Raw genomic sequence first — 70,286 nt, 5'->3', positions numbered from 1 at the left:
TCGTTTAATTTGGCGGCGAAGCTACTGAAATTGTGACGGTTAACGTTGGTGGTTTATGAAATGAAGCAAGATTATTGGGAAGGAGGAAAAAAGAGATGAAAATGGAGGGGGATGAAAATGGAGCATAATGTCTGTTGAAGAAGATGACCCAAACTAGAAAAATAGTACATTAAAATTATAAAATATTCATAAAATTCCTTCTATTTACATATTTGCCATTTTGAGATACAAGGATACTGGGGCCTCCCCCAGAAGGCCAGAAGCACCTAGAGAAAGATATAAAATACTTCTTACTACACAAAAGAGTATGTACTAATACAAGACTGAAAGTGTAATAATATTGTTAAATTTTCTATTAATTTAAAGATCCGTCAGAATAAGACAAGTACGGACGACATATGCAACCAAGATCAGCAGCTGCAAACAAAGATTAAAGGCAGCTTCTCAACTCACTTAAAGAAAGATTAAAATTGCCTAAAATACAATGACTTACCTTTAATTTTACAAGCCCCGCCAAAGAAATATATATAATAAATAAAAATAAAATAAAAAAGTGATGTATGTAAAAATATACAACAGATGTGTAGGTAGCCTGCGCTGAGATTTGGGGGGAATCAGAACAATATCTACAGAGCTTAGAATTAGAAGTAACTAGAGTTTCCTAGCAGTAATTCAAACATGTCATCAGGGGTAAGAAGTGTTGTGCCACCAACTATAAGCTCGATATTTGGCATATCGCTTTCAGACAGTGCCTCAAAAGCTTCATGTACCTGGTGATGTGTAAAGGAAGATGATCAGGTCTCCTGGAAATACTCTACCAACTAAAATAGTCTGTCAACACAAGATTGTCAAATAATTTCACTTCAAAATAGCACACTTCTCAGTTCTCAAGCAAAAGACTCGAAACAAAAGTGAAAAGATTTCAAAGTGGTTCCTAATTTGGTAAAATCTCGAAACAACATTAAGAGGAATATCTGTAGAGCTTCAAAAGCACCAAAGCAGACCTACGTAATTCACAAGCACATTGAAAGCAAGAAAATATACTTGCAGAGGTTGACTGCAGGCAACATGAATAAAATATTTTAAATCACTGACCTCTTGGCCGTTGGTACCACCTATAACAAAAACAAGGATAATGTTTTGGTCTGCAAGACTAGGTTTTGCCTGCACAGATAACAGCATAAAATGAGTGAGTAACATTCAGAATTCACGTTTGTATTCTTTAAGAAACCATTTCTCCCTCACCTGGCCAAGGCCAAATCTTCCAAAAAGTCTTCCCACAGCTGAAGAATGATGCTCTAATCCAGGTACATCATATTTTCCCAGCGCTCTCAATAATAGCTTATATAGAAGACCTTTATTTTCAAAGGAATCACCACCAAAACCAACTTCTGAGGTAAAAGAACCTTCTCTTAGGGGTGCATTACTACTCTTTAAACCAGATAACTTGTAAAAGAACCTGAAAAGGCTATCAACTCTATCGCGCAACTCCAGTTTGAGCTGCATGTCATCATATCCTTGTTCTTTATTATTAGCACTATCAGCATCTTCATCACCCCATTCACCCCATCCATCACCATCAAAATCATCAAGGGACAATTCCTCCGTAGCCTTCAATTCCTTTGAACTGATTTTACTCCGATAAGCTTCAAGATCTTCAGCAAGACCCTGTATAAATTTGAGTTCCGATAATTCTGGGTTGTCAATTATTGCATCAACAATGGCTTCCTTCATTAAATGCTCTTCCTGCCATGAGAAAGGGCTAGTAGATCCTGATGAGGGGAAATTTTCACCCGCCAAAATATAGCCAGTTAATGTAAGGAGCAATGCATCCTTGAAAGAAATTAATCCTTGTGAGGACTTTGATTTTCCACCTTGAGATCTAGTTAAAAAGCTTTTATTGATCAAGTCCCCTATTTGAGAAGCAAGGCTTTGACTTGTGTCTCCTGCAGAAACGTGCAGCATTTTCTCTGCACTGATGAAAGCATTCCATTTGTCAGAATGTAAGTCTTCCAGAGCAGCCACTGTAGCAGCAGCCAACTGGATAACCCCTTTATTTTTAAGAAAGGATGAGTCAGTTGTAGCCAGCGCTTTTATCATGGGTTCCAACTCTGACTTTGTGGCAGAACCAGGTCGAGTTTTCACATTCACAGATATATTCTCCTTGCGCAAAGTTTCTTGGAGCCACTTCTTAACAAGTACAGACCCATCCTTCATTCGTCTCCCTAATACAGCTTCCAAATAGGGTGTTCCATGGAAACTTTCTGCAGCCATAAAGGATCCATCAAACAAATGCTCTATGGAGTCAGAGGACTTCTCATCTTGAATTTTGTTGCTTAGGTCAATCAGGTCCTGGATCTTTGAATCAGTGCTGCTGGAATTCCACCCATGAAGAAAAGCTTCAAAATTTTGCAGTAGCTGAAAATTATCAGTTCCATAGTCTTTTTTGAAAACATTGTCAAGAGGTATGCGAACATCAAGAGGTGCACGATGTACGCGAGTATTTGGCTTTGCCTGGGCTTGTGAGTTTCTTGCATGCATAGAAGGTGATTTTTCTCTACGAGGTAAAGCAGAATATACTCTATCAAAAAATGAATCAGCGTGGCTACATGGGGTCAGGAGATCAAGGGTGCGATCAATCAGCAACAAGCCTGCCGATCTTTTACGACGACCTACATCATAAAGGCTCGACATATCTGTCAATAATCTTCCAACAATTTTCGATTGATCCCCGAAGGAAAATATTTCCAATTTTAGATCCATCTACAAATCAAGAGAGAAGAAGAACATTAAGTAGAGAATAATAATTTTAATGATGTCCAAAACCAAGATTACAACCACCTATACCACCCAACAATCCAACATAGAAAAAGAAATCACTGTTGGTAAAGTCAATTCAATTTTAAGTTCCATGCAGGTAATATAGACTAGGCCCTTGGGCGCCCGATACCACAGAAGCACAGAGAACTCTGAAATTGTTGGTAACTTGCTTATTGTCTGATACTCATGAGGAAAGCACTTCAAAGATCCACACAAATTTCCTCAATTAAGTTTCACAAACATGCTTGATGTACTTCTGTGGTTTTGACTTTCAACAGCAACCAGCCAGCCTAGTATCAAAACAATATTCCCTTCTCTTCTATCACTATATATTTAAAAAAATAAGCAACTATGCTGGACTCTCCACGTACACAAATGAGGGGCGGTGAAGACAGACATGTAGGAAGGAAGAGATTGATGTAGAAAAGTAGGAAGGAAGATATTAACGTTGCAGAAAGTTAGTTTAATATGGGAGCAAGACGTGGGAGGATGAAGAAAGAGAAGAAAATGACATAATGAAAGGGTGGCTACATTAGGAACCATACAGCATTATTAGGAGTGCCAAATGAATTGTGTTAGACTTCTGCCTAATCACAAAGGTGTAGTGTACTTCCTCTTGTTTCACTAAAATTGATAAAATAGGATGTTTTAAGAGAATTATAACACTTCCCTTTTTGGTAACTTTTACAATAGCCCATTTACTTTAGTCATACTTGGCCACTCTTTCACTCTACTATTCTACCCTCCTTTTTATCAACTTAAGAATATACTTTTAGTAACCCACTCGCTTTCTCTCTCCTATAGCCAAAAATATTGCATTTTTGTTTAAATCGCAAGTATTGCAAAATAGAGAAATGAAGGAAATATTGAAAAGTGCTTGATTTACCTCTAGTCACTGCATGGACATCCCAATTGACCTTATAAGTGCAAAGACACTTTGTAATAACATATGGAGAAGTTTGAATATTAATTTAGTTCCTAAAATATTTAAGTGTACGTTCTCCTCGTAGAGGATTAGATCATAGAAAGAAGACAAAGCAGTGTAAAAAATATTAAGCTTATGTAGGACATAACTTTGTTACCAACAGCAGCAACAGTCAGTGAGTCAGCAGTTAACATATAAATATATTCCTGAATAATTCTTGCTTAATTCCCTTTTTATTGGTAAATCTGCATTCTAAACATGCACTCCCTCTGTTTCGAAATAATTTCTATTTTAAAACATGTAGCCCACTAATTTATTACTTCTTTAAAAAATATTGCCACTTTCATTAATTTATTATTATTTATCATACAACACTTCACTACTATACACTATTTTATCATTATTCTCTTACAATATTCCACATTTTTCACTTATCTCTGTTACTTTTCCATTTATCATATAACCATCAGATCAAAACAGAAGAAATATGTCACAGCTACTATAGGAAAAACCAAATATTTAACAAATTTACTGTTTTGTGCATGCGTGTTTATGTAATAAAATATGTGTGGCTTGAGGAGCTAGAGTAGAGGGTGAATATGTCACAGCTACTATAGGAACCAAATATTTAACAAATTTACTGTTTTGTGCATGCGTGTTTATGTAATAAAATATGTGTGGCTTGAGGAGCTAGAGTAGAGGGTTGAGGGTGGGGGAAAAAGAATAACTCCACTAGAAACTCATGGCAGAAATATTGAGACATAACATAAATGCAGCAGGACACTAATAGCTTTATTATGACTGTTAATATTATCTACTGTGTCACATATATCAACTCATAGATGTTTAGATATACTTGCAAGGCATATAACAAAACCTAAACCAATTTAACAAATTAAAGTATGGCAATGACAGCTTAACTGGCAGCTAAGTAAAAAAAAAAAAGTGTCTTACCTTAGAAGCTAAATAGTAGAGAAAATGGGCTGTAAGAGTAGCCCCAGGAACATCCTCACCATCAGAAGTAACACCGGTACTTAGTGGGGGCAACCCAGGGCTGAGTGAATGCTCATGCTCAGCTGACAAGCTAGCTTGAGCAACTGAACCTCCAGAAGGTAAGACAAAGAAATTTGGGGACAACGGGGAATATATCATAGGGAAATGCTGCACAGACACGGCCAACACTTGTTCTCTCTGCTTAAGATTATCTTCATTGATGCTTGACACACTAGGGCTAGTGACAACATGAGAAATATCTTTGTCATCAAGTTGGGCCCAACCTTCCTCGGAAGCCAAATTTTCCAATAAGTTTTTTTCATCCAACGGTTCTGGCTTTGTCTTGTGTTTATTCGAAAGCTCTTCATAATCTTGTATTAACAAAGATTCATATTCTCTAAATGCATCTGGGCCAAGGGGTGAATCTGGATATGCTGAGTGAGCTATCTGGGAATGGGAAAAATAAACTTATTTAATCACACAATGTCAGAATCACTGTGTAGAAAAAAAAGAATAGTATTATAAATCAAAGGTAAAGTTCTCTCACTTTCAGTTTTAGCAACAAGCAGTTACTCCAGAATGGCATTTTAGAAGTTAATTAGCTGATTGAACACTAACCTTTTTTCTTTTTTAGAAAATTGAAGCTAACTTAAAATATATGTGAATTAATAAAATGAGTGAAATACTCCCAAAAAGAATTGCGGAACTATAAATTTCCTGTAACAAATCAATGTAAAGTAACAAATTTCAATTACACACAAATTTCAATTTAATTATGGATGAAAGTTGTTATAAAATTACTAAAACAAAGATCCACAAAGCCAAAAGCATGGATGGGGTACAGGATACCATATCTAGAAGCACAAAATTCTGTATGTATATATAATATACTTCCTCGTTTCTTTTCTAGCTGACACATATTTCATTTTGGGAAATTTCTTTTTAGTTGACACGTTTCTATTTTGGGTAAGAATTATATTGTTATAAGTCAATTTTACCCTCACTCTCTCTTCTCTCACTTACCCCATGATAAACCCAATCTCTCTCCTCTCTCCTCCATAACCAACTGTCACTCCTCTCTCACAATCCCCCAGCACCCAAAATCATCTAAACTCATATCCGAATCAATGATTCATACATCAGTTCGTCACTCATGATTTTCTCTCTCTCCAAAATTTTCCAGCAATAGCAACAATTGATGAATTTATCTAACTTTATCTCCCTCAATCAATTGCAAATTTATGGATAAAAAATCAAACTTTCTTCCATATCTCCATCTCGATCTCCACCTTAGCTACACATCAAATGAAGACACCAATTTTGAAGATTAATGAAGCCATAAAACAGTGACCAAAAAAAAAAGTTCCAATGGAGAAAGGAAGGGAAGGAAGCAATGGAAAGAGAGAGAGAGAGAGAGAGAGAGAGAGAGAGAGAACAAAGTATCCACAAGCACAGCAAACAAACCTCTGAGATGGAAGTGAATATGCAACAATGCTGAATACTTGGGTGTGCTCCCAGACAGCGTAAGACATAGCGGTGCACATCACTCAAAAGGCATGATGTAATAACAACCACTTTCTTAGCAGAGTCTGTTGTTCCATTCCAATCAGCAACCTAATGCACCAAAAATAAAATCATCAGGTTCTTTTTTTGAGTTTGGTTAAATTGGAGCTACATGGTAAACATCATAATATGTGTTCATTATGAAAGCAATAAGAGAATTCATCATCTTACAGGGTAGGAAAGAAATTGAGACCAATACGCATGCAGAAAAAAATAACACATACTGAAGCACCGAAATTTCAAGATTGAATAATGTCAAAAAGATATTATCCCTCAGTAATTCATAAAAGTTATTCATCATCTTCATAAATAGGAAAGAAGCTACTCAAGAACACAAATTCCAAGATTAAATAATGTCAACAAGGTATTATCCCTCGGTAATTATAAACTGATTTCTTCCCCATGTCTTTCCTCCTTCACATATCAGGCCATGGATGTTGCCATCTAACAGCAGGGCAGAAGAATTGAAGAAGCAGAATGCCATTATTAGGCAGTTCAACATCCCATCAACATTTGCAAAAAACTTCCTGGTCCCAAAAACATCATTACAACATATAAACAAGACAAGTGGAGATCAGATATCCTTACCATGTCAAGCGGGGACATGTTCTCCAAGCAGCAAACAGCACGTGCTCCATATTCCAATAACAAAGAGAATGCACCAATAAATTGGAAACTCTCTGTGCATCCCGCATCTAGGTAAACAACAGCCTCATGAAGGTGTTCTGATATCTACATATATTTCAAGCAAAAACCATCAGAGAACTACTTCGCTAGCTAGCAGTAGAAGAGAATAGTAATATATAATTAAATTAATAAAAACACTGACACTCCATTTGTCCCTGAGAAAAACAGGCCATAATGGCCCTCAATCTGTTTGGATTGCGCCAAAAATAACAATTCATCTCAATCTGTTCAAAATTTGAACATTCCTGTAAGACAAAACCCTTTCAAGGAAGAACACTGAGTTGCATAGCAGAGAAAAACAAAGTTTTTACTGTTATGGTATTTTGTTTTTTAACAAAAATTTTAAGCAAAATTGTGGTACAGTGGTACTAATAATTTTAAGCAGTGTTATGCCACATGATTGGAGGAAAAGCACGTTAAAACTTATTTATAAGAACAAAGGTAATGGTCAAGATGGCTCAAACTATCAAGGAAGCTCATGAGTCACACCATGAAACTAAGGGAGAGAGTGACAGACTTTAAATTGAGCAAAATTGTGGTAAGATTCCTTAGTGTATGATGTTTGCAGATGATATTCTCTTGGTGGAGTATACTGAAGTTGGGGTTTATGCCAAATTAGAGCAATGAAGTCAAAATATAGAACCTTGGGTTCAAACTAAGTCACGGCAAGAATGAGACATGGAATGTATTTTAGACACTAGGAGGAAGTCTAGCAGAGATATAGTAATATAGATGGCAAGGAGGAGCCCATGAGTGAGTGTTTAGGGTAGATTTTGTAAGAGAATAGAAAATTTGACCAAGATATAACCAATGAGATCAAGTCTAATTGGCTCGAATGGAGAGGAGGTATCATGTGTGACCATAGCATACCTTTGAAGTTAAAGGGAAAATATTATCGGGCAGCTGTATGGGTCATGTTGGGCATTCAAGTAAAATCATATTAGTAAGATGGGAGTAGCAAATATGGGTGAAATAGAGATGACTATGATGAGATGAATGTGTGGAAACACCTTATTAGGTGAAAAGTTGGAGCTGCAGACATTAAGGATTAAAAAAAAAAAAAAAAAAAAAAAAAAAAGGAGAATCGATATTCGTTGCTTAGGGTATGTTAGGTAAAAATTGGAAGATGTGCCAGAAGAAAAAAAAAAGTAGAGGGTTGGGATAAGGGGGTTTTGTGTCTTAGAAGAAGCGGGGGGAAGACCTTGACTTGGATGGAAGAATTTAAGAAAGACATGAAGAAGTTAGGATTGCAAGAGCATATAAAATTGTACAGAAGTAATGGAAGGAGAGCATCCTCGTTGACGAGTACAAGAAGTAAAATCCTACTCCTTAATTCGTTTAGGCAAACCACCTTTGGTATCAATGCTTCAAAGATGGTATGCCTACACGAACTACGGAGTAGGATTTTACTTCCTATACTCGTCAACTCTTAGGGGGCGTTTGGTTAGTGTATTTTTTGGATTGGAAACGGATTCGATTATACCGTTACCGTGTGTTTCGTTTGACGGCATGGTAACAATTACCATTACCTAAGGGTAATGGTTACCCCTCATTTGTTACCACTCAAAAACTTGGGTAACAAATATCCTTATCCTCTTCTTAACAAATACCCTTTCCATGGTAAAACCAAACAAATGAAAAGGTAATAGCTAAATGATTCCTTTCCCCCTCTTATTTGTTTCGTTTCCACTTCATTTTCCATTTTCCGAACCAAACACCACCTTAATCATATCACAATAAGAGCAAGCTAAGATTGAGGGCAATATATTAAGGGGTAATAAAAGTCAGGCCAAGAAAAATGAATGTAAATAAATAATCATCATCATTTATTTCCAACTTATTTAGCAACATAGAGTACAACTATAATCTCCCTCACATCGACACTCCACTTCTGCTCAGATAATTTCTTAAGTCATGGGCTAGAATTCATCAGTAATGGTGAATATCAACAATCTAATTCCAAAGTCCACAATGAATTTCTGTCCGAATCAATAAACTCAAACATAAGGCATACAAATCAAGAGCACACTTGAGTTCAATCCGAATGAAAACGAACAATACGCTGTGCATTCACCTCCAAACAAATAATTTTGTTCATCATCAACAGCTGAAGCTAAGTTCAAATTTGCAGTAAAAATAAAATCTTCCTATGTTCAAATACCAACTCAAGCCCAGAAACTTAAGTAACCCCAAACAAAGGCATTCTATACACCATTGCATGACTAAGAACCTAACATTTGATCAATAAATTCTAGGGCATTGCAAATTTAATACAATCAATTCAATGAAAAAGCACAATTAAAAAATCAGGAAGAAGAAGATTTACCTGTTGTATGGAATCAAGGGATGACTTGATTACATTAACAGTAGACATGATTGATCATCCCAGATTGTGAAATCGAGGAAAAAGTTTGAAATTGAACCTAAAATTGGGGAAAGATAATTTGATATTGAATTAAGAGTGATTTTGATTAAAAATTGAAATAGTTAAATCTAGGGAAAGGATTGTAAGTTGAAATAATAAAGGTTAGAGGTAAGAAATGCAAGTGATGACTGTAATTATTAGGGAAGCGTGAACCGGCAGCGGTGCAATTCCGGCAGAATATAGCGGGTATTCCGGGAGGTCGTAGGAAATGTTCGTTTACTACTCTATGTACGTAGTACTTTTTTTAATTAACCTTTTGCATGCACCCGGTTTACAATAATTTTATTATACATCGAATATTTTATGAAAAGTGACCTTTTTTTCTTATAAAAGTAAACCTTTTATTTTTACTAAAGTGACCCATATTTTCACAAAAGTGACCTTTTTCACAAAAGTGACCCTTTTTTTTACAAAAGTGATAGGCCTATATTTTCACAAAAGTTACCCTTTTTACACAAAAGTGACCTTTTTTTCCACAAAAACAGAGTATCAAAATCAAAAAGTTACCTTTTTCTTCTACAATTAGCAAGTATTTTCCTCCATTTTCTCTCTCCTTTAATGGCGAAATCAATCCCAACACCGAAGATCCGCCAAACTCCTCTGACCCGAATTCCTCCCTTGCGTCCTTTGTCGTTCTTTCAAAAAAAAAATGCAATTGTCGTAAACTTCTTTCAAAGCTCAACTAGTCAACTTTCACTATTTAATTTTAACCAAAACTTTCACTATTGTTTCAAAAAGGAAAAAAAAAACAACAGTTTTTTTAAAAACAAAACTTCAAATAGAAAGATGCATGAGCATCAGAGCACACCTCGAAATTAGTTAGAAAAAATTAAAATAGCAAGATCAATACGTAGTACTATAAATCAATGAAGAATACAGAGGAAGAAGAAACACAAATAAAAGTGTGCTACTATGCTTTGTTCCTGTAAGGAAAAGGGGAAGGAAGGAGAGAGAAAAAGAATAGCAGAGGAGAGAGAAAAAAAATACTACCTCCGTCCCTTTTGATAGTCCCTTATGTGCATTTTTCACGGGAATTAATAAACACAAATAAGAATAGTTAAAGTACATTGAAAATGTAAATTGACATTGGGTATGCAAAAAAGTAGGGAGAGAAAGTAATAAAAGTACATGGGAAAACAAAATTTACATGGGAAATAGTATAAATTTGCACAGGTATTGTTGCAAATTGGAGGGAGGTTTGGTAAAAAATTAATATTTATGGTTGTTGGAAAAAGCAAATGGGGTGAACATTTTGGGACTAAAATTTGCCCATAAGGGACTATCAACAGGGGACGAAGGGAGTATGCTTTAAAGAAGAGAGAGAAGGAAGATTGTAAAATGTAAATGAAAAACTGAAAAAAGAGTTGCTCACATGTGTAAGCAGCAAGTCCCACTTGCTTTAGTTGGGCTGATTTACAATAAAATTACTATACATCCGGTTTTTTAAACTTTTGTGCTTTTTTTCGCTCTTCACATCCAGATACTTGGCAATGAGTTGGCACTATTTGATAAGTTGAAATAGCCCGAATTCGAATAACCCGAATTGCAACCTGAAAATGACAAAAACACATACTGACTCGACCCGACTCGAAAAATACCCAAAAATGGAGTTGACCCTAAATGTGATCCGATGTTCAAAATGACCCGACCCGAAGTTGACCCAAAACTCGAGGTTAACCTAACCCGAAGTGGCCCGAATTGATTGACTAGAATCGTCACGACTCCAAGTGACCCGACTCGAAATAACCCGACCCAAAGTGACCTAAAGTACTCACATTTCTTTTTTTAAGTGAATTTATTTTTGGCAACTCGAACCGACTCGAGCTGACCCGACCCAAACTTGACCTGAAAACTAGTCCTGAAATTGATTCGACCAAAACAACCTGTTTGCCAAGTCTAGGTTGGAACGATATTCAAAGTTAGTCACAATTAGAGGTGTCAAAATTTGAGGAAGACCTCCAATGGCTTAAGGGACAAGGGTTGTCTCTCATCCTCAAGGTGCTAGGTTCCAGCCTCTTCGTAAACAAATACTACCTCCGTTAACATTAAGTTGCAATATTGGGGTATTATTTGAGAGAAATATTTAATATTTCAAAATTGCAACTAAATGTTAACGGAGGTATGAAATATCCTCCCTTCACTCCTCCAGGCATTAGCAAGTGCACAATTAACCTTACCGTATAAAATAAATAAATTAATCTTTTCTCCATTCTTTTATCATTGCACCATATATATTGATTGGGCACAATTTTTTTTTTTTTTGGTAGTGGTTAAATAATGGAAGAAAGATAACGGTAAAAGTACAAAATTAGCCATACAATGTAAGCATAAACTAAAGAATCAAGTGTTAAAAATAAGGGTATATTAAGTATTTGTAGTGTGAACTGAACATTTTATTTCCTTAATTAAATGAATATGGTGCAATATTTGTGGAACTTCCTTAAAAGGTAAGTGGTGCAATAATTAAAAAAAAAAAAAATGGGAGGAGTTATCAAATTAGAGGTGTACAAAACTAACCCGACCAATTCGATCCAATCTGACTTGAAAAATACCCAATTTTAATTTTAATTCATATGGACACAATAATTACCGTGACTTAACTTTTAAAATAGATTCGATTGGAAACATTAATTTACCATAACTCAACTTTAAAATAAATTCGACCCAAATGTCCGAATTGACACCTCTAGTCACATTATATAAATACACTAACTTTTATATGTTAATGTTACACGGTGTAGCCAGCTATTATGAGAGTTACTCCGTTAGCGTTGTAAAGGTTACTGATGAATTTGAATCACATTTATATAGGTTTTACAGGCACGTTTATGCTAGTTTTATAGTTGCTTTTTAGGTCTTTTGGTCTCTTTATAGGTTGCAAATGCATAAGTTGTCCGTTATGTTCTCTATTACGCTCTTCAATAATTATTTGGACGCTTTTCGGAGTGGTTTTAGATGAATTGGACAATGAAAGGATAAAAAGTCGATGAATCGAGATCATTCAATGAAAGATATGTGTTTGTAGAAGCTTAGGTTGAGATTTATATGCATGAGGAATGATAATAGTATCCATAAAGGTCGCTATGCACCTTTCGGAATCAAATTTGAATTAGAAACGAAGTTAAACGATGTTTTACAAAGTGGCAAAACTCATTGTATTCACTCTTTTGATCATAACTTGAGTTCTACGATTAGATTGAAGCGATTCAAATTGTGTTGCAAATTAGACTTGAAGAGCTTTCCAACGATAGGTCACACGCCCCTATACGCTTCCTAGAACTCAATATATAGCCCTTGAAAGACGACCCTGCGTACCACCGGACGAGCTGCGGACGCAGCTGAGCACTCCCTGCCACGAGGAGCTACTGCTTTGTCGCTGGATAACCAGCGGGCGCAGGTTTGTGTGCCTACAGTAGGTCTCGTGATGGGCCTCGTCTTCCCACCTTCGCAAGCTTCATCAACTATGAGTCTATGATTCCACATGTCGCCTCAGTTGACCAATCATAACATGACTTATGTAATTGCTATTTTTGTGATTTAATTTTATTTATTTATCTTTAGATTAGAATTTAGGATAATTTAAATACTCAAGGGATATTATTTTTCCCTTAGGCTGTTTTTACGTTTGTTTTCTTAGCCTAGTTTTCTCATGGGCTGATGGGCAACTCCATGGATTCTTCATGGAATGTTCTTGAGTTTATTAATTATTCATTAAGGTACTTTACTTCTCTCTTTTAATTACGCTTTTTTTTATTTTTTATTTTATTAAATTTAGTTTTGATTATTTATTTCATGCTAGAGTACGTAGTTTATTTCTAGGGCATGTTTATATAATAAATCTTGATTGATGTTTTTGATATTTTGATTATTGATTTCTCTAATTAACTGATAGTGTTTTAAATGTTAATCTTGCAACCTTATTAATTGTTTGATGATTAATTATTGTTAACAAGAGTTTAAATCGAAAGATCTTACTTTTAGAGGCTTACCTACAATTAGCAATTTTGATTATGTTAGCAACCGAACTACATATATATGTTGAATTGAGAGCGTTAAGACCCGACCATAGGCTTAGCAATTGCTCTAGATAATTGATAAATTGAATTGTTATTAATATTGGATAGATTTAAAACTATAAACATGGTGAACCATAACCCTAGGTCTTTTTATTAATTGTTTTATTTCTTATTTCAATTTAGACTATCTTTTTATCCCAATTTCGTGACATATTTTAGTTTCACCAAATTTTTAGAGGTTAGATTATATAGCTATCTCTCTATGGATTCGACCCTACTTACCCTATTACGTTATTAGTTGGTTTTGTTAGGAATTTATTTTTAACTGGTATATGACAACTTATCAGTTACTTTGTTGAAATAATAATATAATAGAGAGATGAGAGAAGGGAAAGAATAATAAAAGTTGTATTCAATTTATTGAAATATGTACTACATAACAACATATATATAGTGCAAAATAACTAAGATATAAGTAAGGAACATGATCCCATGATCACATGATTGTTGATCATGCTAACATTACCCCACTAAACTAACTACTATTATGACTCTACTAACACAAATATTAGGAGTTAACTAACCACTAACACTTTGAAGCAAATATTTCAACATACTTTGCTCTACTTTTGTAAGGGGTATAAAACGTCTTTGTTTCGGATAACTTAAGTTTTCAGGTTTGAGTTATTACATCTTTGTTAGACTGTTGTAAGTACTTTGTTCTCATTTTGAATTTTTAAAAACGAGTAGGGACAAAGGATTAATAATACATAATAATTGTCCAACATTCCGACAAATAAAAATGCACCAACTTTTCAACAATTCCACACACTTCACTTACTCCTTTGGTTCCTTACCCAATCCAAAACAAATCCAACCTTTTTCTAAAAAAGAAACCTCCATCACCCAAAACTCATCATATTCATATTCATATTCATATTCATAACCATACTTCATTCTCATCTGATCCATTACAATGGAATCCGAATCCGAGTTACCAGAGCTAGGACTCTCACAAGGAGGTCCAACATGGAACCATCTCACAGGGTCCAACAACTGGGAAGGTCTACTAGACCCACTCAACGACGATCTCCGTCGTCTGATCCTTCGTTGTGGTGACTTCTGTCAAGTCACCTACGACACCTTCATCAACGACCCTAACTCCGCCTACTGCGGTGCTAGTCGCTACGCTAAGTCAGACCTCTTACAGAAAACCTGTTTTCCTGGTGGTGCTGATAAATTTAAGGTCGTTGGGTTTTTGTATGCCACTGCACGTGTTGGTGTGCCTGAGGCGTTTCTGTTGAAGTCGAGATCACGTGAGAAGTGGGATAGGGAGTCGAATTGGATTGGATACGTGGTCGTATCGAATGATGAGGTGAGTAAGGAGAGTGGAAGGAGGGAGATTTATGTGGCGTGGAGAGGGACTATTAGAGATTATGAGTGGGTTGATGTTCTTGGTGCTAAACTACAGTCTGCTAAACCTTTGCTAAGTGATCAAGATGATGATAATGCTCCTGCTGGTATGAGTTTTTGTGCTACTTTAATTTCTTGTTTTTAAAAGTTTGTTTTAATTTACTTGTATTTGTGTAAGTTATTTCATACAATATTTTGGAATAGTTAAAAACGACAATGATTAAACAAAAAAAAAAAATAAATCTATAAGGTCATAAGAGTTACATATAAAGATTTAAAAATGGAATTATGGAACTGATAAATGAAATTAACATTAATTACAATGATGGACATGTAATTTTGTATTATATTTCTAAATAATAAAAAAATAAAAAATAAAAAATAAATTAATTTAGAAAAGTTATTAATTGTGTTATTTGCAACCTTGAGCTAAACGACTTAGGTTCTGTTCTTTTCAGCTTAATTTCACTCAGTTCAGCTCCAATCACTTTAGTATCATTCTCTAATTTCCTTCTTTCATAAACAATTTATTTTAGCTCTATTTAGTTTATTTCAGTTCAGCTCCAATTAGTTCAATTCATTTCAGTTTAGCTCAGTTCAAGCTAAACAGGCCCTTAATTAATTGGGGTTGTGGCTTTAGCTAAATTTAGTGGCAATTTTTTTAATTGAATACCAAATGAAAAGGTAAAGAAAGAAAACATAATTATTACTCCCTTCGTTTTTAAATACTTGCTTCATTTCTCCATGCGCGGAGTTTTGGAGAAATTGGATAAAGTAATAAAATATGGAGGTAGTGTGGTTGGTGGAAAAATAAAAAATTATAGAAGGCAAAAGTAGTGGAGAGCATGGGAGGAGAGAGAATATATGTTGGGACCACTAGGTGAAAGAAATTAATTATATATTGAAAAATTAAATTTTTCTAAATAAGGAAATTGAGCAAATATTTAAAAACGGCAGTAAATGGAAAGTGGAGCAAGTATTTAAAAACGGAGTGAGTATGACATAACGTCTTCTTCAAATTATAACCATTTTTTTTTAGTTCGTCCATCCGGTTCATATGAGCTTAGCTCCTACTACATTCTGATTCAACCCGGGTTGCACACCTAACTTATGGTGGTGAGTCTCCTAACAAGAGTTTTTTATATTCGGGAAAACTCGAATCGAAACCCTCCTTAAGCGACATGCTTACCACTTAATTGAACCAACTCTTGTTGCTCAAATTATGACTTTTATTCTTTTGATAAACTTCAAATTATAACTTTAATTGTAGGTGATTTAAGGATAATCTTTTAACTATTTGTGGGACTTCGATAAATAACTTTAACTATACACGTTTTTACAAGGGGGTCAACATAGTTGTACACTTGTACATGCTTTAATTATTACATTTGTAACATCATTGTTTTAATGGAATGCAGATGACTTACCATCCAAATTAGTGGATTCAACGGAACCAACAAAAAACGAGGCGACAGGTATATATATATATTATCTCTAGTAGATCATTCTTTGATAAAAACAGAGTTTATTTGTCTAGCTTCCTTCTCTTCCATTTCAAACTTAATACTTTGAGTATCGCAATAGTATCATTCGTTCATGACATGCATACTCTATGTCACTATGCGTGGTTTTAAATAACTTCAACTACAAAATGTTAACACCTTTACCATCGTATATATTGGCAGGAACAGTTTTTCCTTCATGGATCTTGTCATGTTGTCAACCAACTTTTAAGAAAAATCCAGGTATAATATTAACTTAATAGCCTTATAATTTCACATAATTTTAAATTATAGTATAGTCCGTATTAAAAATAAGAGAGAGGATGATTAATAAATAGTGTAGGTGAAATACTCACTGACAGAGAGCTATGCTAGAGCTTAATTACAGGCCAAGACGTACCCCTATCAAGCTCAAGCATCCTTAAATTATGGAGTTCTTGTATATTTGTTAGAGATATGAGATATCGAAAATATATATATCTCATATCTCTAACAATATTTCAGTTGAGTTCTATTGATTAAGTTTATTTATCAGAAAGTATGAATATTCTTCCATTTTTTTTTCTTCTAGTCCAACTCTAACCACAATAATTATAATTCAGTATTATTATATGTACTTTCCCCGTCTCTAAATAAAGTACCTTTTTTAAAATTAACATAGTTTTCAAGATGTGTCTTTGATTATCAATATCTTAATTAAATATTAACAACAATTATAAAATAGTTGATAATCCAAGTTACTAAGAGAAATCTTACAATAACTCATATATATGACAATGTTTTTTTTATTGTGTCCATTTTTATTCATTCCTTTATGCTTGTCCCATTTGAAATTACAATTTTGTGGAAGAGAAACTTTAATTATGAAGAATCTCTAATAAATAACAGAATATGATATACAACATTTATTACAATTTCCTTAATTTATGAATGTTTATCAAACGTACCATTTTAACGCACATAAAAATGTTTGTGACATAATGGTAAAGAATGTTTGTTCATGATTAATGAAAGACCTTAGCTTGTTTCGGGGTGAATTATACTCTACTATTGACATTGGCAAATTTACTCACAAGCTTAGATACGAATCAATCAACAAATATTATCACAATAATTTACTCCACACTTTGTAATCGAACCATATTTACATATGTTAGATTATTTGGTTTGATTATTTTGTTTCAATCTTATATTTTTCTAGACAATGCTGAAAATAAAGACGATGATGATGAAGACGATCAACCAAAAATCATGGAAGGTTGGCTCACAATATACACATCCGACGATCCAAAATCTCCCTTTACAAAACTAAGTGCAAGGACACAACTTTTGACTAAGCTCAAACAACTTATTGATCAATACAAAGACGAAGACATTAGCATTACATTCGCCGGCCATAGTTTAGGTGCAACACTATCAGTCGTAAGTGCTTTCGATGTCGTTGAGAATCTCACCAAGGAGATCCCGGTTTCAGCCATTGTTTTCGGATGTCCTAAAGTTGGTAATAAAGCCTTCAAGAAAAGATTTGATTCTTACCCTAATCTTAAGGTCCTTCATGTCAGAAATATGATCGATTTGATCCCTCTTTATCCTTTCAAACTTTTGGGGTACGTAAATATAGGTATCGACCTAGAGATTGATACGAGGAAATCGAGTTTTCTTAAAGACTCGAAAAATCCTAGTGATTGGCATAACTTGCAAGCTATGTTACATGCTGTGAATGGTTGGCAAGGGGTTAAGGAAGAGTTTAAGCTCGTAATTAAGCGAAGTATTGCATTAGTGAATAAATCATGTGATTTTCTTAAGGAGGAATGTTTAGTGCCTCCTTCTTGGTGGGTTGAAAAGAACAAAGGCATGGTATTGAATGAGGATGGAGATTGGGTTTTGGCTAGTCCAGAGGAAGTTCCTACTCCAGAATTTGATTAAGTACATTATTTTTGCTTGATGATTAATTAATTTTTAGAATTGAGTAGTGTACATTTTTATTTTTTTTTGGGTATTTGGATGGTTGTATAACATGTATTTCAATTATGGTTTTTTTTTTCTTTTTTTTTTCTTTTGTTGTAACTAGATTTGCATGCAATTTGTGTTTTAAATTTCTACCTGTCTGTACCAACTACGAACCTTAAAGATTAGTTAAAATTAAGGGCAATTTAGCTTATCTTAAATGGATACTATGATCTCACCTCTTGACTTTATATCAATTGTAAATAGATCGTACATCTAAGTGTTATGTACTAATCTCCTCTAAGTCAAGAGGTGAGATCATGGTATCCATATAAGGGCAATTGCCTCTTGACTTATTTGAACTTATTGCGACGTATTGTTAATACCTTACTTAATTTTTGTTTCGATCTATTTGAAAACGATATTAGCCCTCAATTACAAACCTTTAGTTCTTGCATTTGTGGATGTGTTTTTGGTTTGAGTTATTGTGGTGCTTTGATGTTTATTATTTTATCTAATCTTGCAAAACAAAAAACTAATAGGTTTTTTTTTTTTTTTTTTTTTTTTTTTTTGGGACAAGAAAAATTAATACTACCTCTGTTTCTTATTATGTGCAACAAAGAGGTATTTTTTGTGAGACATAAAATATTTCTTTGTTGCACATAATAAGAAACGGAGGTAGTAGTTTTAGTTAGCCATTTTTTAAATCAATTCATCCACAATACATATCTTTAGTTTGGGTGATGGTTTTGCTTATTGTTTAAATGAACCCTTTTTTTTTTACCAGTTTTTAACATGAACCTAGATGTGATATGTTCATATGTTATGTCAACATCCAGAGCCTTGAATTTATAACTGAGATTAATATTTATATATATACTTCATTCTTTCATTCTTTTAGTATACACCATAGAGGTTGGACACACTTTTTTTTTTAGTGGAATAAGGAAGATAGAGAAGGGTAAAAATACTAAATTTCCTTGTGATGTAAACAAAACTCTATAGAATCAAAGTTTTAAAAATAATGATATATTGGGTATTTGTTGTGTGAACAGAGATATTTTATTTCTTAAATTGAATATGGTGCAATATTTGTGAACTTTATCAAAAAAAAAAAAATAAATAAATAAAAAAGTGGTGCAATACTTAAAAAACGGAGAAAGGATAATTAATCTATACCTTTAAAATAAGAAATTGTAAGTAGAATAAAAACTGTCCTATCGGCCTCTGTAATGTTCTGTACAAATGTATTGCAAAATGCCTTACAGCTAGGCTCTGTAAGGTTTTGCCCTCTTTAATTTCGGGTACTCAGAATAATGCCTTTGTACCTGGTACACTATGTCAGACAACAGCCTGGTGGCCCATGTAGTCCTTTCCTATATTCATACTTCTAACACAAGATTTTGTTCAGCGGCCTTGAAACTGGACATGAATAAAGCGTATGACATAGTGAGTTGGGATTTCTTATGGCAAATTCTAGGCCTATTTGGGTACCCTCCCTACTGGATTGGTACAATCAAGCAATGTGTTTCTACAGTTTTGTACCAGATCTTGGTTAACGGGAGTCCTTTTTAGGGTTTTCATTCTTCATGTGGCCTCCGTTAGGGTGACCCTTTATCTCTTTGTCCTATGTATGGAGGTCTTTTCTCTTCTGATCACACAAGCGGAAAAAGCTGGGCATATTCAGGGGCTTCGCATTTCTAGGAGAGCTCCTTCTATTTCTCACATATTCTTCGCAGATGATGTGTTACTTTTCTTTCATGGATTCCCGGAAGCTTGTGATCGGTTACTTGAGGTAATTAACAAATTCTGCTCAGTTTCGGGTCAAATGGTTAATGTTCAGAAGTCCTTTGTTTGCTTTAGCTCGAATACTCCGGAGGATTATCGTCAATACTTGAGCTCTGTGTTACAAATGCAATCTCGTGCTCCACTTGGGGACTACTTAAGGGTTCCTGTCGACTTGGGGAGAAGTAAATGCCAGGCTTTCCAGTCGTTAGTAGACAAGGTTGTTTCTCGTCTCTCGGCTTTTACTTCTTTACGCCTTTCGGGAGCAACTAAATTGGTTTTGATCAACTCCATCTTGGTAGCTTCTTTTACCCACGTACTTTCAGTCTTCAAGCTACCTTCCACCATATGTGATCGGATAATCTGCTAACTAGATTCTGGTGGAGATCTGGTTCTTTCTCTAAGGGTATTGTCCTTGTTCCATCTAAAACCCTCCATCTTCCGAAGGGTCTTGGGGGTTTAGGCATTCGTCACATAGAAAGTTTCAATTCTGCTTTGTTAGCTAAGCAAGTGTGGCGTCTCATTCATCATCCTTAACTCTTGGTATCAAGGGTGTACCGAGCTAGGTATCCTAATTTGTTGTATCACAATGCTTTAATTATAGTCTCCCGACTCCCGCCCCTCATGGGGTGGTAGGAGTTTACTTGAAGGAGCTAAAGTTATCTCCCAAGGAGTCGCCTAGATGATTGGATCTGGGAAGAATTTGAGTATTTTAGATGATGATAACTGGGTTCCTAGGGTGAAGGTTAAGTTTAAGGATATAATTTCCTTGGCGACCCTCCCTTCCACAATCTCTGAACTTATTGATTCTCATTCCCGGTTGTGGAACTCGACGGAGGTTCATAGTGTAGATGCCCAAATGTGTCTCCCCAAAACCAAACCTAGGGATGAATACCTTTCGCATCGCTTGATTATTGAATAAAGTGAAAGTGTGGAAAGTCCAGTGATCCGGTTGTTTTTATTAAAAATCTTTTTTACAATTTTCGAAAATGTACTCTATTTATGAAAATAGTCATTCCAATTCAGCTTGGTTGATGATAAGGGTCCAATAATAGTGTAGTAGGATTGGACTCGAAAAATGCTTTCCAACGATATATTATAAGCCCAATCTGATGAATAATGAGGAAGTTATGGCCAAAATACTAAATTGGGCTCGATATGGTTTTATATGCGGCCCAATGATCTAGAGGAGGGCCTAGTATTAATTATCATTCCTAAAGCAATTAGGATTGATTATAGTCTTCTAGAATAATCTAGAAGGTTCTCTTAAATCCTAATGGAATTAGGATTGATAATTATATTTTAAAAGAGTTTTATTTGGAATAAAATAAGTGTTTTATTTTGATAAATTTGATCTTAAAACTGATAAACGCGAAGTCTAATTACTTAATTATATTAGGGAAAGGATTCCGTACAAAGCGTGTTTTATCTTTTAATTAGCGCCAAACGACAAAGTTTAGCGCCAAACGACAGAGTCTGTCGCCTGGCGCTAATGTTTGTCGCCTGGGGCTAAATTCCAGTTTTATTCCGTATAGAACTTGAAGTATTTTCTATCGTTTTCGGACTATTTTTTCTATAAATAGGGTCCTAGACCTCCGTTTTCAATCATCCACAACCATCACAATTCTCTCTCTTCTCTCTCTAAGCATTAGCTTGTTCTTTTTCTCTCTTTCTAACAAACCTTTTTACAAACACCATACCGCATTCACGAGATCTAGACACACCTAGCCAAGTTCGAAGTTGCCTTCGCCCTAGACGTGAAAGGTTGATACTTTCTGAGGGTTTGGACCCCAAATCCAATTTCTAAACTCTTTTCAATTCTTTAATTGTTTGATTTTAATGTTTTATTGAAGTTTACTAACATGTGTATTTTGTTATTAGAAAGAGGTACGATGCATCAAAGTATGTAAACTTATTGCTCTATTCTTGTATAAAGCATGTTTATTTTATTAATTCCTAGTATCATGTTAGGATGTTTTTAATGCTTTCTAGTATCATGTTTAGGTTGCTTCCTATTTCTAATATCATATTAGTACCATGTTAGAGCTAAAGCTTTGATCTTTATTGTTTAGTGACATGCTAGAATTTGTTATTAATCTTGTTAGTATCATGCCTAGGATCTTGCTATTATTATTAAGCTTTATTATTATGATTATGATTGTTATGATGATTGTTATGATTGCTATAATTATTATTATTATGTTGCTTGAGCTATATTATTGTTATTGCTTGATCACGCCTTTTATGCAGGTTTAAAGGAAATTTGTACTTGAAATCACGCTTAATAAGATAATTAATTATTTTGTTTAGGCTAATATGATTTTAATTTAAGTGATCACCAATAATAGTTTTGTTTGTGCATTAATATTCAACCAACCTAGATTAAATAGGTTTAGGGTTAACCTAATGATTGAATGCTAGTCAAAAAGCGCACATGAATACGAGCAGAATAAAGTAGAGGCCTATTTTTAGGGCGGGGTTCAATCTCTTTTAGGTTAGATTCGTACCTTCATCCCTGAATATACAGTCATGGTTCCAAACCACTATGGAGTTAGCGGTCCCGTGAACGGTTTACAAGTTCCTAAAACTTGTTGGCGACTCTTTTGCTCTACCTTTCTTCCCTTTGGACGCCACCATGATTAAATGCTTTATCACAGTGGGGTTCAAGTTTGGGATGCTTGAAATTATTCCCTACACATAGGCTTTTTCCTCCCAAGACAGCAGCTTCTATTTTAGGTTTAGAGAGACCTAGGAAGCTGATTGATGACTATGTCTACTGGAAATTCACATGGGATGGTTCATTTTCAACAAATCGACTTATGCCTTCCTAATAAGTTAATTGCCTTTGAATTCATCTTCTTTGACTAGCATATCTACTGCTTGGTAGAAGAGTTTATGGAGCTTTCCAATTCTTCCCAAATGGAAGCTGTTTACGTGGAAACTGCTTCATAATGCGCTTCCTACGACTTCCTTGCTCCATGTAAAAGGGATCCCGGTGGTTAGGATGTGTGGCTTTTGTCGTTAATATGAAAAAACATGTTCTCACTATTCAGAGATTGTCCATTTATTCAACAGGTTTGGGATTGTCATCCTTGGCCTAATCCGTTACCTTTAGCTTTGGCTCAACCGTTTAAGGTCTGGCTTTCCAAGTTAATTTCTCAGTTTGGGACTCTTAAGAATTAGGGTAGTCTGGATTGTATCTTTGGTCTATTATGGGCCATTTGGTTGACTAAGAATAATCTCCGGTTTCGTTCGGAGGTCTATTCTCCAGCCTCTATTTACTCCCTTGCTTTGGATTGGAAAGAGCGGAGTTTAGAAGCTCGTGTTCTTTCTTCTTTCTGGTATCCTTCTCCCCCTTCGGATTTTTCTATCGCTTCTCTTTCTATGATTGGCAGAAATTCCCTTGCAACTTCTTATAATACTTATCTTATTGTGGATGGGGCTTGGGATCCTTCTGATCGCCGCTCAAGGGCAGGTTGGTTCTTTTATAATGACTCTTCTCCTCAGTTTCTTGGAGGTGGGGCTCAGGCGGGATTTTGTAATTCTGCTACTTAATTTGACCTTTGGGCTTGCTTATTGGGTCTTCGGCATGCTATGGATTGGGGCTTGTGTAACATTTGCATTATTACAGAATGTGGTTCAGTTCCTCAATTGATTTTGGATAACCATGTGGGTGACATATCGGTGGCCTGGCTTCTACAAGATATTCGCCATACTCTATCTTGTTCTCAGCCTGTGGCATCCGGAAGGCTTCAAGATCCTCAGTGGCTTATGCCCATTTCCTAGCTTGTTTAGCACGAACTTGTCAGCTGCTTAGTTTTCGTTTTTAGTTTGCTTGTTGTCTCTTTCGTTGATCTCTTTGTTAAAAAAAAAAGCCTAGCTTAGTCTTCTCACTAGCTTTACACCAAGCATAGCCACACATAGCACCAGAGCCACGTTAGTGCACACTGGTGACTGGTGCACGTGCATTACCAGCCAAAAAAAAAAATTTGAAGTTCAATAAAACTCATCCCTACTAAGGGTGCTTATGAGAGGAGACAACTCGCTAGCTACTCATATTGGTCTTGGTCAACACTCAATCGAAATTCGACGACTCGAGCTCGAAATTGACTCGAAATGTTAATGAGTCGAGTCGAGTAACTCATTAATTACTTGACTTGAAAGCTCGTAAGAAGCTCGAATTCCTTTATGTAATACTATATATTTAATACAAATTAAAACATTTTGATAAAGATAATTTTTTTACATTAATAATTAATAAATTAACATTATTTATGTACTCGTATCATCATATGTGTATTTCTCCAATGACAAAATTAAAGAGAATGAAGAGATGTTACACTAAATAGAGAATTTTACTAACACGGATCAAGTTGCAAGTTATTCGAGATCGACTCGGTTAGACCCGGATCATAAGCACCACACAACTGTACTTACTCAAAATTGAATTACATAGCTCACAAAGTCACAAATCCATGTAAAGGTAACATTGTTACAGCTTCATTGAGTACCTTCAGTCTTACAAAGTTACAAGCTAAATCAAAGCCGCCAACCACCTTGCAATAAATACTAACGTCCAATAAACGATGTTAAGGCACAAAAAAATAAAAGAACTATTTCAACAGAGATAAAATAAGCTACGAACCGTGGCCAGACCACACCAACACAGTGATAATAACAGGTGTACGTCTTTACTCTGAGTCATGAGTCATCTTGTAGGACAATAAAAAAGACGAGATGGCAAAATTGATAAACAAAGTTAGTGAATCATAAAGATGGGCAAAGACGTGCCCTTTTATCTATTGGACGGAACTGACGTATTTATAACAGGGGGAGTCATGGCTTTTAATGGGCCTCCAAGTCCTCCAACCCATTTAACTGCTCTTTTGCCAACAACATAAACAAAATCCTCCTCTCTCTCTCTCTCTCTCTCTCTCTCACACACACACACACACTCTTCTCCATTGAAGCAGCTTCTGAGGTAAGTTAGTTTCTTTATGTAATCATCATATATATATCATGGGTTTTTATTTAGTGCAGTAAGTTTAGGCTTTATTGGTTCCAATTGATAGAGTATAAAACATATTCCTGGACCTCAACCATTAATTTAAGTTTTTGGTTGAGTTGGTCGTTTAACATGGTATCAAGAGTCAGCGTGACACAAAGGTCACGAGTTCGAATCAATAAGACTTAGTACTAAGATTATGAAATATTATAACTAAACTATGTTGTTAGAAAACAAAAGTATGATTGTCAAAATTTAAATAAGAATTATGAGCTTTTTCTTTCTGATTATGTGCCTTTTTTTTTCTAATACGAAAAGTATAACTGATAATTGAATCAAATATGCATTTTCTTTCTAAACTTATGTGAGATTTTGAGCTTTGTTTAATTATTGAATCAATTTGGTTATTGCTAATGTATTGCGGATTTCTTTAATGTTACTGCTATTAATTAGACCTCATTTATTGTTCCTATCAAAACAAATCGTATCTATTCAAAAAAAATAAACAAAAAAAAACCGTATTGTACTGTTTTGAATTGAATGAATTTGTTAGGTGGTGTATTAAACTTAGTTTTCATGAAAATTTCCGTAATTTTAGGTGTAGTAGGCTGAATCCCTTGGTATTAACGTGCTACGTTACTTTCATCATAAATTCATAATGGATACTCCATATTTAATCATCAACTGTAAAAAAAAAAAATAAAAAATAAAAAAATGCATGTAATTAATTATCAGGCTTTTCTTTCAAAAAAAAATAAAATTATCAGGATTGTGGAAAGCTAGAACCTTGAGGATGAAGCCAATTGTAATTCTGATTTTGTTCAATAAATGATTTGTATTTGCACTCCCATTTTTAATAATTTTTTTATCTTTTAACGCAGAAAACTCAAAATGCAAATTAATGGCTTCTGCCTAGCACTATGGCTTGTTGGAGTTCTACTAATGACATTCCACTCCTCAAGTGGTTTACTTAATCGATCTATACTTGTTTCTGGTAACTACTTGCTACTCCCTCTCTCCCATTATTATATGTCTGTTTTCCTATTTCCATTTTTGTTTCATGTCAAAAAAAAAAAATACCTACATACCTCCACTTTATACCTTTAAACATACTCGCACTATATTGGTGCTCAAATCAGTCAAATGTAATTCACACATGTTTTTCATTATTGTCTCCATTAGAAAACAAAATATTATATGCTACGGAGTATATTTTTATCTTCAATGTACTTCACACTTGCTTTATATACTTCCTTCATTTGCATGAACCCGTGAAATATGAGAAACGGGCACTTAATAATGAAATGGGGGAAGTAGTCTATGTTTGTTGTGCGATTTGGTATTGTTTTTTTTTTTTCAATTAAAAATTCATTTGATTATCACTGAATTCCTGCTCTAGTTTGTGTCATAGACGACATTGATAAGAATGGTCCTATATATGCCTTAATCAATTTGCATGTTGTAAATGGCTATCTAGTGGATATAATTAGTCGGTTCTCAAGGCATCATAAATTACAGTTCCTTTGAATAGGTTTATGTTTTGATACTTAAATGGGGTGAACTATGGTATGGAACTTGTTTGTAGAATTGAAAGGAACATAAATGATGGGTAGAAAATAGTGCAAGAGAAACTTCACTAGGAAAATATCCTAAGCATGATAGCTAATGGAAAAACCTCGACCAGGAGATTTTGGATACCAACAACTCCCTTACACCTTTAATTCTCTCCTACGAACTCAAGCTCCCCTTCATGACAAGAATTTCTCTCAAGTTTTCATTCCAATACAAGGGTCACTCAATGCCCTTAGACAATTGCCCTAAGTATGTGCTAGGGCTTTTTGGTTCACCTAGTCACCAGAATATAAAGTGCACCAGTCTTTCTGATGATGCACTGATCTGATATACTGGTGCATTTGGTTTGCTAGCCTTATTTTTAAAAAATCACAGCACAAAAGCGGAATTTGCAAGTCATGACACCAAAGCTTAGTTACCTTGACTTTGATTTCAAGCCATAGAACGGCGTGTTGACTGCAGAATTTTAACAACAAGCCATAGCTGTACTTCCACCACAGAAATGGAAATACCATGCTATTAGTCATTTCCACCCCAAAAATACATAATATTACTACACCAATTGTTAATTCTGATAACTTCAACCAATTATACCCTGTTTCTGTATTATATTCATCATTATATCAGCTTTACAGGCGTAATGGTAGATGAAAGCAACACAATGACAGCAACAAAAAGAAGTAGATATGTAGATGAAAGCAACACAATGACAGCAACGAAAAGAAGTAGATATCTGAAGGTAACAATCTCTTTGGTATTCCAGCATTGTTACCTGTGTTTTCTTACAGGTTGATAAGCCATTTCTTGCTCTTTTCAGTTTAACATAAGCCTGTGCTTCCTTGTTTTGCAGGAAAACAGACTCAGTTTCAACTTTGCTCGCGGAAATTCAAATGGTGATGTGAGGCTAGAAGACTATGGCCCTGTTGATCCGAGCCCAAGTCAGGCTACAATAGATCATGGACCTATTGAGCATGGCTCTCCTTCACATCCTTACATTCCAAAACCAAAGCCTTCGCCACCTGCTCCTATTCCCTCTGGACCATGATGGATCGCCATAACCTTTGAAAGTCGTCAGCTTAGCTGCATTCTTTTGTTTCCACGGATGCTCCCAATGTATATCTCCTTCAAGTGTAACATCTACTAGTATTTCAGAAACAATGTGAAAATATTTTCTATAATAACACTATGGATGGTAGCTCAGGTTATATAATATTCTAATTTGCTTATGATCAAAACTATTATTACTTGACTCATTAATCATTCTTAGGCATCTTCCATATTAAGTCCTTACAATGTACAAGTACGGGCGGAGTCCATAGTAGATCAGGCGTAATGATAGACGATAGTCATACAATTTGTATCAATAATGTTTTTAAAAAATAGACAAAAATTTAATATAAATTACAAATCATGGATCGCAGTATCGCACGAATACTAACAATGTACAAGTACGGACTACAGAGTTAATATTTATTCTCGAAAAAAATTCTTATACAGTAAGTTATAATTTGAAAAGCATCTTAAATTATTTTTGATTTTAGTAAAAACAAAAAGTTGTTACTTAAAAATTGAAATACGAGCATTTTGATTAAAAAATAATACTTACATGTACATGGAAGAAACAAGGAAAAGAATCCAAAGAAGAACTGAATAGGGCATTGCATGGTGTCTAGAAAACATAGAAACACGACAACATCTGTAATTTGCACTAGTCCCAAACCACGAATCCACGATACAGAAGAAAAAGAAAGGTGTGCAAGCCTAGACGTGTGTCACTTTCACACAGCAATAAATAGCATGGGCTACTCCAAATAATTGTGCTTCTATTCAATGCCAATTTTTACCATTCTATTAGATTGCTTCCATAAGAGATTTCCCAAGCATAAAACCAAATTGGTTATAATACATACTATATTCCCTCTCTTATTATCCACCCACTATGCCCATCAGCTAACTACTTCCAACTTCTACCGGATTAGCGCGCATCAGCTCGCACTGGCCAGATTTTTGCTGTATTTTTGTCGGTTAGAGGTAAGTTTACCATTTGTATAGAGTACAATACTACTTCTCCGGTTCCTACTACTATACGAATCTAATAATACCCCACTTAATTATACGAGTATTAATGATGGTCAAAGTTTTAGCCATTTAATAAACAGACACTTTAATCATAAATTATACAAGTAATTGGAATCAGGGAACTGAATGTTTTTTTTTTCTTTGAATATGGCTTAGGTTTGTTTGCTTTTAATACTTATGATTAATGATTTTTTTTTTTTTTTTTTTTTTTTTCTGAAGGGAACTTATGGTTAATTATTGAATTGCGGTAATTTGGTGTAATAATTGTTTTGTGATGGAGTTTTAATATACGGAGTAGTGTAATTTCATAACCATTGATGTTGTATTCAACTGGTTTTGATTGGGTTTTAGATGCATTCCGGTGAAAATCATATGTACTTCCTCCATTTTCCAAACGTTGCCACATGGGATGATTTACTAATTTTTACATCCTAATACACATTTAAAACTTGAATAACATCTTTACTTATACAAAAGTATAAGATTATAAGTATACATTATAAAAAATTGATATTCCGTTCTGTGTATTCACAAAATGTTACTCCCTCCGTCCCTAAATTACATTCCTCTTTCTAGCATTTATTCCTCACATAATAAAGAGAAAGAGGAATGTAATTTAGGGACGGAGGGAGTACTATGTTAGTTTTCTATCTAAATAGGACTGTATTGTATTGAATTAGTTAGGTGGTGTATTAACTTAGGTTTCATACTTTCATGAATATTTCCGCATTTTTAGGTGTAGTAGGCTAAAGTGCTAAACGGCTAAACCCCTTGGTATTAACTTTCATCATAATGATTTTTAATCATCAAATGAAAAACAGAGAATATGCTAAGCTTGTAATTATAAGGGTTGTTGAAAGCTAGAAACTAAAGGAGGACGCCAATTGTTGTACTTTAAATTGTATTAGTTGCTTCGCGCTATCAAGATTTTTCTTTTTTAATTTATATATATATGATTTTGTAGTTGCATTCCCATTGTATAATTATTTTGATCTTCTAATGCAGAAAACTCAAAATGCAAGTTTATGGCTTCTGCCTAGCACTATGGCTTGTTGGAGTTCTACTAATGGCATTCAACTTCTCTAATGGTATAGTTAATCGATTTATATTAGTTTATGGTAACTACTTTTACTTCATATTTTGCATGATAACGAGATTTGGAGATGAAACATCATAATATGCCCTCTGTTTGTCCATTTGAAGCACTAGATTTTGCTCTATCATCATCACAATGAAAACTTTGTGTAAATTGTTTAAATTGTTGTAAATAATCATTCTTTGATGTAGGTATGGGAACTTCATTCCTTGTTAGTAGTCTACGTTCTTTGATTAACTTGGTATTGATTTTCGGATCTTTTACCAAAATGGCTAATTTGACAAAAGTATTTACCAAAACGACTAATTATAAAATTTAATCCCAAACTAGCTAAATTTATTGATTTGAAAGGATATTATTATTATTTTTTTTTCCTTTGAACCGGTTGGGTTCACTCCAATTCGGTTCACTTTATGATTTTTTTTTTTTTTGGGTTTATTCGAAAAGAATTACTTCGTAGTTGTTTCTTATAGTTATAGCCTCTTTTCTCCAAAGTACTACTGTTCCAGGATTTGCTCGATCTTACAACCTCATTCATCCATTGAGGGAGAATCTTGTATGATTCATCCCAATCACCAAACAAGTTCTTTATAGCCTTTTGTTTTCCTAACCAAGCTTTCTTGTAACTTATCTGAAAGTTAAACCTCAAGTTGATATGTGTTACTATTGCTGCCACAGTTATAGAAAATTGAGCATTCGCTAATTGTTCAATCTCACGTGCCACAAAGTTGGAGCCTAAGTTAAAAAAAATATTCATATTAGCTGACATTAATTAAGAGTACACAATTAACAGACATGAAAAAGATGAACAATACCTTTTTTTTTAACTTGAGATGAACAATACCTTAAATTCTCTTATCGTCGTATAAATTTGCGGTAGTCCTGATAGAACAATACTACTTGAAATTCCAAATTTTTGTGATTGATATGATCAAGATGGAAAAATTAGGGTTTCTAATTTTTTTTTTAATCGAAATTAGGGTTCTGCGAGTCTGTTTACGTTATTCGTAGTTTTGTGTAAGATTTTCCAACTTAAAAAAATCTTTAAGGAATTAAAAATAAATCCAAAAAAAAAATTTAAAAAAAAAAAAAAGAAAGAAAGAAAGAAAGAGAACCAAAAAAATATCCTTTCAAATTAATAAATTTAGCTAGTTTGGGAATTAAATTTTATAATTAGCCGTTTTGGTAAATACTTTTGTCAAACTAGCTGTTTTGGTAAAAGATCCTTGATTTTCCTTTTAGTTGAAAATTCAGTTGTTTGTGTCGTAGACATTGATAAAAGTGGTCCTCTACCTTTTTAAATCACTTTGCATCCAAATAAATGACTAACTCATGGATGTAATTTGTAGTCGGAACCTGAGGCAAATTGTAGTTCCTTTGAATAAACTTGTGGTTTGATACCTACATTCATGTGTTGGGCAACAACTCTTAAAAGGATATGTAATTCATTATTGCGTATGCAATAGTATAAGAAAGGGGGTGAACTTTAGTATGGAACTTGATGGCCAAATTAGCGGAATTGAAAGGAACTTAAAAGCTAGGAAGAAAAATAATGCATGAGAAAATTTACATCCTGCGCTCAATAACTAATGAAAAACCTCGATCCTAAGAGATTTTGACTCAAACTTCCCACTATAATGGACCAACTCCATTACATCTTGAGTCTCTCCTACGAACTCATACTCCCATATACAACAAGAGTGCTCACTTTAGAGGGTTCACTAAAAGCCCTTGAACAATGGCTAATGCTTGTTTGGATAGCAAAGAAGGAATGAAGGAAAGGAAGGGTAGGGTAGGGAAAGAGGAGAAAAGGGAGTGAAAATAAAGGGAGAGGAAAGATGAGCTCCATTTCTCTCCATTTTTGGAGGAATTATGCTTATTAAAGAGAGTAAAAATAGACCCTTCCCTCTTCTTTCCCTTCCTTCCCCCAATCTTTTACCCAAACAAGAGAAAGTTTCCTCCTCCCTCTCTTCTCTTCTGTTCCTTCCATTTAACAGTTTAACACTAATTCGTTTTAACACTAATATGTTGGGCACTCGAAAGCAGTTTAACACTAATTCGTGTATGTTACTTGTATGTGTTTGAGTTCCTCCTAGAGTCCTATATAGTTTATATGCTGTAACTTTCATCTCTGATAATTTAGCTACTAATTGCATGTATTCCTTGTGTTGGTCTCAGAACCTGCATTTGTGTGATAACTAGAGTACTGGACAATAATCTGGTAAAATATTTCTTCACTAAAATAAAGTGCACCAATCTTTTGATGATGCACTTGGTTTGCTAGCCTTGAATTTGCAAACACCAGAGTAGAATTTCCAAATCATGACACCAAAACTAAGTTACCTCGACTCTAATTTCAAGCCAAAGGAGTCTTTGGCTGCAAAATTACAACAACAATTGGCATTTTAAATAGCACCAGAATTGGAAACATCTTGCAAGCTAGTACCCCCCCCCCCCCCTCCCTCTCTCTCTCTCTCGCATGAGCCTTTTTATATTCATCATTATGGTAACATATCAACTTTTCAGGAGTGGTTTTCGATAGCAATACAATGACAATGACAGCAAGTAGAAATCTGAAGGTAACAACTTCTTTGGTATAACGCTTTGTTACCTGTCTTATTACTGGTTGAGCAGCTGTTTCTTGTTCTTTCAGTTGTTAATCTTGTAATCACAAATAACATATGTACTTCTCTGTTTTGCAGGAAATCAGATACCGTTTCAATTTTGCTCAGGGAATTTCAGATGGTGACGTGAGCTTGGAAGACTATCGCCCTGTTGATCCAAGCCCAAGTCGTTCCAAGGCTTCTGTAAAACATGGACCTATTCAGCATGGCGCTCCTTCACATCCTTACATTCCAAAACCAAAGCCTCCGCCTCCAGCTCCTAGTCCCTTTGACCATGATGGATCGCCTTAACCTGGTAAAGTCGTCAGCTTAGCATCTGTTCTTAAGAAAGGTAAAAAAAAACAACATAGTGTTGTCTGATAGTTTGATGCTTGTATTCTTTTCACGTATGCCCAATGTATATCTCCTTCCAGTGTAACATCTACTTCAGAAACAATATGAATACATGTTCTGTACTAACCCTATGTCCCTATGGCTGGTAAATAAGGTGATCTAATTTGCTTTTGAGTTATGATCAAAATTATATTCATTGTTACTTGACTCATTATTCATTCTTAGGCATCTTCCATAATCAATCCTATAAATCTGCACCTGGTAGTATGTTCTCGTCTCAATTAAATGAATTGGCTAATAGCTTGTGAACAATACTACAGGCCCAGTTTTACTAGCGCGCATTAGTAATTTTTTTGCCAATTTTTCTAATTTACTGAACCAAAGTCAAGTATGTAACTCTATAAACCTTTCAAGCTCGAGAACAATTTGTCGTTTCTAGAACGGGGCAAGAAGAGAAATGAGTTGAGCCATGTAAAGCATAGCTTGTTACAGAATAAGCGTAAGTATGCTTCCTAATTTAGACTTAATCAATTTTTATTTGACAGCAGTCATAAGAAAGCTTAAATATCAGTGAGATGGTACAACTATATATAAGGTTACAACGGTGTAAGCTGTAAACCTAATTCAGTCTCTATGATTTACTAAATAAATGCTTGTTTACAAGTATGTGCATGAATCAAAAGATACATTAATAATTACAGAAGATGATATTGAAGACTCTTGCATAAGTATGATATGATAACACCAAGATATACCTCTTAATATCTCTTAACACTATTGACCCAAAATAAGTTGAAATGTTGTTTAACGTATGGTATGATCCTGCATCCTAGGTAATTATTATGTACCTTTTAGTTTGTACATTGCAAATTATTGGAATTTTAAAAGCCGAAGATAGTACAATATAAGGAACGAAGCATTCATATTACTTAATTAATTAAGTAATTTGAATTAAATTATAAGTAAAACAATCTGGCATGGAATGAACAGGCAAATTTTCAACACAACAAATGCCTATTTCCAGTCAACGTTTTTTTTTTTTTAGCATTTACAACATAACCTTAGATAATTTCCACATTTTCATTATTATAAACTACAGTTAAGAGGCTTAAAGCCAGAGCACTATATTGTAAAAATTGCAGGATTTCACTAATTTAAAAAACTATATAATACGAGTAATGTTTATTTTTGAAAACAAAGTGAAAGAATATTCTCAAGCTAAGTCAACCAAAATCATATTTTATCTCTCAAAAAATACTAGTCCAACTATCAATCATCAATAACACCAACACCACCACTACTACCACATCCTCTCAAACCAATGGGTTCACAAGACCAACAAGAGCTAGGACTCTCGGACGAGGGTCCCACGTGGCACAACCTATTAGGGTCCCATAACTGGGACGGTCTTCTAGACCCACTCAACGATGAACTCCGTCGTCTGATCATCCAATGCGGCGACTTTTGTCAAGTCACCTACGATACCTTCATCAACGACCCTAACTCCGCCTACTGTGGTAGCAGTCGCTATGCCAAGTCAGACCTCCTTACAAAAACCGCCTTCCCTGGTGGCTCAAACAAGTACGATGTCGTAGGGTTTTTGTATGCCACGGCTCGTGTTAGTGTTCCTGAGGCGTTCCTATTCAAGTCTATGTCGCGGGAGAGGTGGGATAGGGAGTCTAACTGGATTGGCTATATCGCGGTATCGAATGATGAGGTGAGTAGAGAGATGGGAAGAAGAGAAATATGTGTAGCATGGAGAGGGACTACAAGAAATTATGAGTGGATTAATGTTCTTGGTGCTAAACTACAGTCTGCTAAGTCTTTGCTCGCTGAAGGATGTCATGGTAAGAGAATTGTGATCATAATTATGTTTTTCTTTATTTTTTTTAAGGAATTTCATTTTAGCATTTACATTGGGTATACAAATTGAACAAAAATACAAAAGTCAATAAAAAAAAAAGTGTCTTTAATTAGTAGGTGTAATTTACTCATATTGAATTATTATGACGACCATAAAAAATTTATTATTTTTGAATCAGTAAATTATTGTTGTCACCTTAATAACCTGGCAACGGCTTCTTTTGACTATAATTTTTCCTATTATGGGTTTTAATTACAGTCTTGAATTCTATATTTGTCCTTAAAGAATGATGGCTAATTTGCTAGAGTGCTAGCTAGAGTGTGTCTATATTATCTGGCATAGACAAAGACAAATAGAAAACAAGGTATTTCATGATATTTTTGATTGGTGAATTATAAAAATGTTTTTGTTTTATACTTATCTATGTTTAAATTTTCAAAGATAGCTTTAATTAATTTTAGTGATAGAGAAAAGGCAAAGAGATGACAATTTCAATTACAATAAGTGGTAATTAAAGAAAATTATACGGAAAGTGAAAAGTTCTAATGATACTGTGTTCTTTCACCTAATATTATTTGAACATAATCGATCAGACCTTAAAAAGGAAGTATTGAAGTGAAGGAAGTATTAGAATAACTATAAATTAATAGCATGATACAAATCTAATGAGAGTTCTTTTTGAAATGAGAAAAAAAAAAAAAAAAACAATAGCATCATGAAATATCATTGGCGTTGGCCTACCTCATTGGTACTTTTTTACCTGTTAGTTTGGGTCATTATCATGCCATGGCTGCTAGTTGCTACTACTCACGTTTTTGAAGAATCATACAAATATAAAATATCTTTTCAATCATTTATAATATCCACAAGACAAGATATTTTCCTTCTAAATGCGAAATGAAATTTATCAAGTGGTTAAATTGTGCTGAAATGTTGGTAAAATTTGTCTGTTTTGGTTGAAAAAGCACTCGTACAAACGAGATGGTTAAATGAAATGCTTTATAGGACCAGCTATTTAAATAGTCTGAATTTCTTAAGATTAGATTGGTAAAATTAAAATAATTTTTTTAGCAGCTATTTTGAAATGATATTCAGAATAACATTACATCTATAAGGTGCTTGTGAAATAGTGTCTTGTTAAAAAAAAAAAAAAAAAAGTGAAAAAAAAAGAAGAAGAAATAGTGTCTTATATACAAGTATATCCAACTTCTTATCATTTTAAACGCTACCATATATAAGAAGAAAAACAACTACGTTGGATAATTAATTTCCTACCGAGTTGGAATTCCTCATAGGTCGAGATTAGCTTAGACACTTTAAGAATCGGGGAGGAGAAAGACAAAGGAAAATCCCTTGAGATTATGATGTACATTTGTAAGTGGATAGCATGTAACACCACACTAAAAGTGCCACTAAATATATTTCTTTTGTTTAGTTAAGGAGCATATAGCCATCTAGCACTCAATGAGGAACATACTATATTTAAAGTTTCATAAAGGTTTTTTGCATTATAATAAAAAAGGTACTTAGCAATATAGTCACCAACCAAGTGTATTGTTAGCTAGCCGCCTAGCCTATTGATATAATTAAGGTCACTTAAAGCGAGGGTAGGGATCACCTTATCTTTTCTCCCCACTCTCAAATTGTCTATCCCATTTATCCGAGTTGGTAAATAGCAATATATATACTCACCCTAGGAAGACTAATATACATTTTTTGTCATTTATTTACCTATATGTCAAGTTATATATGATACATTATTTCTAATTCTTTTAGTTTTTCAACAGACCACCATGAGAATGGAGATGATGAGAACGGAGATGATGAGAATGACGATGATGAAGGTCTACATAGGAAGCCCAAAGTTATGCAGGGTTGGCTTACAATGTATACATCCAACGATCCAAAATCCCCCTTCACAAAACTTAGTGCAAGAGCACAACTCCTAAACAAGATCAAACAACTAGTAGAGCAGTACAAAGATGAAGACCTTAGCATCATATTCACAGGTCATAGCCTAGGAGCAACCTTATCAGTTCTAAGTGCTTTCGACATTGCTGAGAATATAACAAGGGAAATTCCGGTCTCAGCCATCATTTTTGGCTGCCCTAAAGTAGGCAACAAGCGGTTCAAGGAGAGAGTTGACGTGCACCCTAACCTCAAGATCCTTCATGTTAGAAATGTGATCGATACAATCCCACTTTATCCTGCAAGGCTAATGGGATACGTACACATAGGAATCGAGCTAGAGATTGATTCAAGGAAATCACCATTCCTTAAAGCCTCAAGACATGTTGGTGATTGGCATAACTTGCAAGCTATGTTACATATTGTGAATGGTTGGCAAGGGTTTAAGGAAGACTTCCGGCTCGTGGTTCAACGGAGTATCGCTTTGGTTAATAAATCATGTGATTACCTTAAGGAGGAGTGTCTTGTGCCTCCATCTTGGTGGGTTGAGAAGAATAAAGGAATGGTGTTGAATGAGCAAGGAGAATGGGTTTTGGCTGGTCCTGAGGAAATCCCTGTTCCTGAATATGATTAACCAAATCTAATTGGGGGTTTTTCGTGAATAAAATGTTTTCAAAGTGAGATTTGGTGGTGCAATGTAGTGTTTAACTTGTGCTGTTTGGCTACTTCATTTTTCTTGCTTTGATTGGAGATTAATTAAAATATTGATGACTTGTTTTTGTGAACGGTTATTGTATCCAAATCTCAGCGTGTATCATAGTTTTTGATCATTTTTTTTTTTTTTAATTATGCTAAGCATATTCAGTAATTTAGAGTCTACTAAACTCTGATTTAATCTGAATTTGGGTTGTGTCGGGCTCCAATTGGAGAAAGTTCTTCTAACACGTACAGTTGTGTTTTCAACTCTGATTCAAACACTTATTGGTCATAATATATGATGTTGATTAATCAATTGATAAAGTAAAAGATAATGTGGATAAGCAAAGTTTTTGATGAAAATGACATTAATGCTTTAGGCGAGCAAGTCAAAGAGACGGCAACCTTGTTGAATGTGGAGTTGTGGACGACCCACAAAACCATGAAGTTGTATACATCTATGAAGAATATACGGAGTATATATGAAATGAAATGTTAGTCCATTGTTGCCCTTGTCAACGCAATCCTTGTACATGCAGGTGTATTAAATAAACCAAAATTTTGAACAATTAAAATGTTGAGCAAAGATAAATTCTATATTTTGTTACATGTGATTAATTTGCAGTCAAGCCTCTGGTGAAGACGTGAGGAACTAATCAAATCACATATCCCCATCCTCGTGTTTAAAGATGGTTTTGAAAGGCGTCAATGGTATTTTGCCACTTTAGTTACTGAGAGACATGGAGAATGGTGATCAACTCACATTTTGAGAGGTTGGATACAATGTCAGCATTGTTGCCCAGGTGGTGTGCTAAAGGGGATACGAAGAAGAAACAGGAACTTTTATAGTCATCACTTAGCCATATCCTTGTTTATTTGGTGGTATTACTTTGGTTGGGAAAAGGTGGGGGAGGTAGAAGGGGAAGAAACTAACTTTGTATGTTCTTAATGAAAAAAGATATATATATATATATATATATATATATATATATATATATATATATATATATATATATATATATATATATATATATATATATATGTGGCACTGTTTGGGAGAAAGCTGAAAGCTGAAAGCTGAAACTGATTGTGTTAGCTGATTTTGACTAACTGATTTTATTAACTGATTTGACTAACTTATTGTATTAACTGATTTTATAAAAGTGTTTGGTAAATAGTTGATAGCTTAAAGGTGATTGAGTATGTGAAATGACCAATAAGCTAATTGTGGGGTAGGTAGTTTAGATAGGATTTTAAATTAAATGAGGTTATAAGTGTCATTTCACAATAATTAATGAATAAGCTAATTGAAAAAGCTCCTAAAATGAGCTTTTTCAAAAAGAGCTTATTTAGTGGAATAAGCTATTTTAATAAGCTTACTACCAAACACTTGTATTAGCTTGTTTGACTAGTCAATCAGCTAAAGTTAGTCAAATAAGCTAATATACCCCCAATAAGCTTTCTCCCAAACATGACCACAGTATATTAATCTCCCAATTTTTCTGGATTGTAGGAAAGGTTTCTGCTAAAATGCTTCCTGTCTTGAAGTTGGGAGATTATCCTCCAGCAGTTCAGAGAGGACTCAACTGTTAATACCCTCTTGGTTTCGGAGTGGACCCTTTCACTCTTCATATTCATATACGTAGTACTATACATCTCACGGCACATAATACCTGCAGGTAACACTGCGAGACCTAGGAGTTCACTACATCTTGTTCATATACTTTACATCTCAAGGCACATAACGACCTACAGGCAACCTGATTGAAAATTAGAGGATCCATGGTACCTGCAGCCTTCCAAACCTCATATTCATCATGTTAGAAACTGGGAGGGAAGAGATCTTTTTCTAGCAACAGAAAAAGAGCAGTATTTGACACGGTTTGGGTTTAGTAAAGGACTAAAGGGATTGATTTCAACAAACTCGTCGTGAGATGTAAAACTAATTGGTTATTGAGCTGGGCACTTCTTTTGGTCACTTGTGCGAGTTATGCACCAGACACATTTTGAGTTGCAAATCAAACTTACAACTGATGGTCTGATACTCATACTGTGATAGTACTCTTACCTTTTTTTAAAAAAAAAAAAAATTCATAAGACCGTACTATTAACTCCATAAGCCAAAGTATCTAAACTTTTCTACTTATACAGTTATACCACATCTGGACACTCAAAGAATGGCCAAATCAACTTAAACTAATAAAGCAAAATAAACCAAAATCAAAAATGATTTTACCATTGCAAAAACAATCTCAGTCTTTTGGTGGTAGCTGGATTATCTATGTTCATCATCTTCTTGTTTATTGCTACTTGTAATTAATTTTATACAAGCACACACTAAAGTTTTACAGTAGAAACTAGAAAGTATTATAAACAAATACTTTTTTTATATATATCGTACTCCATATATTGCATGCAGTGGCAATACAACGTCAAAAAGAAATGTTCAGATTATAGATTATATTATCACTGACATATAGTTTATAGCATAATTTTACTCATGACTTTCTTTTTAGAAAACAGGGTACCATAGCTAATATATTCACTAGTCAACAGGGAACAGGTCAACAATATTTATCATCATAAACAACTCCATACTCATCATTAACATATAACACCCCCACCACCTTCTCTCCCCAAAGTCTCCCCATCCACCAGCAGAGCCACCCCTTCCCCTCTCAGCCATTTCCTATGGCCGAACAAGAACTAGGACTTTCAGAATGTGGCCCAACATGGCACAACCAGGGGCGGATACAGGTTGGGTTCAAGTGGGTTCATTGAACCCACTGAATTTTTGAAAAAAAATTAAAAGTTTTTTTTTTTAAAAAAAAAAAAACGAAAAAAGGTTAAATACAATATCTTTACACTAAATATTAACAAAACAATGTGCAGCCTAGTGGTGTTTTGCCTTGCGCGCCTTTACTTCCCCTCTTATTAAGAAGGCACGGGTTCGAACCCTGCCATAACCCTTTTTTTTTTTTATTCTGTAATTTTTTTTTATTCAGCAGTTCAGTCATTCACTGATTCACTCCCAAATTATTTCCCCCAAATTCGAAAACCCTAACTCACCTCTCTGCCTCTCCAGCTCTCCTCGTCTCCTCACCTCCACGGCTCCACCACTCCTCTCCAGCACGCCGACACCACTTACGGCTCCTCCTCCTCCACCCACGGCTCCACCACCTTCCCAACAGGCGGCAAGTCGGCAACAGCCCAGCGAGGCAGCGACTCCAGCGACGGCAGCGAGGCAACTGAGTAAGGTATTCTACATTTCTACAATTCTACTTTTTTTTAGGTATTCTACAAGTACAATTCTATATAGTTCAATACTTAAATGTTAATTCATTTAATTAGATTGTAAATTTGTGGTGTTTATAAATTATAATTGATTTATTGATTGAAATATTGAATACTTAGATTGTTGGGGTTTATAATTGATAAATTGATGATTGTTTGATAAATATAATTTGTGGGGTTTATAATTGATAAATTGATGATTGTTTGATAAATATAATTTGTGGGGTTTATAATTGATAAATTGATGATTGTTTGATAAATATAATTTGTGGGGTTTATAATTGATAAATTGATGATTGTTTGATGTAGTTAATTTATTGTATGATTGTTGTTTGATTTCAGTTTGCAAATGAGTTTCAAATGTTACCTCATTGTATTCTACTATTGTTAAAGTTCTTGAGAAGGTTGGATCAAATAAGATTTATAAGGATGATCGTGTGAAGGCTATCACTATTATGTCTACATTTGAATCATTTGAATTTGTTTTCATGATACATTTGATGTCTGAAATATTTGGCCAAACTGATAAACTGTGCCAAGCTTTGCAAAGAGGGGACCAAGATATTGTTAATGCCATGGCATTTGTAACATTAACTAAGGAGCGATTGCAAAATATGAGGGACCATGGGTGGGAAGACTTTTTACATCTTGTAATTTCTTTTTGTGATAAGTATAATGTGGAAGTACCTGCTATGGATGATATGTATGTTCCTCGTGGAAGATCGAAACGCTTCTTTGCCAAAGTTTCTAATCTCCACCGATTTCGGGTAGAAATGTTTATAAGTGTCATTGATTTACAACTCCAAGAGCTCAATAATAGATTTGATGAGGAAAATATGGAGTTGCTTATTTGTATATCATGCTTAAATCCGGTCAATTCATTTGCGGCATTTGATAAGCAAAAGTTGATGAGACTTGCTGAGCTATATCCCAATGAATTTCCAACTAATGATATGACAATGACTGCACTTCGTCATGAACTTGGATTTTTTATTGATGATATGCGCAAAGATGCAAGGTTTGGAGACTTGAAGGATATTAATGAGCTTTCTATGGTGCTTGTTGAAACAAATAAGCATAATTCTTACAAATTGGTTTGCTTGCTTATACGACTAGCATTGATCCTTCCGGTGGCGACTGCAAGTGTGGAACGAGTGTTTTCATCAATGACTTATGTAAAAAATAAGTTGCGGAATAGTATGGGCGATCAATTATTGAATGATAGTTTAGTCACTTTTCTTGAGAGAGACTTATTTGCTAGAGTTAGTGATGATGATGTATTGATACGCTTCCAAAGTATGAAAACTCGAAGAATGCTTTTGTAGGTTTTTTTTTTTAATTTATTATTTTTTTTTTCATTTTTCTAAGTGTAATCCATTTGTAATCCGAAATTTGAACTAATGTACTGAATATTTAATTAATGTATTCGCGTTCCTTTTTTTTTCTGATTCCGAACCCACTATTTGGAAATCCTGGATACGCCACTGGGCACAACCTTCTAGGGTCCAAAAACTGGGAAGACCTTCTAGACCCACTCAATGATGATCTCCGTCGTCTGATCATCCGGTGTGGTGATTTCTGCCAAGTCACCTACGACACCTTCATCAACGATCCTAACTCTGCCTATTGTGGCTGCAGCCGTTACGCAAAGTCAAATCTCCTCCGCAAGACTGCCTTTCCGGGTGGTGGGCATAAATATGATGTCGTTGGCTTCCTTTATGCCACAGCTCGGATTAGTGTTCCCGAGGCCTTTCTTCTAAAGTCATTGTCACGTGAGAGGTGGGATAGGGAGTCAAACTGGATGGGATATATTGCAGTTTCTAATGATGAGGTGAGTAGGGAAATGGGGAGGAGAGAGATTTATGTGGCGTGGAGAGGAACTACCAGAAGTTACGAGTGGATTGACGTTCTTGGAGCTAAGCTGCAGTCTGCCAAGCCCCTCCTACGGGAAGGATCTCTCGGTAAGAAACACATTTCTCTAGTGTCACACTCTTCTTTTCAAGTCTTTGCACATTCCCTTTCACTCCTTCAAAATTTCTACAATCAGAGAGATTAACCAAAATAATACTAAATGCAGATTCAGCTATTGATGACAGATTACAACTGTCTGTCTGACTGTTTACAGAGATTCATGAAATTGTTTGTATTTATAATGACCTATCAGCGGTATTCGTGATGGCTAACCTTGCTAATACCAAGAACACAATAATACCGTACATAAGTTACTTTTCTATGTTTTCAAATGCTCATTCTAAGTAACCATATACGGTCTCCAGCCTCCTTTAATCAATTTACATAAACATTTTAGAATAGGTAAGCCAAAGCATTAAAACTATGTCTTAAGCAACAACAACAAAAAAAAAAAGGTAATTTATTTATTCAAAAGTGGTTTTGGTGCACAAAAACATGTAGACTGGTGTAGGAGCATATAAGATTTTGTGCATTTGTGATAAATACAACTGAAGATCATGAAGCATTCAGCGTTAAATGTAACGAAGTACATATATGTGACCCAGTTAAGAAAGGAAAATACAGGCATTATGGCATCATATAAGTCATTGCTTTGTTTGATAACTTTGACATAGGATTAATTATCTTGTTCAACTTCTTATTCCACCAGACCATCGTGAGAATGGAGATGATGGTAGCGACAACGAAGATGATCACAGGTTGCCCAAAGTCATGAGAGGGTGGCTCACAATATACACATCTGACGATCCAAAATCCCCCTTCACAAAACTAAGTGCAAGATCACAGCTCTTGAATAAGATTAAGCAACTAATTGACAAATACAAAGATGAGGACTTGAGCATCTTATTCACAGGCCACAGCTTAGGAGCAACCTTGTCAATCCTAAGTGCTTTTGATATTGTGGAGAACATTACGACAGAGATCCCAGTATCAGCCATTGTATTCGGTTGCCCCAAAGTGGGAAATAAGCACTTCAAGGAGAGGTTTGATTTGTACCCCAATCTTAAGGTACTCCATGTGAAAAACACACTTGATCTAATCCCTCATTATCCAGCAAGGCTTATGGGTTATGTATATTTAGGCACTGAGCTAAATATTGATACAAGGAAATCTCATTACCTAAAGCACTCAAAAGATCCTGGCGATTGGCATAATTTGCAAGCTATGCTACATGTGGTGAATGGTTGGCATGGGGTTAAGAGGCAGTTTAAGCTTATAATCCAGCGGAGTATCGCATTGGTCAATAAATCATGCGATTACCTTAAGGAAGAGTGTCTTGTACCTCCATCTTGGTGGGTCGAGAAGAATAAAGGAATGGAGATGAATGAAGAAGGTGAATGGATTCTATCTTGTCCTGAGGAATGTCCAATTCCTGAATTTGATTAAAAACATTCCCTCCTCCCCCAAGTGAAAAACCCATTTGAACCAAAAACCTTAGCCCTACATAATTTTTTTAATTTCTCCACAAACATTTGTTTTTTTTAATTTCACCTTCAATCAACCAAACCCCACTACTTTCTTATTTTAATTCACTTTTAATCAATCAAACCTTATTGTTTTGTTTTGTATATTTACCTTCAATCAACCAAATCCCACTTTCTTCTTTTTATTCACCTTTAATCAATCAAATCTCACTATTTTCTATGTTTGTTCACCTTCCTAACATCGTGTGCAAAAGACATCATTTGGGGATTGAGTATAAGTTGTTTGCTGCTTACTGAAATTTGTTTGGTCAGAGACTAGATTGTAGATTCATACCCACTATGCATTTTAAGACCTAGAATTTTACCCCCTACATACATTATTTATGATCACATTCTCAAAACCAATCACAATTACGGCTACCACATAATTTCAACAGGAGAAAAACATAAACCTAACAATGAATGAACAATTACAAAAGCGTGACATATAATGAGGCGTTCGATTAGCAAACATTAAAGGTCAAAAAAGAACAACCAAAGCTAGTAAAATTATCTAACCTGTCTTAAAGCTTGATGTATAATATCATCATTTATAAACGGCCTTAAACATCCACATCTTGCAGTAGCTATCCAATTCACCGGTGGATGATTTTAGATTCAATGAAGAAACAATCTTTTCCTGCATTGTATAGTCTTGTTTCACCATGCTGTATATTACTGCCATAGAGGAGGCACATCCAGCAGCATCAAGCTTTCGGGAAGCAATTACTTCTTGTTCTGAATCCTGGGAATCCTTATCTAATTGGTCATCTGCATTCATGATCAAAGCATTGCCTGCCTTATCCATAAGAATTTGAAGTTCATCAATTATGCCTTTGGCTTTAAGTGAATAATCCTGAAGGTTGCCCAAACTTGTGTTCAGCTGACTAACACTCACTGCGCTATCATAAGCATTAATGCAACCAGCTTCTACATATGCACTAACCCTCTTGGTCTCATTTGCTTTAATAATGCTCTTGACCAGCTCTGAGGATTCAAATATTGAAGGGTGTCGAAGAAACTCAAGTGCCTGCTGAAATCTAACAAGAAACGTCCGGCCAGCTTCCACTAACTCTTCAAATTTTATAACTCCCACCATAAATTCTCCCAGGATCCCCCTTAATTCATCATCAAGATTGAATTTTCCTTCTTCCATCCTGAAAGCCATAAGAACATAAGTTGCCATACCAAAGTGAAAAGCAATATACAACGACGAAGTTTGTAGTCCTAAATCAAACATCACAAATCGTTATCAATTGACTAGCAATTTCTCTCTATTATCATCAATGTCATCCCCACAAGCTACAAATTTACTTTCAATATCGTTAATTATATAGTAGCTGACCTCACAATCTTACATTTAACATTTTTTAACTTCAATCAAAACAGCTTCATATCCAATCACAAACTATCAAATGTTTAATCACTCGATAATCACAAACTTCCACACCATACTCCCTTCATCTCTTAAAATTCTTCCTATATCGACGATGAATATCTCAGAAAACAAGTCAAAACACGGAAAACTTTTGAAAACAGAGGGAGTATACATCAATTTCTCCTCGCTAAAAACAATACTAATATAGATGTCACTTAATAATGAAACACCATTAGACCCGGAAGCAGCTAACTAAACATACAATCTAAACATACTTTTCAAAGATTATATCATGAAAAATATCATAAATATTATATACAACACTTTGATTTTATACTTATAAAAGTATTCGTAAGAAAAAATATCTCCTCAACCTTTCTAATTCTTCCATTAGCTTAAACTCAATGAGATTGCTTCATGTCATAATTATAAATCAGACTAAAAAATGGTGGGGTTTTAATAAAATTCACATTTTATTTTGTAAGTTGATGACAACAACAAAAAAAAATGCAGAATTTTTACAATTAACACAAATTTTAAAAAAAAAATTAGGAAAAGTTCATAAGCTACAAATACTTGGTAATTTGGTATATATACAACTCAATTACTCGAATAAATCAGCATTTATCCAATAATTACTTTAAAAAAAAGTACCATATTGAATAGGATTATAAATTTATAATCATTAAAAAAAATTGAAATATTTCCTGAATTAGAGCAAATTATCTAACAGTCAAAATAAATTATTAAGGACAAACAATTTAGATAAAAGAAATAAAAAGTAAAATTTTGAATGAGTAGGAAAGTACCTAGGATTCCGATGAAGAGAGAGAAATTGACAGCCAACCTAATTCGATAGAGAGGCAGAGAAAGAGTTGCCGCAACCATTCGCCGGTGAAAGAAAATAGTATTGGAGGAGCTTAGTTCCTGAATTGAGTGAATTCCTATATGACCCATCCAAATCCGATTACACTAGTGAGGCTTCTCGTTTCTTGAGAAACAAAGTTCGTTTATCAAAGGGCTAAAATTGTAATCTTGCAGGTAAAATAGTCAGTTGAACACTTGAAATCCTAAAGTAACAGTTAGCCCCGTTCTATTCACCTTATTTTTGCTGAACTGAAATTATTTTTACTGAAACAAAATTATATTTAATGAATTTAAATTATTTTTGCTGAACTTAAATTACTTTTACTGATTTTCTATTATAATTCTTCTTTAAGAAAACTGAATTTTACTGAACTGAACTTATTTTTACTGAAGTGAAATTTTTTTTACTGTACTGAACTTAATTTTACTGAACTAAAATTATTTCTACAGAACTGAAATTATTTTTACTTAATATTATTTTTTTTATGGTGAAGAGAACAGGGTCTTACTCCGTACTCGGTTACTTCATCTGTATAAGAGATAAATTATACTCCCTCTATTTTTTTTATATGCATCAGTTTGACCGGCACATTTACCGAGACGCTACTTTGACCATAAATATTTTTAATTGTGTATTAGTAAAAATCGCAACAAAATTATATTATGAATCTAGACATTATGACGAATCTAATGATATATAATATAATAACATTATTTATTTTTTAGAGGTGAAAAAATTAAGTCAACCATAATATGTGAATAGTGCAATAGTCAAAGTGATGCATATAAAAAAACGGAGGGAGTACGAGTAAAAAAAAGTACGAGTAATAGTTAGGCCCTGTTCTTTTGAGCTTCTGGGCAGAGCAGAGCGGAGCAGGGGTCAGCACAGCAGAGCAGATTAAATTTCAGCAGAACAGATTTTAGAATAGCAGAGCAGAGTAGAGCCGAGCAGAGCAGAGCCGAGCCGAGCAGATTTCAACATTATTATTAATACTATTATTAATGTTATTATTATTAATGTTGTTGTTGTTGTTATTATTATTATTATTATTATTATTATTATTTATTTGAAAGAATTGTTATAACCGTTACAAATTATTAATTAATAATATTATTAAATATTAATTCTTAATAGTGTGAATTATTAAATATTATTATTGATAATTATTTTTACTAATTATTATTATGATTAATAAATATTAATTATTATTAATATTAATAATTATTATAATTATTCAAAATAATAAATTATTATCATCAATACAAATATTAATAATTATTATTGAATATTAATTATTATTGTTGTTATTATTAATTATTATTTGAAAATAGAGCAGAGCAGAGCAAAGCAGATTTCTTTTAAGCAGAGCAGAGTAGAGCAGATTTAATTTGAGCAGAGTAGAGCAGGGCTCAGCAGAGCAAAGCAAAGCAGAGCAGAGCAGCTCTAAAGAACGGGGCCTTAGTTTGGGTGAGGACCACAAGAACAGAGAGATATAATATTACAATGTACTCCCTCCGTCCCTTTTTTACATTCCTTCTTTCTTTTTTGGGTATTCCTAAATTACATTCCTCCTTTCCTTTTTTAGTAAGTATTTTTTTCCAAAAAACCCAAATTATCCCTCTTTTTCTATTTTGTAATTAATGCTCACTCTTACTTTCCTATTCTCACTCCTCCTTCATCAATCCTTGTGCCTAAATTTAGATGAATATGATTGGTTCTTAATTTTCATTTTTGTTTTAATCAAAGACATCATTTAATGTTTTTTACTTCCCATTGTGTTTTGTTTTATTGTTATTTGTTTTATACTTAGTTCCTTAATCCCCATATAATTTTACAAACAAGAATGTAAAAAAGGGATGGAGGGAGTAGCTTTTTGCCAAAAAAAAAAAAAAAAAAAAAGTGTAACACTTATTAAAACACAGTCATATTTGTGTAACAAAAACTTTTGTATACAACCGGTTTACACTAATTTTACTGTACATCGAGCAGTATAAGGGTAACTTTTACCTAATTTTAGGGTAACTTTTTGGCCTTTTTGGGTAACTTTAAACATAATACAATTTTTATATAAATAGACAATAATAAAAGTGTTATAATGGTAATTTAATTACATTCAATCACTAATAATTGATTTTTAGTCATTTAAAATGTGATTCTTTACTAATAATTTTTATTTGTATTGGATTACTTTTATACATATTAGGGTAACTTTTATTTATTTCAGGGGTAACTTTTTAATCAATTTAGTCTATCTTTATAGTGGATGTACAATAATTATTGTACACCCGATTTTTTTAAAAGTTTGTATTTGCGTAATTTACTTATTAAAACACAACTTTTATTTAAAATTTTGTTGTTTGAGAAACATATTTTGTTTATCAATAGAGAAATAAACTTATAGTATCCCTTCACTAGTCTTTCTTTTTTGTAGGTTATTTTGTTTTAATTGTTTCAAGGTCTGTTTTTTTTGTTTTATTTTACGAAATATTTAATTTATAAAAAAAAAAAGTGAAATAACATCCAACTTCTGTTTTTTTACAATGGTATAATGCAAAATTTTGGATTATCATTGGTAATCACCAATTAGTAATACTAATTTACTGGTAACATTAATGAAACTTTTACCTAAGTCCTTAACCATGGTTACCATATTAAGTGGGAAATTAGCTGCAAAATGACTTAATTGCCCCTATTTATTTCCCTTAACCACTAATGTCGAATCAAATAGCTTCAAGGCTTCATCTTCCTCTTCACTCCTTATTTCGAACTTCACCAGAGATATTCATCAGTTCTAGGGAAATTTTCACGGCTAAAACACTACACAATTTTTTAGGGTTTGCAATCAATTTCTGGGATTACATAAAGAGCGATTGTAATCGGTTTTTTTGGGGATTCAATTCGCTGGGTTATTGAAGCAAAATTCTCATTGGCAAGTTCAATTTTGTGGAAAATTGGTTCGACATTCTCATCTTTATAATGCCCTTATGATCTTTTTAAACAGAATGTTGTGTTGTTAGCTATACTTGTCTTTCTCGCTTAAGTTCTATGCTGTTGATATTGAATATTGCTTTATTCTTTTTGCATGAGTTAGGCAAGGGGTACTCTCTATTCCTGACTGATTTGTTGGGGGTATTGGTTGTATTTTAATTGGACTGTGTAGTTTAATCTTCACCTCTGTTTTGGATTCTAATATTTGATTGGAATTTTTTGATCGAATATTTGTTCATATACTATGCTATCTTACATTTGCAGAGTCAAATTGATCAGTCAAATATTCGATCTGGTATACTAATTGCCAGTGAGCTTGCAAATTTGTTGTTAATCTAGCTGGAAAACAATTGGGTATTGCCGCAGATCGCACTGACTCATTCCCTATAGCCGACCTCCTGTCTCAATAACCTTTCGCTGACCACCTGTCTCATTCCCTATGCTATCTTACATTTCACATTTTGTTTAGCCACGGAAGTATTAAGAGAAATTGAGAAGAAGAAGAACAGGGAATACGAATAGAATTGGGGGCTTAGGGTTTATATAAAGGGGTAATTGATTAAGGAGGGAAAGCAACATATATCTTTGGAGGGAAGTGATTTTTTTAAAATGATAGGTTTGTAATTGTGTTATTAGTAAACCATGGTTAGTCAATATATAATTAAGTAAAAGTTTCATTAATGTTACCAGTAAATTAGTATTACTAATTGGTGATTACCAATGATAATCCAAAATTTTGCATTCTACCATTGAGAAAAAACAGAAGTTGGATGTTACCGGTGAGAATTTCCCTAAAAAAAACTATACTTCATTTTTAGTTTATGTGGTCTTCAAGGGGTTATTTAGGTTTAATTATGGAAGAAGATAGTTAAGCATTTCTAGAAGGGTTAACTTTTACTAAATGATATATGAAAAGTTATTTTAGTTTAATAGTGAAAGAAGTTAGTAAGGCATTGTTGGAAGGGTTAATTGTTACTTTGACGATATATGAAATGGTTTTAGTCGTTAATTTTGTTTCTGGCCTGGACTCTCTTTGGAGGTTGTAATAATAGAAGATAATATCTACAAACAGGTTACTTTTCTTTCAAATTTATCAGCTTGTAATTAAAGATACAAAACTACAAACACATTTGTCTTTTATGTTTTGTTATGTTAAACAATGAGTCAATGACCAAAACAACACCAAAATGCCTCTATAAAAGGGCTCAGTTGTAAGTAGTCCGGTAGGGCCTTTCTTTTATCCAAATTATAAAAATAAAAAAATAAAATAAAAAACTACTCAATTACATGCGAGATTTGGTGATGTTTCAAGGCTTCATGAAAAAAAACCTCAAGGAAACCCCCCTAAGCTAGTGGTCTCCATGAGTCCATGGGCTCCATCAATTTGCGAACCGAATGGATTTACCAAACCAATCAACTCTTTGACTAACAAGATTGTTGGGTTTAGGTAGTATGGACCAAATTCCATAAGCCAAATTAATTACGTCTTACAAAATATCTAGAAAACTCTAACATGTTGGCTTATATATTGGCTGAAAATTGCAAAAACTACTAGAAACCACGATCGTTTGTGAGACTTCTAGATCCATGTTGTGGTGAACAAAAGAACATGTGTGTAGACTTTTACACACTTCACCCATCGCCTGTTAATATGATATGTTGGGCATCATTTGAAAGTATGCAATCCACCTACATCTTTCAATGGTCCAATGTTTCATTTTAGAGATTGTTAGGTGTCTAATTCTACATACACAGAGTCTAATATCCCTTTTATATACACCTTCATATCTCTTATATTTTAGGGTCTTATACTCTCCTAATTTTGTAAAGTTATTTATCGGAATCGTTGTCCATGGTTTTTTTTCAATCAAAAGCAAAGAGACAATCTGATGACGAGTATGTGATAGGCTACTGTCTTTCAATTCCCTATTTATGTTTATTAAGGACAATTATTGCTTGTTGAACAACATAAAATGGAATTTCTAGTAAATATTTTTGAAAAGTTAATACAAAGTTATAAAGGTTAATTGAAAAGCAATTAAAACAGAAAGATGGTAGATGGATTATTGGATTATTTTTCAGATTTAGAGCAAGAAGATAAAAGGAGATTGCAATTAAAAATAGAGAAACCATATTTTTGGTTAGTTATTGCCGGTCCTCACTCCTCGGCTGCCGCCCTCCCCTGTGTTCCGTTTGTCTTGTCTTCTCCGATCTCTGTTATTTATTGGTGGTAGGGGTATTAATAGAGAAAATTAAGAAATTTTTGGGTGGTGGCAGGTTAAGTGGTTTGTGGATGGATTATTCCAGGTAGAAGTGGACGATTTAGGGTGTGATTGGGTTTTTTCGGGTAGATCCAGGATGATTATGGGTGGGTGACGAATTTCACGATGGTTTTAGTGGTGATTCACTACTACAAAAATGACCAAAGGAACCAGTCTAAAGGCACCGCATAATTCAAACTACCGGTTTCTTAGATTAAGAAATTTTAATTAAGAGAAATCCGATTTCTTAGGTAAACCTGAAATATGGTCTCTTTGTATTTATTTGATATTTTAAATCTTAAAAGAATTACTTAATTGAAAACCTAATTAATCGCATAAAACCACCCACCTCCCCCTTTAAAGAGTAAAATCAGTTCTTCATTTACCTTCTCAACATCCTCTAAAATACCTAGATCTATTTCACAGTTTCACCTCTACCGTTTATAAGTTTTTTACTCATCGGTTTCTCCGTTAAAAAATTCCTTGTTCTTCAATTTTATTTATATTTACAAGCAATTGTTGCGTTATCTTCCTTCCTCACCGTCAAATCCCTGCTAGGGCTTCATATTCGCCATCGTCTGCTCGTCGTGTCGCCTGATTTGCCATCGCCTACTCGCCGTGCTATCATACCACCCTTTTCTTTTCATCCTCTTAAATGAGTAAGTGTATAATTTAATCATTTCTCATTGATTATTTTTCTTTCTATTTCAAATTCGCTTAATCTGTGAAATTAAAAACTATAAAGTAATTAATTTTTTGTGAACTTTGAACTGTGTGTTTGATTCAATATCCATTCAATTTCTAAAAGAAGTATGGATAAAACCTAGGTACTCCGTATTAATCAGGTTGCCTTAGTAAATTTAAATGTAGATCTTTTTTGAATTAAAATTGTATTGCTACAATGATTTAAATATTTGATTTTTTTTGCAAGTTTATATGATAATACATATTATATATTATGTAATTTTGCAGTGAAATGGATCCAAATAAAAAGGGCATGCGTATGTGCAGTTGAAGACAGTAATAAAGCGAAGCAGATTGCTAAGTGATTGAATGTTTATGGTGGAGGTTGTAAATTTGTAATTAGAGACTTAGAGTATTATAGTTGATTTGAAAAATTGAATCAAGTCAATTTTTTGTTTAAGTCACCGAATACTTATGAAATGGATGTATTTTAATTTGATTGTGCTTTGATATTTACATATTCAATTATAAATAATTGGGCAATCTTTTTGTAATCAAGATTCCATTTTCTTTATCGAAATTTGAGTGCACATCGCAACAAATTTGATCCAGCATTATTATTATTTTTTTTTTTTTAATATGAAAGGGCAAAGAGACCGGTTATCTATGTACATTGGTCTCTTTAACTTTGTCAAAGAAACCGGTAGACAATGATGCACGATGCCTTTGTATAAATTATTTTACGCTTTTAGTGGGACCTAAGAGACCGCTTATTGGGAAAACAGGTCTCTATGCTTAATTAAGACACCGGAAAAAACATACGATCTCTTATGCTAAGAGACCTACTACCTAGGCACCAGACCTTTTGCGGTTTCTTAGGGCCTTTTTGACCGGTTTCTTAGCCCAATTTTGTAGTAGTGATTAGGAGTAATATCGGCAGCTGGGTGGTGGTCGATCAATGGTTGGGCAGTACTATCAAGTGGTGGGTGTTATTTTCATAGCTGGTCAAAGGTAAGGGGTGGTCAACATAGTTGGGTGAAAAGGAATGATTGAATTTGTCTAACAAACATCAACAAAGGGAATTACTGTGATTAAATACTTGGTTAAAAAAAAAAAGAAAAAAAAGGTAATTGATTACCTTTTCCTTTCTTGGATACCCCAACAAAGCGATCACTAAAATTATCTAATAACAAAGTATTAGATTCCTTTTTGAGTTTGAATACAATGTAAAACATAAGCATATAAATAAAAATTGATCGAGTTGTTATTATCAAGTCAAACATATCAATCAATAATTGTATACTAAAAGACACATCAACAATGACATGTGTTATTTCCACTATATATATTGATACCGTAAGCTAAAGTTAAAAAAAAAATAAAAATTCTACTTTTAGCAATTTTGCTACAAGGATTTTTTTTTTTTTTTTTTAATATTTTTGTTTTAGTTGTGTATGAAAAGTTTGCTAGTAAAGATATAAATTTTTGTAAAACTATGTGAATATTGAGAAGAAAAAAAAGATACCGCGTAAGACGGAATGGATTAATAGTATGTAAAATATAAATCTATTTACGAATTAGGTACATAGTAATAAGATATTCATAATTTGGCTATCAAGAAAAAATAATATAAATTTATTGGTTTAATATATATAAATATACATATATGTTTATTTAAAAGTATCTATTTTGTTAATAATAGATTATTTCATAATTATTTCTTTTAACAAAGTAGTAATTTAAACAAATCTAATATACTACGATATATATAAAGGGGAGTTTTTTCCCAAGTTTTCAGAGAGCCACGTATGATTTAATTTTCTTACCGCGCCATGTAAGATTATAAAAGTTTAGTTGTAGCCAATCAAATAAAAAATTACTAATTTGTTATAGAATTAATTAATTCACATGTCACGCAAGCAAAATTGGCGAATGATATTTTTAAGTTTAAAATAATTAAATATAAAAATATTATCTTTTGATATTAGAAATTTTATCTAAATATATAACAAATTTTAGCACAAAAAATACAAAATTTTTTTTTAAAAAAAAATCAAACAAACCGTGCATTGCACGGGCTTCATCTAGTTTTTTATAATCATATCATATAACTAACATATAAAGTTGAACTTTTAGGCAGGTCACGAGACAGCGACACTTGGCGTTCCAACTTTTCGCCAAGTGCCGCGCCACATAGGCAATAATTTAAATTTAATATGACTATATGTGCATATTTTTGTAAAATAGGGTAAAAAAAGTTGGATAGATGGTAGGATAAAAAAGTTACTCCGTATTTTAGAGTTTTATTTTCAATAAATTTTGGATAGATTTATTAGGATAAAAAAGTTATTTTAGAATTTTGTTTTCAATAAAAATTTGGTTTAGAATTTTATTTTCAATAAATACCAATCTATTTATACAAATGACGGATACAAAGACGTACAAAAGGAAAAAATAAAATAATCAAACAGACATGTGATTATATATAACCGTTCTCGACGACCATTCTTTTTGATTGAACATTATTAATACCCATAAATGGACAACACTGTCAAGTGATTATTAATTCATGAGTAGAAAATTCAAATAACATAATCTATATATAGATAAAAAGTTTTATTTTAAAAATCGACAAATAATTCGGGCACCGCACAGGCACAAAACTAGTTAAATACTCACTCCGTTTTTTTATTATTATTTGCATCACTTGCAATCACTTGCAAGTGCGCGAAGTTTTAGAAGAATGAATTAATAATGTGAGTGGATGAATAATTTATTATGGTATAAGTAATGTGGGGATCATTAAAGTGAAAGTGTGTGAGAGAGTAGTGGGGACCATGAGATAGAGAAATGATAAATTAATTTGAGTGGGGTTTAAAGTAAGAGAAAGAAATAATAAAATATAGTGTAAAGTTACTATATATAAAAGTGATGCAAATATAAAAAAACACCCATAAAAGGAAAGTGATGCAAATAAAAAAAAAAACGGAGGGAGTATAATGTTAATAATTATAGAGTAGTTATTGAAAATTACTGTGCATTAGGCACGAGACCTAAACTAGTCCATAACTATATACTAAAAGACACACCAGCAATGACACGTAACATCTCCTTGCATGTCCTTAGGTTTTTTTTATTTTTTATTTTTTATTTTTTTTATGAAAAAATTTAATTGTAGTATAAAATTTTAACAAAAATACTTTCTTGTTTATTCTGATAACAAAGATAATTACTTTAAATAAGAAAGATTTGATATCTCTTTCCACACAAATATTAAGTAACATAATTTTTAATATTAAGTAGTGTGTATGTTTATTGATTTTTTAAGTTTTTTTTTTTTTAATTTTTGTAACATAACCAATTGTATTTAAAGTTTATTTTTAAAGTTTATTTAAAGTTTGTAACATAACCAATTGTATTTAAAGTTTATTTACCGTGCATATCACGGGATGTAAACTAGTATAGTAGTATGATGTTATTTCAGGGCATTTGGTACAAGTAAAATGAAGATACAATCTGAGTTTTAATGAATGAAATTATGAGTATGACCGTGCCCTAATCTATCTTGTAGTTAAACAAATAAAAACAAAACCTATTAGACTTTCATAAAACTTGTTTTAATTGTAAATTAAACTCTAATAATCCATATGAACCCTCATTTCAATTTGTGTTTCATCAAAATATTTTACTGGTTTGACCGTTTGACATTGCTAGCTCTTATCTAAACTTAATTTTTCTTAAGGTTAGCAAAACAGAGCCTCAACAGGGGATAACAAATCTGGCTCACAATTTAAAACGGCAGGGTAAGAATTTTAAAACAGAGCCACAACTCTGTGAAGCTCATATGTCCCACCTGAGTGAGATTTTTACCAAAGAGGAGGTAAAAAAAGCAGTATTTGGTATGAAGCCTTTGAAAGCGCTAGGGCTAGATGGATGTCCACCTGCGATTTTCCACAAGTGTTGGCAGACGATGGGAGAAGATATTTTCCAGGCAGTCAACAGCTTCTTCTCGAGCGGACATATGCTGAAAGAGTGGAACAAAACCTTCATCTGCCTGATTCCAAAAACAGATAATGCAAACAAGGTAGATATGTTCAGGCCAATTGTGTTGTGTAATACCATTTACAAAGTGGTCTCGAAGTGTATGGTGAACAGGCTAAAGCCGGTTTTAAAGGAAGTAGTTGGTGAATTCCAAAACGTTTTTGTACCGGGGCGGTTGATGGCTGATAGCGCTTTAATGGGCCATGAACTTATCCAGTTTGTAAAAGGGAGGAAGGTTAAGGATGGAATTTATGCGGGGGTGATGAAGGTGGATCTTAACAAGGCCTATGATAGAGTAGATTGGGATTTCATCAGAGGGATCTTAAGAGCGATGCGGTTCCCGGAGAGATGGATCCAGTGGGTTGACCAGTGTATCTCGACAGTGAAGTATGCAGTGCTGGTAAATGGGGATCAGTCAGATTGGTTCTACCCGCAGGCTGGATTGCGTCAGGGCGACCCATTATCCCCTTATTTGTTCATCCTTTGCATGGAAGCTCTATCTCGAAGGCTTATTTGGCTGCAGGAGCAAGGTGTGATTACAGGTCTCAGACTGTCAAGGAGAGGTCCCTATATTTCACATTTGTTCTTTGCAGATGATGCTTTGTTCTTTTTCAAGCCAAGCTTAGAAGGGTGTAAGGAGTTGAGGAGGGCCCTGGATGAATTCTTTAGGGTTTCAGGCGAGATGGTCAGCGCTAAAAAATCTTTTGTCATGTTCAGCCCAAATACTCCATCTACTTTTGCAGAGTTCTTAGGAAAGCACTGGGCATGATGAGCAAGGCCTCGTTTGGAACTTACTTAGGGTGCCCGATGGATGTAGACGGTAGAAGCCTGTCCCAGTTTGATTACCTGGTGGAGAAGGTATCAAGCAAGGTGCTTTCATGGAAATTCAGCGCTTTATCACAAGCAGGAAGGCTTCTTTTGATAAACTCAATCTTGATGGCTTTGTCAACACACATCCTATCCTTGTTCCTGCTGCCAAAAAGGATCCTGAGAAAGATTAATTCATTATGTCTGAAGTTTTTCTGGCAGGGACGAGAGAAGGAAGACCCATCTACTGGAAGAACAGGGAGATCCTGGAGAAACATAAATCGGAAGGGGGCCTGGGTTTGAGAAATGTGCATAATCTAAATATGGCAATGGTCCTGAAACAAGCCTGGAGGGTGCATAATGACAGGGGCTCTTTGATGAGCAGACTTATTTGTGGCAAATATGAGGTCTCTCGAATTGAGTGGGGAGTCAAAGGCAGAAGTCCTAACAGATGTTCATGGGCTTTTAGGAATGTCGAAATCGGCAGTACTTATGAAAGAAGGCTTCTGGTTCAGAGTCGGCGGAGGTCGCAGAACGAGAATTGAGGAGGACTGGTGGACTGCGGGGAGGAGAGTGAAGCTGAAAGAGGGAATAAATGGGGAAGATAAAAGCAGATACAAAAAGGTTGCTGAGATGAGAGGAGAGAATGGAAATCTGGAGTAGTGTGGAGGCTATTTAGCGCAAAAGATGTAAAGTGTATTCTTTCCACTCACCCTATTGTTGACCAGGATGATGAAATTTTGTGGGGGGAGACTAGAAATGGGCAGTACACTGTGAAGTCAGGTTACAGATGGCTTTCTGGACAGGGGGTGGTAAATCTGGGTCGCGGTTTTGGAAGGATTATTGGAAATTGAGAATCCCACCGAAATGGCTAATGCTGGGATGGAGAATCATGCAGGGAGCAACGAGCTGCAGTGCTGAGCTTGCCAGACGGGGAATTAGTGTTGACACCACATGTGTCCTTTGTCGAAGTAGTAGAGAAACCCCAGCACACCTTTTTAGAGACTGTGAGCTAACAAAAAGGGTATGGCTATGTGGCCCCTTGGGAATTAAAGCAACTGAGGAATGGTTGCCGGTGGAGTCTTGGGTAAAAAATATGCTTCACTATGCAGTGATGATGAAGGATGAAAAGCCCTCCTTTCCTGGGGCTTTCCTAGCCACACTGTGGGGAGTCTGGAAGCATAGGAATGAAGTCTTGTTCAAGAAGACGGTTTGTCTCCCTAGTCGGGTTCTGCAACTGATTAGAGAGGGGATGGGTTTAGTTTCTAAAGCGGCAAACATGGCGACGCTAGGAGGGGAGAGAAAAGATCAAGCAGACAATGAGCTGGATAACCTGAATTACTGAATTACTGGCAAAGAGGAACAAGCATCCCAGGAGAAGTGGGGGTGGTAACAGTAGATGGTGCCTGGAAGGAGGAAGAGGGAAAATTAGACTCTGCAGCGGTGGGATGGGTTGTCTCTAAGGAAAACATTACGATCGAGGAAGGAAGCAAGAGAGTTGTTGGAAGCTCGGCACTTCAATGTGAACTTCTAGCTATAAGGGAAGGGCTGATTATAGCTAAGCAGCATTTCACTCAACTGGAAATTAGAACAGACAGCAAGGTTAGTGTAGAAGCCCTCAAGATCCCTGAGCAGGCGCCGAAGGAGTTACGTAATTTGGTGTTAGATATCCTTTTCATCTCTTCTAGCCTTACCTATCTGTGTTGCTGTTATGTACCAAGAAGGGTTACCTCTAAAGCCCATAACCTGGCAACCAGGCGGGGGCGATAGAGGCTCTTCTTTAGGGCTTATTGTTTTCTAGCTGTCAAAAAAAAAAAAAAAAAAAAAATTCTTCTATTGTAGAGTATACCATCTGCAGAAAACAATGCATATGACAGTTCAACCCAGATAATATTAACAACCAACCCACATAGTATATTGTCAGCCAACACACACTCACATTTCAAGCATAGGCGTCTTAGAAGAAGGAAAACAAGAAAGTAGCTAAACAAAGCAAATAACAAAGCCTCGAAAATGTCCCCAACTTATTTATTTACAGTGATAGTTGATGTGAAACTGGTGGCAAAATCCTCATGACCAGTAACATAGCCTCAGCAAACACAGTGCATGGTACCACCAGCTTGCCCCAGAAAGCTGCTTGAACAGTTGGAATCAGGGCTACCAATATCAATATCCTCATCGAAATCCAGCAGATCTAAAGATTTGTAACTGTTTGATGATAGTACCCTATCAGTTTCTGCAAAGGAATCCAAGCACCTGTCAGATCTTCCTCCTGACTTGCGGTAATGCTTCTTGTCTTTAGTTGCACTTCCTCCCCCACGCACGCTCTTGCTCTTTTGCTTTCCCTTTCCATGTTTCTTGCTGCTCTTGGACTGCTGCTGATTCTTTTTCTTTGGGTAGTGAGACAACGAAGTTGGTGGTGGATCATATACATCAGGAGCCCAAGATACACTCAGCTTCCTTGGAGGCACACCAATCTTCTCACGGCTACCCTTGAGGGCAGAGACAAGCTTGCTTTCAGTTGGAAGAGACAGTGAGCGCATGCAAGATTTACTTTCAGGCTGAAAATCAAGTGTTGCTTCCTCCTTGACAGCAACAGGAAAAGTAGCACACTTGTGCAAGCACTTACAAGATGTTGCAATGGAGCCCTCCAGATCAGAGTCAAAATCACCAGATCCTGTGTCTTTATCTTCCAGACTACTGCTACTACTGCTGCCATTATCATCGGATGGCAGAATGCCAGTATCCACATTCTCACTGTTCACTAGCAGATTATCATGAAATGCATTTCCAAGTTTCTGCAGTGTGTCTACTGTACCGCAGGCATGCTGCACTTTCATGGCAGAAGATTGCTCATGATCATCAGTGCCACTATCATATGCATGGACGCTGCCCATCGAATAAGAACGAGAAAATTGCAGAGACTCAAGTTTGCAGAGCCAACAAATTGCAATATTGCACAACACAATCAGATTAACAAATGTCTTCAAAGACAATTGTAATGGCTATAGGAGAGATCAACTACCTTCTATAGAGCAATTCCTGTTATCTCTCTACAGGGTGTGAGCAGTTCAATAAGAGGAAAACCAAGAAACACGAGGAAGGGAAGACAAAGGTGGTTACTAATAAGCGAAAAACAGAAATAGCCTAATGTTAACTAAGATTACCACGCCGATCACTTTTTTCAAGATGTTTAAGACGATGGGAACATAAAAAACTACGCAAAGAAGTAGCCAACAAAATGGAAGGTACAATAGGAAGTGTAGTGGGCACCGAAGGCATTGTGCTCCGATGCTCTTCGATCCCCCCTCGGGAAAAGTAAACCTTTAAATGCAACAAACCTAATATAAGTTCTAACTCCCTGTTATAAGAAACAAAGTGTCACAACTTCAGACCAGAGTAGTTGAAGGCACTCAGGCAGTTAATATTCTCTCAAAAGGTAGCATATTCCTTTAGCTTGAGGTATTGTGTCACAAATTGTATTCAAATCTGCCAAGAGGAATTAAATTACATAAGGTCCAGGATAGAGAGCATCAAAAACTCTTAGCACATGTAAATGATAAAACGTTCACAAGAAAAGGGTAAAACAAGTACACAATTCAACATTGAAAATTTGTAGAATCAAAACTTGCAAGGATATAGACAATCCCAGAAAACATTCAGAATGGAAATATGAATCAAGCTTCCCTAAGGCAAGGGAATGCAAGTCTGTCATTATCAAAAAGTCGTCGAAATAAGTACATAAAACTACAAACTGCCGCAGGAAGACAAGCACAACAAACAATTATACAACTAATTTGATTATTTGACAGAGACTTTGATCTTGACATTATACTATTAATTTCAACGAGATATAACACAACACCTATGTATGCAATTATGTGATAAAACGGCTGATACAAATTGATAATCCATAACATAAAGAAAAGCAATGGATCAAAAGATGAAGTTCTAACACTAGATGCGTTGTAAAACAGAGTTATCTGTTGTATTATTGTATTGTACATTAATTAATCATTAACAATTCATCAGCTACAGCCACAAACATGTGAGAAAATGTAATGATTTGGCAATACATACTCCAAACAATCATCCAAATGACCAAACACGAAAAATTGGTATTCAACAAAGGGAAGGAGGCAATGCTATATGAACCTAGATTATCATTCAATAAATCATAGTCCAATAAACAATATTATCATGTACTGTAATACATAAATTGATAACAAATAACCACATCTGAAACCAGATACTCAGGATAATTCAGATTCAAAACTACGTTTAACTCCTTAAAAACCTCAAATGACGAGATTGTAATTGCTACTACTTACTCCAACTAAACACAGAAGACTAAATTCATTCCGATACGTCGTAAACTCGTAATATAAGCTGAATAAGCAACAGATCATAACTCCATACAATTTTTAAACAAAAAATACATAACCAGCAAGCTCTTCAAGTGCTGAATCAGGTAAAAACTAGAAAATCAATCATTCATACAATTTTTTAAACATAATTAAGGATAAAACACATGAACAACTAACAAAACCTAATTTAAATTCAACAATAATCGAAAAACCTCATTATCAAACAATCCGTACCATACCAGAACCCTAAAACAAAAAATCTGACCAAAAAAACCTAATTTAAATTTTTAATTCAACAATTAAATAATCAATCATCAATTTCAAACCAAAAAACGCTTTGAATGAGATCCGATTCACACACCTCCAAAATAAATTATATAAATAAATCAAAAAAAAAAAGGAAAAAGGACAAACAAACCTGATTGATTCGATCTGAAGGAAGGTAGGAATAATACGAACAAGCTACAGGAAAACAAACCTTCAAGAATTAGGCATTGTTAATAGGAAAAAATTGAAGAAAAAATATCTAGGGTTTGAGAGGTTTTTAAACTATATTATCTAGATGACAGATAGAATAGATAGATAGATGATGATGTTTTATGTTTTTGTAAGGAAAAGAAAAGAAGAGAAAATTCTAACCTTTTTAATTTCCAAACTTAAGGATTATTTCCTTGTATTTCTCTTTGTATTAATTTCATGGATCTGTCAGCTTCGATTTTTATTTATACCCAAATTAGTCAAACGCGCTCATTGAAACGGAGATGGTCTACCGACGTTAACTATACGCTTGCACAATCTAATGTTTACCACTTTAATTTAACCCTTTGTTGAGTATAGCTCGTCATTTTCCCTCGCAGGCCGGGCTGAATTGTTATTGGTAACCCTTCGGTTATACTGGGCTACTATTGCTTTTTTTAGGTTGTGGAGTTGTCAAAAAGTGATCCGGCCTGAGAAATTAACTTGATTGACTATGCGGCATGCCCTGATAATAAGCGAAATTGACATAAATTAATCTGATTTTTATATCTAATGTCGGGTTTTAACACGCGAATTTAAGATCTGAATATCTTCTCCAATCAACCGAAGAAAATTTGGTATTTGATGTGGACTTGGTAACTACACTTTGTACTACAGTCGCATCTAATTTGATAGCAACCTGTCAAGCGACTTAACCAACACAGCATCCAGGCTACTCGTCTTAATAGATATTGAGATTTAATTCAATCTGTATTATTATGAAACATGAATTATATTTTAGCATGATATACTGTTGAATAGAGAGAGAGAGAGAGAGAGAGAGAGAGGATTCCTACATGCTCACATTATACTATTCTTTCACTCAAACTACAAGTTTCCTAGCCTAGCAGCCAGAGATCAGATTTCGGATGAAATACATGATGAATAACTACAATCAAACAAATATGCAATAGTATCAAATGTTATGACTCACGGGTTGTGCAGAGAAGCAAGGAAGACAACCTCGTGTATCAGATATATGGGCAAGGTAAAATGCTTAAAGCATTACCCTAAATAATTCAACGTGGAATACTCATAGATTAGAATAGGTTTCTTGTTTATAGGAGAAAGGACAATGGCCGCACGCTTATTAAGGGTGGAATTCGATGCGACAATTGTGATATCATACGACATACTATAAACTTGATTGTCACCGACCAAACATATATTAATGTAGAATGGTGTAACAAATTTTGAACAATTAAGTACTTATTCAAGTACATACACAAGGGTCCACATAGAGAATATTTTTCATCTGCTTAACAAGATCACAGTCACATGTAGTGAAAATCAAATAGTAAATAGTCCTAAACATGGAAGGTGATGCAAAAACTATATTCACAAAATGGCTGACATACATCAAAGTTAAGGTATCAAGAGGCAGAAGGCCTCACTTATGTATAATTCCCTGAATAATTCTTGTGGCATGCAGATGATATGTAAGATAATGGAGACCTAGAAAAAATAAAAACAACATTGGAAGAATAATCTATGTTACACTCATCCAACCTTAAGTGAACACTTCTACTTGCGCATGCTTTTACACGCAGTAAAGACACCCAAATCATACATAGATATCAAGACATTCAAGGGAACAATTTATCCTACATTCAAAGAGCATGTTATGCTTGGGAAATGTTAAAGGGAGATGGCCTGGGGAGTGGAAAGATGCAATTCGTTAGGCATCTCTATGGGCATACGCTACACAACAACGTCACATTTTTGTCACAATGTCACAATTCTGTGAAGTGAGTGAATCTTTACAGTTGTGGGAGAAAAACTGAAGCTAGTCTTGGATGATGTCTTATACAAACAAAGGAATCAATTAGGCTATTCTAAATTTCAATTGTCCTTACCCGAAAAAAAAAACAAAAAAAAAAAGAACTTCAATTGTCTGAAAACCAGCTGAAGAACTATGCACTATTAGAGATTGAAAAGATAATGATGACTTATTGTAAAATGTTAACGCTTTGTATTGGTTGAAGAAAATGGAGGGAAAGGAAGGGAAGGAAATGAAGGGATGTGATATCTTTTAGTTGGATAAGAAAAATGAGAAAGGAAGGGAATTGGAGGGGAGATAATGGAGAAATTAAATTGTGAGAAATTTGTCTCTCTAGCAATGGAGAGATTTGGAAGGAAAATTTATCATTCTTCGATCCCTTCCCTTCTTTTCCTTCCCACTTATCTATCCACACCCTAAGAGATTATCCACCTCTACCTTCACTGCACGAAAATCTTTGTGAAAACATCGAATAAGGAACTCATAGTCGAACAACTATACTTTGACAAAGAAGAATTAGCAACCAAGCATGGAAAATTGAGTAGAGGGCTAAATAAGGTGCAAAAGGTTATACATAACGAAGTAGTCAAAGTGGTAAAGAAGCTAAAAGGAGGATTTTATTTTGTGTATGCGCATGGTGAACAAGAAAGACATATCTTTACCACACGATAATATCAAGATTAAGATCCGAGGGAGAGATAGTAGCATCATTTGGAATTGCATCCCTATTGTTACCACTAGGAAGGACATCACATTCGACGGCATTTGAAATCTTAATAGACTTGAACAACACATCTATTTGTAATGTACTCCAAGAACACAATTGCCAGATTTGCTACAAACAACAAATTAAAGCTCATAATTTGGGATGAAGCACCCATGGCATAGCGCATACTGACACTATTTTAATGAGGCATGCACTTGATAGGCCGTTTAGAGATATATTGTGGGTAACAAATAGGGATGTTGAGAATTCTATCTTTGGTGGGAATACAATGCTTCTAGGTGGAGACTTCAGACAAATCCTATCAATAGTGCCAAAAGGGAGAAAAGAAGATATAGTTGGAGCCACTATAATAGATCAAAATTATGGGGAGGGTTTAAGGTTTACACACTGCACAAAAACATGAGACTTCAACATATCAGATTAGCAATGAATAAGACAAGAAGAATATTGAAGAATTTGGATACCAGATATTATACATGGGAGGACACTATACCGCTGGCGATGGGAGGAGAAAATGAGGCCACATGTATCAAAATACTAGACGATTTAATTATATATCCTAAGGAAGATGCGGTAATTAGTATAAAAAACATATGGAAAATTCGCACACTCAATATAAGGACCCTGATTGTTTATGTGAGATAGAGATGCATTTTAACACGTACCAAAGAATGCAACGAACAATGGATGAAATCAATAATTACATCATGAATTTACTTTCTAATTAAGGAAACAAAAACAAATCTAAGCTCATCAGATTCAACATGCTAGAGTTTCGAAGATATATATATCCAATCAAGATGTCCTTTACCCAATAGAGTTCCTAAACAACTTCAATTTTGATGGGATTCTTAGCTCGATCATGAGTTACATCTAAAAGCAGACACTTATATCATACTACTAAGGAACCTAAAGCAACAAGATGAGTTATGCAATGGAACAAGACCAATAGTCACACATTTAGCAACTTGGGTGATAGTAGCTAAGATAATGACAAGAAAAGGCAAAGGCAATCATCCCAAGAACAATAAAGATCCCATTGACTCTAAATTGCCTTTCATTTTCCAAGAGGAGGCGATTCCCGGTGAAAGTATACTATGCAATGACAATAAAAAAGAGTTAAAAGACAAATACTAAAGTAGACAACTCTTTATATGCCAAAATCGTATCCAGTCTTAGACAAATTTATGTGGCACCATTTAGGTTCACTTCAAGAGAGGAACTTTAAATTCTTATTGACAACAAGGGAAGTACACCACAAAATTATACAAAAAAATCGTCTTCAAAGAGATTTTTGAAAATGCGCATACATATTCAGTTCATCAAGAGCATATTCTGAATATTAAGAATGCTTTACAACCCCACAATGCAAATGTAAAATCTTATTGTCTTATTTTGGCATAAAAATCAATTAACAATATGAAATTTCAAACATGTACTACTCCCTTCGTTACTTTTTACTCGCAACTTTTACTATTTTTAGCCGTTACACATTACTTGCAACATTTTTATTTTTTTCCTTTTATAGTAGGTTTTTATTGACAAAATTACCAACTTGCCCTTATTTATTTTTTTAACCCTTTCTAATTTCCACTAACCTACTTTTAATTAACTCCTAAACTAATTAACTTAGATGAATCTAATCTAACCATTCCCACCAAACCCACCCCCCCCCAAACTGATTTCTTGATAAATCATCAACCCCTCAACTACCAGAATTGAATGATCTTCATTCAATTCTCCTCGTTCATGGTGCCCAGAACTCCTTCTTCTGGAGAATTCTCCAGAAGAACCCTAGATCTACTCCCTTGTTGCCCTTTCTCTCTCATCTGCGACCTTTCCTTTCTCTTGCTCCTTCTCTGTCAAACCCTAACAGCGCTCTCATCCTCTCTCTACTCTCTTCCCCTCTTGTAACCTAACAAAATGTCTTCCAAAAAACGTGAATTGAAGTCCCTTGAACTCCCTGAGGAAGCTTCCAACGTCGTTACTCGGTATCGCCCTCAAAAGGGTACTGGAATCATGAAACCAGTACAACGGTGTTCTTCTTCCTTTTCCCGTTACAAGAGGGGGAAGATTGGTGCAAAACTGGTGGAGTATATCTCCAGCGACGACGAGAAGGAGGAAGCGGTGGCAGATCCACCAGCGGTGGCTTCGGATCCGGTGGTTGTGGCTGCTGAAGTCCCTGCTCCTGGTGGTGAAGTGGTTTATGCTGAAGAGGGGAAGCAAGACAGCCCTAAAAAGGCTGATTCTGGGAGAAGGAAGCCGCTGCTGGTGGTTCTGGCGGTGGTGGGTCACCTCGTGGGCAAAAAAGGGCCAGATCTGTGTGGAAGGATGATTATAGTGACTGGGATCCGTGCTACATGGCTTATTTGAGGGACAAGTACCCTCATGACTTCCCACCAGATCTTTGATCTTGCAGCGTAACTATTACTAAACCCTAATTCCTTGAATTTCTTTTTAATTATGAGTCTTTTTTGCTTAAATATGCATGTGAGTCCCTAATGATGTTGCTGGGTTGATTTGGTGTTTGATGTTGCCCTGTTTGTTTCTTGTTTGTGGCTTTTCATGTTGTATCTGTTATTTGATGGTTGTGGTAGCCAGATCTGCTCATGATTTCACTTTTGTATGCTGTTTGGAGTTATGGTTTTGATGGTGGTGTGTGTGAATCTGTTTGATCTGTATTTTACATTTATTTCCACCCTATGAGTCCCCTACTGGTGGTTGATATGATTTGCAGTTGATGTGTTTGATGCTTGTTGTTTGGCTTCTGTATGGTTGTGGATGAGGCTGTTGATATGACTTGTTGGTTGCTTGTGTTCATGGCATTGTGTTGCTGTGTTGTTGATCCATTGAGTCCCATTTGGTTGCTGTGTTGTTGATGCATTGAGTCCCCCCCCCCTTGTACTATGCATCAACCTTTAAAAAAGTTCCAAATGATGAAGGGACTCTAATGACTTGAGCCCAAAAGTGAAGGATGCTCCTACATTCTCCCTTTGGGAGATGTTGGTGAGGTGCCTTCCTTTGGTTGCTAAAATGGTTAATCAATTCCCATCTGATGGAACTAAGTAAGACTGACCATGCCATACATGAGCACTGACAAATCATGCTAATAGTTCCATTTAAACTTGAGCAAAAAGTTGTTGGTTATACAAAAGGCCTTCTACATAAAATTTACCATGTCATGACTGCCTAGTCAATCTATTAAACAATTAACACCTAACCATAACAAAACATACAAAAAACTTAGTTTTAGTGTAAATGGTTATGTGTGGCAGTATCTGATCTTGTGTATGTTGTCACTTGTGTCTTCATGTCCAAAAAGTTGTTGATACTTACAAAAAGTTAAGTCTTCACCCCTCCTCTGTCTTCATCACCTACTTGCATCATCATTAATCTGCATCAACTTCCATGTCTTCATGATTTGGTTGAGGGCCTGTAGTTGGGACAAATAGTGTGTTGAGGTACTCCACTGTGTCTGCTACCAGTTTCTTGTCCACCTTCAAAATATCCTCCAAAGCCCCCTGCCTGTCTAGCCTAGCCTTTCCCATGTGTGGTGGGTTGAAATTGTTTCCCCCTTGCTTTTCCAACACTTTAATCATACAAGACTGAAATGTGATCCAAGTGTATCTGTTTAGTGTTGGATCAAACATTTCAAAAGCTTCAGCAACCTTCTCAATTAACTCATCCAAATTAGTTGGAAATGATTGGTACTGAATTGATTATATGACCTTGAATAACCCCAAATCCAGCACATTAAGGTCAGGGGATTGGGCAGGTTGAAACACAAACTTGAATGTTGAACCCATTAGCTGAATGCATGGAATTTTCTTCCATCTCTGTCATATGCTCCATGAGCAACTGGTTGATATTGAAAAAATCATCCTCTATCTCTGCCATGAGTCCCCTTTTTTTTATTTTTGCAGATTTGATGGTAGGTGATGAAGTGGAGGTGACTTGCCTTTTTTTGAGAGCTTTCAATGGAGCCTAATTCTGTACAAAATCACTAATGCTGCTACTACTAACTCAGCAATTAGGAATTAGGGCTAATGTTAGATGATGATGTTTTTTGTAATTTTCAGACAATGGTTTTTAGGTTCTCTGGTCTGTAATTAAACAAACAGTTCGTATTTCCCTCCCCCCCCCAATACCCTTTTGAACTTGTTATGGTGTTGTGGGTGTGGAATGAATCAGTTTGCCCTTATAAAGGGTGTTTATGCTTCAGTTTTTGCTGTTTAAATTTTCATTTTCAAAATTTTTGGAGCCAAAAAAAATTTTGGAGGCTAAGTCATTTAGCCTCCAAAAATTTTGTCAGGAAAAAGAGTGCAAAAAGAGAGGGAAAGGAGAGAGAAAGGGAGAGAGAAAATAAAAAAAGGGTCACATGTACCTAGGGCTGTACACCGGTCCAAAACCGGACCGGACCTGGACCGGACCTGTTAGGATCGGGACCTGAATCAGTGGATTTTAGGGACCGGAGACCGGACCTGATTCAACAGGTCCGGTTCCGGGTCAGACCTGATCAATCAGGTCCGGTTCGGGTTCGGACCTGAACAGACCTGATTAGTGATTTTTTTTTTTTTTTTTTTTAAGTAAATTATTTGTTGGACCTATTGCAATTTTGAAAATCCACAGGCATGAATTCAACCTGAATTTGAAAGAAATGAACTAAAAAAAATTCAAAAACATATAATTAAACTCAAAAAACCCCAAAAAAAAAGCAAAATTCAAAAGAAATGAACTAGAAAACCGAAATTCAACAAGCAATTCTCACCCTTAATTCATTATTTCGAATTCAAAAATACCCAAACATAATTAGAATTAAATTTTTATTAGAAAAACCAAGCAAGGTTGTCGCGTCGGACTGAGTAGGGAGGTTCTCGCGCTGGTGGGTGGTGGGCACCTAGCTGGTGACGGGTGGTGGTGGTCTCCTGAGGGGGTGAGTGAGTGCGTGCATTGGAGGGTGAATGGGTGACTGTCGATGGCTGATGCAGCGGTTGTCGCGTAGGACTGCGATGGCTGATAGGGGGGTTCTCGCGCAAGTGGGCGGTGGGCGCCTGGCCGGTGACTGGTGGTCGCCTTAGGGAGTGAGTGAGTGTGTGCAGCGTGAGGGTGAATGGGGTGATTGAAGCGTGAGTGTGGGCTTTTGGTGGCTAGTGGGCTTAGGGTTTAGAAATAATAGCTGATTTCTTGTTTTAGTTTTTGTTTGTTTTTTTTTTTTTTTTAAAAAAATACACGTTTTTACTGGGTTTCAGGTCCAGACCTGAAAACCCCGGGTTTGGACCTGATCCGGACCGGGACCGGAAACCTTGATTTTTAAGGACCGAGACCGGACCTGAATCTGCAGGTCCGGGTCAGGTCCGGTCCCAACAGGTCCGGGTCAGGTCGGTTTTCAGGTCCGGTCCTGTTTATGTACACCCCTACATGTACCCACTTGCCTCCTCTTTTCCCTCCCTTTTTAATTCTCTAATCACATGCCCCTCCTTTTAATCTCTCCCCTTAAGATCTTTTGCCTAGGAGTCCGCAACTCCCTCCAAAGTTGCGAGTAAAAAGTAACGGAGGGAGTATAAAAAAAGCACATACATAATATTTTGTACTCCATGTTAAAGTTAAATTACTGTATCATGAATGTTAATCTTAACAATGAATTAATATGAAATGGAGTACGACAATTCTTTTGACAATTCTTACTTTCTTAGGGAGTAATGTACAAATGAAGTGGATGACACATTCATATTTTGGAAGACAACTAGACAAGACACAAAAAACACTATTGGAAAATCTCCTCACATTCTTAGCAAATGGTAGGTACAATGAAAATACCCAAATTAAATACCACTACTCTAACAAATCATTTCAACTACTAGCACTAAACCTCTGAAATCTTGAAGCTT

The 70,286-nt window shown here is 34.9% G+C and overlaps 11 protein-coding genes across 14 annotated transcripts in view; 8 read left to right on the top strand and 3 right to left on the bottom strand.

Moving 5' to 3' along the window:
• Positions 1-326: 326 nt before the first annotated feature.
• LOC145620240 (sec1 family domain-containing protein MIP3-like) lies at positions 327-9,612 on the bottom strand. The gene is made up of 7 exons (XM_081674877.1): positions 9,315-9,612; positions 6,890-7,033; positions 6,203-6,352; positions 4,700-5,185; positions 1,246-2,763; positions 1,096-1,164; positions 327-770 (listed from the first exon to the last, which is right to left on the bottom strand). Exons 1-7 carry the CDS (start codon positions 9,360-9,362, stop codon positions 642-644), a joined length of 2,544 nt encoding a protein of 847 aa, XP_081531003.1. The 5' UTR covers positions 9,363-9,612; the 3' UTR covers positions 327-641.
• A 4,731-nt stretch (positions 9,613-14,343) lies between these two features.
• Positions 14,344-18,363, top strand: LOC145620459 (phospholipase A1-IIdelta-like). 3 transcript variants are annotated; one of them, XM_081675138.1, is made up of 4 exons: positions 14,344-14,949; positions 16,261-16,317; positions 16,534-16,587; positions 17,546-18,363. In XM_081675138.1, the coding sequence occupies exons 1-4, from the start codon at positions 14,406-14,408 to the stop codon at positions 18,268-18,270; spliced, it is 1,380 nt and encodes a 459-aa protein (XP_081531264.1). In that variant the 5' UTR covers positions 14,344-14,405; the 3' UTR covers positions 18,271-18,363. The 3 variants fall into 3 exon arrangements, with proteins under 3 accessions (XP_081531264.1, XP_081531266.1, XP_081531263.1); XM_081675137.1 differs by having other exon boundaries at positions 14,345-14,949; positions 16,528-16,587; XM_081675140.1 differs by lacking the exon at positions 16,534-16,587.
• Positions 18,364-25,006: 6,643 nt separating this feature from the next.
• On the top strand, positions 25,007-27,863 carry LOC145621560 (uncharacterized). Its single transcript, XM_081676289.1, has 4 exons — positions 25,007-25,057; positions 25,963-26,075; positions 27,289-27,392; positions 27,504-27,863. Exons 2-4 carry the CDS (start codon positions 25,973-25,975, stop codon positions 27,696-27,698), a joined length of 402 nt encoding a protein of 133 aa, XP_081532415.1. The 5' UTR covers positions 25,007-25,057; positions 25,963-25,972; the 3' UTR covers positions 27,699-27,863.
• A 697-nt stretch (positions 27,864-28,560) lies between these two features.
• LOC145621029 (uncharacterized) lies at positions 28,561-32,906 on the top strand. Its single transcript, XM_081675765.1, has 4 exons — positions 28,561-28,684; positions 29,738-29,820; positions 32,355-32,407; positions 32,531-32,906. Exons 2-4 carry the CDS (start codon positions 29,748-29,750, stop codon positions 32,741-32,743), a joined length of 339 nt encoding a protein of 112 aa, XP_081531891.1. The 5' UTR covers positions 28,561-28,684; positions 29,738-29,747; the 3' UTR covers positions 32,744-32,906.
• Positions 32,617-46,300, bottom strand: LOC145621028 (uncharacterized). Its single transcript, XM_081675764.1, has 3 exons — positions 46,169-46,300; positions 44,501-45,138; positions 32,617-32,744 (listed from the first exon to the last, which is right to left on the bottom strand). The coding sequence occupies exon 2, from the start codon at positions 45,135-45,137 to the stop codon at positions 44,529-44,531; it is 609 nt and encodes a 202-aa protein (XP_081531890.1). The 5' UTR covers position 45,138; positions 46,169-46,300; the 3' UTR covers positions 32,617-32,744; positions 44,501-44,528.
• Positions 34,036-37,342, top strand: LOC145620963 (phospholipase A1-IIdelta-like). Its single transcript, XM_081675704.1, has 2 exons — positions 34,036-34,632; positions 36,437-37,342. The coding sequence occupies exons 1-2, from the start codon at positions 34,107-34,109 to the stop codon at positions 37,189-37,191; spliced, it is 1,281 nt and encodes a 426-aa protein (XP_081531830.1). The 5' UTR covers positions 34,036-34,106; the 3' UTR covers positions 37,192-37,342.
• LOC145621030 (phospholipase A1-IIdelta-like) lies at positions 40,905-44,486 on the top strand. Its single transcript, XM_081675766.1, has 2 exons — positions 40,905-42,580; positions 43,165-44,486. The coding sequence occupies exons 1-2, from the start codon at positions 41,968-41,970 to the stop codon at positions 43,902-43,904; spliced, it is 1,353 nt and encodes a 450-aa protein (XP_081531892.1). The 5' UTR covers positions 40,905-41,967; the 3' UTR covers positions 43,905-44,486.
• On the top strand, positions 41,003-41,872 carry LOC145619792 (uncharacterized). The gene has a single exon (XM_081674484.1). It carries the CDS (start codon positions 41,003-41,005, stop codon positions 41,870-41,872), a length of 870 nt encoding a protein of 289 aa, XP_081530610.1.
• Positions 46,301-57,798: 11,498 nt separating the features above from the next.
• LOC145619791 (uncharacterized) lies at positions 57,799-58,353 on the top strand. The gene has a single exon (XM_081674483.1). The coding sequence runs from the start codon at positions 57,799-57,801 to the stop codon at positions 58,351-58,353; it is 555 nt and encodes a 184-aa protein (XP_081530609.1).
• A 526-nt stretch (positions 58,354-58,879) lies between these two features.
• LOC145620491 (uncharacterized) lies at positions 58,880-62,177 on the bottom strand. 2 transcript variants are annotated; one of them, XM_081675178.1, is made up of 3 exons: positions 62,015-62,177; positions 61,794-61,837; positions 58,880-60,497 (listed from the first exon to the last, which is right to left on the bottom strand). In XM_081675178.1, exon 3 carries the CDS (start codon positions 59,903-59,905, stop codon positions 59,099-59,101), a length of 807 nt encoding a protein of 268 aa, XP_081531304.1. In that variant the 5' UTR covers positions 59,906-60,497; positions 61,794-61,837; positions 62,015-62,177; the 3' UTR covers positions 58,880-59,098. The 2 variants fall into 2 exon arrangements, with proteins under 2 accessions (XP_081531304.1, XP_081531305.1); XM_081675179.1 differs by lacking the exon at positions 62,015-62,177 and having other exon boundaries at positions 61,794-61,967.
• A 7,972-nt stretch (positions 62,178-70,149) lies between these two features.
• The window catches only part of LOC145620257 (protein NAP1-like), a 25,521-nt gene continuing 25,384 nt past the window's right edge, over positions 70,150-70,286 (top strand). The window contains exon 1 of the mRNA XM_081674897.1: positions 70,150-70,286. This exon is cut by the window's right edge and continues 96 nt beyond it. The gene's annotated coding sequence lies outside the window, so the exon portion shown is untranslated.

The sequence above is a fragment of the Chenopodium album genome, chromosome 27 (genome assembly GCF_948465745.1).
Source record: "Chenopodium album chromosome 27, dcCheAlbu1.1, whole genome shotgun sequence".
Classification (NCBI taxonomy): Eukaryota; Viridiplantae; Streptophyta; class Magnoliopsida; order Caryophyllales; family Amaranthaceae; genus Chenopodium; species Chenopodium album.
The sequence above is the reverse complement of the archived record's forward strand: the minus strand, read 5'-3'. Positions and strand labels throughout refer to the sequence as shown.

Bases quoted from the DNA above. Each gene is read 5' to 3' on its own strand.
- LOC145620240 (XM_081674877.1), bottom strand. From the start codon at position 9,362: ATGTCTACTGTTAATGTAATCAAGTCATCCCTTGATTCCATACAACAG. The intron at 2,764-4,699 runs GTAAGACACTTT...CTTGATTTGTAG, and splicing joins TCTACTATTTAGCTTCTAAG to ATGGATCTAAAATTGGAAAT. The intron at 771-1,095 runs GTCAGTGATTTA...ACACATCACCAG, and splicing joins GTGGTACCAACGGCCAAGAG to GTACATGAAGCTTTTGAGGC.
- LOC145620459 (XM_081675137.1), top strand. From the start codon at position 14,406: ATGGAATCCGAATCCGAGTTACCAGAGCTAGGACTCTCACAAGGAGGT. The intron at 16,318-16,527 runs GTATATATATAT...ATATATTGGCAG, and splicing joins AACAAAAAACGAGGCGACAG to GAACAGTTTTTCCTTCATGG. The intron at 16,588-17,545 runs GTATAATATTAA...ATATTTTTCTAG, and splicing joins AACTTTTAAGAAAAATCCAG to ACAATGCTGAAAATAAAGAC.
- LOC145621560 (XM_081676289.1), top strand. From the start codon at position 25,973: ATGCAAATTAATGGCTTCTGCCTAGCACTATGGCTTGTTGGAGTTCTA. The intron at 26,076-27,288 runs GTAACTACTTGC...TCAGCTTTACAG, and splicing joins TCGATCTATACTTGTTTCTG to GCGTAATGGTAGATGAAAGC. The intron at 27,393-27,503 runs GTAACAATCTCT...CTTGTTTTGCAG, and splicing joins AAAGAAGTAGATATCTGAAG to GAAAACAGACTCAGTTTCAA.
- LOC145621029 (XM_081675765.1), top strand. From the start codon at position 29,748: ATGCAAGTTTATGGCTTCTGCCTAGCACTATGGCTTGTTGGAGTTCTA. The intron at 29,821-32,354 runs GTATAGTTAATC...TCAACTTTTCAG, and splicing joins GGCATTCAACTTCTCTAATG to GAGTGGTTTTCGATAGCAAT. The intron at 32,408-32,530 runs GTAACAACTTCT...TCTGTTTTGCAG, and splicing joins CAGCAAGTAGAAATCTGAAG to GAAATCAGATACCGTTTCAA.
- LOC145620963 (XM_081675704.1), top strand. From the start codon at position 34,107: ATGGGTTCACAAGACCAACAAGAGCTAGGACTCTCGGACGAGGGTCCC. The intron at 34,633-36,436 runs GTAAGAGAATTG...GTTTTTCAACAG, and splicing joins GCTCGCTGAAGGATGTCATG to ACCACCATGAGAATGGAGAT.
- LOC145619792 (XM_081674484.1), top strand. From the start codon at position 41,003: ATGTCTACATTTGAATCATTTGAATTTGTTTTCATGATACATTTGATG.
- LOC145621030 (XM_081675766.1), top strand. From the start codon at position 41,968: ATGTATTCGCGTTCCTTTTTTTTTCTGATTCCGAACCCACTATTTGGA. The intron at 42,581-43,164 runs ATTTCTACAATC...TTCTTATTCCAC, and splicing joins TTCCCTTTCACTCCTTCAAA to CAGACCATCGTGAGAATGGA.
- LOC145621028 (XM_081675764.1), bottom strand. From the start codon at position 45,137: ATGGAAGAAGGAAAATTCAATCTTGATGATGAATTAAGGGGGATCCTG.
- LOC145619791 (XM_081674483.1), top strand. From the start codon at position 57,799: ATGGCTTTCTGGACAGGGGGTGGTAAATCTGGGTCGCGGTTTTGGAAG.
- LOC145620491 (XM_081675178.1), bottom strand. From the start codon at position 59,905: ATGGGCAGCGTCCATGCATATGATAGTGGCACTGATGATCATGAGCAA.